This window comes from Nestor notabilis, unplaced genomic scaffold, assembly GCF_000696875.1.
Source record: "Nestor notabilis isolate BGI_N333 unplaced genomic scaffold, ASM69687v1 scaffold9045, whole genome shotgun sequence".
NCBI lineage: Eukaryota > Metazoa > Chordata > Aves > Psittaciformes > Psittacidae > Nestor > Nestor notabilis.
The window spans coordinates 1-52,544 of NW_009930595.1; the positions used below are offsets into that span (position 1 = coordinate 1).

At 41.9% G+C, this 52,544-nt stretch overlaps 1 protein-coding gene across 1 annotated transcript; it reads right to left on the reverse strand.

Moving 5' to 3' along the window:
* Window positions 1-20,389: 20,389 nt before the first annotated feature.
* On the reverse strand, window positions 20,390-48,182 carry LOC104399693 (transcription factor CP2-like protein 1; the record flags this gene model as incomplete). Its single annotated transcript, XM_010015478.1, has 14 exons — window positions 20,390-20,734; window positions 21,175-21,226; window positions 23,381-23,523; window positions 24,520-24,620; window positions 25,280-25,370; window positions 26,326-26,419; window positions 26,516-26,564; window positions 27,922-28,013; window positions 29,739-29,849; window positions 30,740-30,892; window positions 31,501-31,607; window positions 31,856-31,961; window positions 33,563-33,639; window positions 48,031-48,182. Coding segments are annotated over 14 exons (1,366 nt in total), but the record flags the coding sequence as incomplete, so codon positions are not given.
* Window positions 48,183-52,544: the final 4,362 nt, after the last annotated feature.

The window sequence follows — 52,544 nt, forward strand, 5'->3', positions numbered from 1 at the left end:
TTAGCTTTCCTGACCTGGGCCCTGGCTTCCTAGAGAACATTCCTGTAATCTTCCCAGGCCACCTGTCCTCGCTTCCACCTTCTATAAGCTTCTTCTTTCCCCTCTAAGTTTCCTCAGCAGTTCCTTATCCATCCATGGAGGTCTCCTGGCCCTCCTGCCACACTTCCATCTATTTTTGAAAGTTTTCTCCTGAGCCTGAAAACATATGTACTTTTTCAACTATAATAGCCAGTTTAATAAAGGGTGTGGTCTCTACCTATACCTACAAACTTTGTCCAGAGCATTTCTACCCTACCATCTACCTACAAACCTTCCCATTCCTTCAGGCAATCCTGTTGCTTTAGGTCAACTGCGATGAGTGAAATGCTAGCAATGACCTATTGTGAATTAAAATGCATGGTCTAACAGTTGTCACAGTATATATGAATACCTTTATATATGTGAAGGTAAAGAACATCCCAAATTGCAGCATGTGCCTGCATCACTTTCATAGCCAGAAATCACTGAATTGACTGGTCTTGTTTTCAATTTTAAGTTTGCCATCATACGATAACTCAATCTGCTCTTTTCTCTTTACCTGAAATCTTGATAATGCAGCACACTCTTCAAGCAAGCACTGGTTCCTAATAAATTCTCATTCATTACTCCTCCAGGAAAATATTTTCTATGTTCAGCAAGCAATACTCATGCTAAAAAAAGATCAGGGTAAATTTTTTTAGCTTTGAAAGGTGATTTCCCAGATCTGGTGTGATTAGCAGTTTTCTTCTTTACTTCTGAAAATCTACAGTTCCTCTATCACTGCCCTTATTTTATTTAGAATTTATGAGAATGAGCTTCCTGCCCCCACAATCAGCATTTGGGTTTAAAAAAGCCTGTGAGCATTCATTCATCAGAAATAGTCAGCACATTAAGGAAAACTTGCACCATACTGGTTCAAAGAAATGAAGTGATTCTACCTTCCCACACATCAGCCACCTCTCCCAAAGGAAGCAGCAGGCTGGTAGCCTCCCATTTTGCTGCACAAAACAGACAGCAAGTGGGAATGCAGAAGCCAGGATTAAATAAAAATGACAGATGACAGCCCATGCTGCCTTGCAGGATGACAGGGACTCTGTGTTTGGAGTTTTTTCCCAGCTAATACATCCAAAAAAACAACCACTGAAGTGCAAGGATTTGAGGTATGCACCTTCCCCCCCTGCCCCCTTTTGCCAGGTCACCACATCTCCCAGTTTGTATTTGTATGCTGACAAATCCCATCTGAAAGTAGTTTTGCCACAGCAGGGCTACCTGTGGTGATCAAACTAACACACGCACAGAGTCTCCTCAGTGGTCGTGCTGTCTTGCTTGAACTTCATGCAGTCATAACTCATGTTGAAAAAGCAGTTCTGATTCAAACCTTATAGAAGTCACACGTAAGAAGTTAAACAAAATTAGTGGTGCTGGCGTTTATGTTTCATTGCAGGTAAAAGATATTAAGACTTCCATGCACTTTATGAGCAATGACACATCTTGAATACCTCAACACATTGATTTTGGTTAAAAGAAAAACCTACATCAAGCTGCTTTGCAAAAAATAATTTACTCTTAAAATCAATGACAATGATGTTGCAGATAAAAAATGAGATCTTTCTGTGAGATTTTTCCTGGTTTGAGCAATCCTAAAGCTTTACATAGGATGATGTTTCAAGGGCTCTCACAAAGTCATCAAGACACACTGGCTTTGGCTGTTTTCTAGCTTTCTCAAGGGAAAACAAAAGAAAAAGTGTGGATTTGTTGGTCTTTTAAGGAGCTGTACTTAGTAGCAGCATGAAAACAGGGAAAGCTCCACAGGGTAATTAAATAATAATTCATAGCAAGCAATAATGCTTCTCATATTGCTTTTCAAAGTAAGTGCAAGAGATAAGGAGCTGGAGATGCACCTCCTCAGAGCGTGCTGCATCATACTTGCAGCAGGAAGCCACAAGCAGCTCTGGATCCACATTACTGCCTGCTCCCTCAATAGACCTCTGTTCTATTTCTATATGAGCTTGTGTTTTTTTTAAGCTACCCTTACTAGTTAATTGCAAAGCTTGCAAAGTTTCTGAAGGAGGCTGGCTTGAAGGAACAGGCTGGAAATATCACCAGCAGGTGCTCCAATTGCCCATGACTCCTACCTCACCCATGCAGGAAGATGAAATATTGCTCCTACCTGCACAGGGCAGTGTCTCACCTCTGAGACCTAAATCTCCAGTGACAGTGGGAACTGGTGCAGCCATGGCTCCCCACCCTTTGTCCCAGCGATGCCCCTGCCTACTTTCTCCTGCATGGAGGGCCTAGTCTATATGGTGAGATACACTATAACTACTTTCTGCTGATCTGGCACTTGCATGTCTTCTCTTAGAAGGCACTAATCTCCATGCATGACCATCATCCAAATATACTCTCTTTCCATCACACTTTATCTCCCCAGTTGATAATTGCACCAAAGGAGGCTTTTGGTTAAATATCAGTAGTAACACTTTCTCCCTCACTCGTCATTGTTCTTCTATGATTCAAACAGCTTCAAATGACGGGTTTGAAAAACGGCCAGGGCTAGAAGAAGTGTGGGAATGGAAAGTTTCTGAATGCTGGCAAGTGCTTATCAACCCCTGCATTGTAATATCAGCAACCAACTGGCAACAGAGCTGTGCCAAATTAAGTGGAAAAGAAGTGCACACAAAGAAAGATCGGTAGATATAAAGGCAGAATTGTAATGAGCATGAGTACTCCTGAATAATTTCACCCACTATTTGCTGCAGCAGGAGTTTCTCTTCAGTAGCATCTCAAAGTGTTACTCCAGTCACCCTCCAGGAAGCTGAGAGAAACATCAAAGTTTTCCAGCTGCAGGACATATATCTCACCCAATTTTACAGCTTTTATTCAAAACCAGTCCAATAGTTACTTGGGAAAAATATTTTATTAACCCATGAACTCATCGTAGCTGCTCAAGAACATCAAAATATTAGACAGCCCTTAAAAGACACATATTACTGCATACCAAGTGCTACACAGTGCTACAGAAGAGTCCTTGCTCAAGCATATATAGTGAATATGTTGCTCTCTGAGGTGGGACGCACTCCCTGCCCAGTTCTATAATAGATGCAGTGCTTTACTAGTGCAGATATTGTTGCAGGATTCTGCCAGAGCAAAGCTATTTTGACGCTACATAATTTCGTTTTTCAGAAAGCTTCTGTGGAGAAGAAAGAAAACAAAAAAGGACCTTCACTCCCCAAAAGTCCACCTAAATATTACAAATATTGCAAAGTGTAATTTCTGCCATTTCTCCAGCAACTTTTGCAAGAACTAGGGCACCTTCACCAAGCATGGCTGCCTCCCACACAGTGAGAAAACCCAGCCTTGTAAACATTAAATCCACACACACACCAAACACCATGTCCTCCTAAACACTCTCAAAAAGCACTCCATTAAAAATATATAAAGAAATAAAACATTTCACAAACTAGCTAAAGGCCGAGCTTAAACCTAATGCTAATTAATTTCTTCTAACCCCACAGATCTCAACTGAGCTGTTCCCCAGGATGCTTCAACCATAACCAGGAGGCATTCAGATCTACCCAGCATAATGCCTTCTTCCATGGGTCTTGTGGATGTCTTGCCAACACCAGGCACAGCTACAGCAAAGTTCAGGTTATACGAGGGCAGACCTGCACGCTCATTTCATTCTTCCTCAAAGGGAAATGCTTAAAAACTTGATCCAAGACTAGGTTTTAAAAAGTCCTCTCATGCCGTAATACCCATATCTCATGATACTGATTTCTTTTGTGTATTTAAAGCAGGAGGAGCCAAAACTTGTGACTATTGTCATGGAATTGCTGACCTTGGTAGACAGACATACCCTCAAGAGTAGCCCACAGCTAGGACTCAAGGTACTGTGGACCAAATCTTCACTGTGCCACAGTCATCAGCCCACAAGTAAGTTATTTCTCCCAAAATCCACAATAGCATCCAAGCACCAGATGATACAATGGCAAGTGCCCAAGTCTAAACCTCTTTCATTTAGCTTCCTTTCACTAAATGAGGGGAAAAGCACTTCCCAGCCTGCCCAAGCTCTTGAGAAGAACCTGGGAAAGACTGCACAGCAGTTCATCAGTAGAGCAGCTAACAAGCTATTTAGCTACAAGGGACGTGCAGGGATCCAAGGGACAAGAAGAGCTAGACAAGTCAGTTTGCCCAAAGTTCAAGTAGCAAAATGAGTGATGCTCTTTGGATTCTGTGTACTCTTTCTTAGCTGAAGGCACAAAGGACACCACATGCACACTGTCCAAAAACACATCCTTCCTAAGCCAGGATTTGCAGCATGCACAACTGCAAATATGCCAGGAGGTGCTTTGGCCAAGCCACTAGGTCAGGTACCTTTTTAGAAGACAGTTTGCATACTCAAAACAGTGAGAACAAAGCGTACAAGCTAAATAACTTAATAAACAAAAATGTACCTTAGGCAATTGGTGTTCTACCCTGCTCTGCTGCCCTTCATTTACTGAGGTAACAATGGATTAAGGGAATGAATTAAGGCTTTGCCAAGGGGAAAACATATAAATAAATTTTAAAAACCCTGTTGAATTGTGTCAGAACATCCCATTTTGGAAATGAAGCAGTAGTATTTCTGAATAGCAAAACATGAATTTAACATTTGTTGAATCACAGTTTCGAAGTGGTATTTTCACCCTAAATATAGATTACTCAGGGAGGGGGGAAAGAGATACTGGCTGTGGCACAGAAAGTAGTCTTTCTTAAAACCCATATCAGACAGAGGTAGACTGTTTGAGGGAATTTTAAAGTAATGTTGGTAGGGACTACTTGCAGCAAATGTTTCAGGTAAGATTTGAAATAGGAAAAAGCCCTCCACAAAACATGTAACTGTATTAATATCATCAGGTTATGCCATTCTCCACATTTGAGATCTTTCAAAGGTGGGGCCTTCCTGAGGTATGCCCTATGTCCATCATGATGATGCTGCACCTAGGATAGGGCTTTTCAGTGCGGAGCCCATGGCCACAACTCTTATGATAAAGGAAATTGCCGAAACATCTGCTGGAATTTCTCCCTTTTTGAAGGAAAGCAAAACAATCATTCTTTCCTTCAAAGGAAAGGCATGAAGACACCATGTGAAGCTTCTCATGCTGATAGCTCATGAGCCAAATTCAGCTTGTAAGACTTATCTTGGTTCCATGGTAGAAAGTTCTGCTGATTGTAGCCTCTCCATTCAAACCAAAAAGCACAGAAAAGATGGTAACTTGCATCTTCATTTAGTTCAAGCCTATAATTTAAGAACAAGCATCTCTCTCATCCACCAACTCCACAGCCATTTCTCTTCTTGATTTTATATTCTCTCACCATATACCAAGAAAAGCTGAATTAATGTACGCTCTCATATCTAGACTATGCAGGACATCAGAGCAAGCAAGCAGAGCTGGGAGTTTGCAGCACACAGCCAATTGCACAAGATCATAGTTTGGAGATTTGATGCATTTGCAGGACAGGAACCCTCAGCTGCCTAAAAGCCAGAGTACACTCCCTGGCACCACAGCACATGTAGAGCAAGAGAGCATCTCCACAATATGGAGTAGCTCATCCATTGCAGTTTTGCCCCAGCTTAAACACCACTAGGCCTCTCACAGTGCCAATCCCACTTGTCACTGTGAAGCAATGCTGTTAGCAAGTAAAACCTTAGATTTTTAGTTGCAATTAATATGTGTTCAGCTCCATTGTGACAAGTTACAAGGTTAGTTGGCAAATATATCTCCACAAGAACTGCCAGACTTAGTACAAAGTGGTTGCCAAGTTATATTCTTTCTAGTTGCTGGGGAAAACTATTAAATAAACAAATATACCCCAATTTAATTTTTAAATAGTCATTCTTAAGGGATGAACTAAAAGATAATTATGGCTTGGCATGACTGTGTTATTTTACTTTTCTCCCACCCAATGCTGAAAAGACAAAAGCTTTTCTTAGTGAGCGTATTCATAGATTATCTGAGGCAAGAATGGGGCATTATGATTTCTGGTCAGATTTCCTGGCTAGCACTGGCCATGGGCTTCCCCTGGTTGACCCTGCACGCCACCAAGCAGCCTTTGGACTGTCCCTGCTTTGAGTAAGGTCTGGACCAGATGACTTCTGAAGGTTCTTTCTACCCTAAATTATTTTATGAGCCTATGAGTTTATAGCTTTTGTCACAATCACAGATTGACGTCAATCACGCATTCTGGCAAGACAGTGAAACCTGATATTAAGGCTGGTAGCAAGTTTCATCCATAGCACCAATTTTCAAGAGTAATTATCTCATTGAGTGCAAAATCACCAGCCTGTAATTAGTTTAATTGCATCCTACTGCAACTCCCACCAATGACAAGCACTACATAACCAGCACTGGGCCTGTCATAGATGAAACACCCACAGGTGAGCTGCATCAGCAAGGGGAATCAGCAGAGTTTACAGTAGCAGGCAGTTTTGTTGGCTATCCTAAGACTTTGCGTTTGGGGTATGAAAGCTTCTTGCCTGTATGCCCATTTTTATCACCTAGAAAACTTAGGCAAGATGAATTTCGCTGTGAATTGCTCAGGAGTTGTCTCCTTTACCTGACTAGGTATGGAAAACTTCAAGTCAAACAGACCCTTAAGGAACAACGCAAAAAGAGCAGCTGGAGAATTACTCATTAGAAAAAGACCATCAGGATAACTAGAGGTTCTCATCACAAAACTTCTCAAAACTATGCCATTGGTTTCATTCCTAAGGAAGTAGCACTCATTACCATAATGACAAAAACTTTTAGCCCAGCTGACATAGGCCAGGCACTGTCAGCTCCCAATGAAATGAAGGAAAATACTGTTAAAGTTGAGGGAAGAGGAAAGCAATAAGGATTCTCACACTGTGAGACCTGGGGCAGGTCTGTAAGGAGTATAACAAGGCCCAGCAAGAAGTGCAGTACATACTAGCGGTTAAGAACACACAAGTTCAGCCTCTTTAACCACTCACCTGGAATGGGTCTCCTCCTCCTACCCTAGCACTGCCTCTACTGCAGCCACTCAGGAAGGGAAGCAACTGAGTTATAAAGCCAGGTCTCCTGACGAGGTGCAGGGATGGCTCCGCGTCTCTGTGATAGTAAAGCTGACCTCATCATGGAAAATTTAAAGCTCCCAGGAACACCTGCTGCCTTGTTTGCATCTCCCAGGAATATTCTCCCAGCTTTGGTAGAAAGGGGATTTCCAGCCCTGGATGTCTTCCTTTCAAGACCTCCCTGAAAAGTCAGATGTGTGGGTAAAAACTGTCAGTCTTACCTAAAGGCCATCATTTTTTCCCCCAACACTTAATAATAAAAGACTTTCCTTGCCCTTAACCCACCTGGCACCCTGCGGAAGGTGACAGGCAAAAGAACTGAGAAAGGACCCAGGGAGTGTGACTCGAAGACTCAGGGCATTCAGCGCTCTGCCAGGATGGGGTTTAGTGTCTTGTACTCCAAACTACCAGGATGGCCTGTTAATTTTTTACCTAATGGCTTATCCTGCCTTGGGTTATAAATCTCTACAGAAAGAATTAAGTTAAAAATTCTCTTACACTTAGTGATACGGCCCAAGCAGATACTGCAGACAATGCACATACTGTCACAGCAGATGTCTCTATTTAGGTCAATTATTAACTGAGTGATGCACAGGATGTTTAAATACTTACTGTTCTTCCAGTGCTTAGTGGGTGCTACATAATATTTAATTTCTTTTTTTAATGTACACATTTTATATTTATTACCTATTCTACCTGAAATCACCTCCACACATGCTTCCATACACATTCAACCAGGACTGGTGGCAACTGTTCAGGACTTTATCAGGAGCCAGATGATTTGTGGTTTCCTGAGTTCCACAATGCTGTAATATCATGAGGATTTAGTTCTAAGAGCAAGTTTAAAAGGGCCCCTGATGGCCCTTCCATCCAGCTGATGGACCCTTCCGCTCCTGCAGGGTCCGGTGGACCTGGGCAGTTGGGTTACCTCTTCTACACAGCCACCAGGCACTGACAAACATGAACGTCTCTTTGGTCCAGGTTCTTAGTTCAGGCACTTGGGCTCAGACACTTTCCACTTAACTATGATTTTTAAGGACCTCTTCACTGAGAGGGACCAAGAGGGATATCACCTGTGGGCGTGAGAGCCTGAAAGGTGGCAGATTAATGCCACTTGGTTACATTCAGGAGAGAGGAAAAATTGCTTTATTGTTCTACAGTGGAAGTCTCTGAGAATCAAAAGGCTCATTTTCACAATTGCTTTGCTTGTGTAGCTGGCCAGTAGGTACTGTAATCATCACCACAATTAGATGGAAAATTCAACTCTTCAACGGAGAATTGAAAAGTGCAAAAAAAACCCAACCCAAAACTAAGGACAAAATTGTATCACTCACACAAAACAGCAGGACCTTCTTCACTGTGCAGACACACTCAGCTGTGCATATCAGGCAGGACCATGGTGGTCCACCCCACCCCCCCCAATAGTGAGCCACCATCACTTGGCCAGGGCCACAGCACATTGCTTCCAACTCTTGGCACTCATACCACACAGCTCTCTGTGGTTTCTGAGCTGCACAAAGGGCATGGCACTACCTCAGAAATAACATGGGAGGGTGAATGCTTTTTTCTCACAGATGGCTTAGTAAGCCATTTGCCATCAGCCAGCTGAGTTTCAAAGTGAGTCAACAGCATGTTGCCACTTTGTCCTGATGGTGTTAAAAGTGATTCATGTTGAATATAAAGTGAAGGCTAAGTTGCTTACTTGCCTTATACACCATCAACTAATGGTGGCAGGTTTGCATGGCAGATCAGCTGGAGACCATTTCTTTTGCTAGGATTCAGTTTCATTCCAAGCAGGAACACAAGAAACAGGAATAAACACCCCAGCCCTGTTCCTGTTTCTGCGCAACATGGGTGGGCTTCAGGCTGCTTGTTCCCTCTCTCCATCACAGAAAGTCTTTAAGGTAAAGTTAGGCAATCATCCTCCAAGAATGACATAAGTGGTGTTGATAGAAAACACCCTGATTATTTTGGGACACAACGGCTACCATGATGCAGCAGAACTGCTGCTCTGTCATGACTTCATGTGAATGAGGACATCCTTACACCAGCAGCTGGCTTAATCCCCTCCCCAAACAACTCTGGAATACCACATGCGGTTGTTAGTTACCTGGGGGAAGATAGGAGTAAAAAAGCAGGATCCAAACAATTAGCATCATTTCTGATTATAAACTGAACTTTGCAGCAGTGAAATAAATTTTCTGATGACAAACCAGAAACGCAACCATAAACAACCTATTTTAAATACAAAGAGCCACTATTCCTTAAAAAGGTGCCCAAAGATGAGACTCCAAGGGACAATCCCGCCATCCAGTTTCAGCCATCACTTAAGTGAAGTATCACAAACACACAGAATCATCCATGGAGACACATCGTGTTCTCCAGAAACTGGTAAGAAGAGCCTAACTGGGAACTCAGGGTCCCTTTATCCAGGCACCCAAGTCAAGTGGTGAAAGTTGATAGTGCAAAACCCTCCTCCCAGCCTTTATTACAAAATTTGTGGACTCACTTTGTTTAAACAACTATGGAGAGAGGTGTCCTTCTGAACAGGCTGTCACTAGGTTGCATTTCTGAGTAATTGTCATGAAACTGAGTGGTTAGGGTTGCTAAAAGAATCAGAGATATTAGCAAAAGTAATTTTAATATAAATTTATAAATGTGTGATTCAACAGAATTTGATGGCAAGGTCCATTCTGTTACATACCAAGAGACTGTGTCAGAATTGGCAATGATTTATACGGGATTGGGTTAAAGTGATTTATACAGAATTGGACTGGAATAACGTGTATGGAAACTGAAAATACAAACAAATAAGGGACACTTACCCATCGAGTCATGAGGTTCAAACTAGGCCCTCCCCGCTTTCTAAACTCCTGACAGAGCCTAGCTGCAGCTGGATCTAATCCTTGTTTCAGACTTGAACAATGGTTTATGTCTAATGGAATTTTAAAAGAAATTGAGGTAGAGTGATTGAAGGTGAAAAGGATAAGGGAAACCCTCCCATTGAGTCTCAAGGTGCAGATTGGACCCTCTTGCTTTCTAAACTTCCTCTCAAAGAGGAATCTAGGTGAAGCTGAATCTAGACTTAGCTTCAGACCTGATTGATGGTATATATCTAAAGGATTATGTATCATTATTTAAATGTCAGTTAGCAGCAGTTTGCATTTTTAAAGCAAATAATAACACTTGATTATTAAACTAATACACATCTACTTACAATTAAATATCTAAACTAGCACAACACACTAAGAAAGATATATATAAATATATGTATATACACACATATATTTATGTTAAAAATTTCTCTTGGGTGCGGTGAAAAGTAAAAGTATAATACAACACTCACATCAGCTTTCTCATGACTCCTCAATAGGCGAAGGGTTGAGTGACAGTGAGCAGAAGTAACAGCTCAGGTATACGATCCCCCTATTTCATAAACTTGAGAGTTTTATGGGCTCTGAGAGGTGTTCTACTCAGAGGGAGATACTGGTCACAGCCTGCTGCAATCCAGACCTCGAAGGACCAATGTTTGTAGGGTCATAAGATGCCTGGCTTTAGTCATCACTGAATTTTCATCCTGGCCTCAATCATATGTTGGTTTCACCAGTTGCACAACAGTTATGTTCCAGTTTGTCAAGGAATGACTGATCATCCCGAAAGAGCTCCTGGTACAATCAGGGAGTACCCAATCTTTCTCATCTCTGTGTGCTCCTCCTTACCTTTGCTAGGCAACCAGGGAGTGCCCAGCCATCCAATTCCTTGCCCCTGTGCAAAGGCTGGGGCCCAACTGGAATTCATGGGGAAGCAGAGGGTTCCAGGAGAGGAGCTGGGGGGATGCACCAGCATAGATGTGGACACACATCTAAGACAGCAACATGGCTGCATGCGTATGTGTTTGGGAACAGGCACTCATCCTCTGTGGTCATGGTGGGGATCCTGCAAAGCCATCACTGTCAGAGCCAGAAGGGAACCAAAGCTTTTGAAAAAGCAAAGCCAAATGCCTCTACTTTTTTTTTCTTCCCCCACTAATTACTTCAATGATCACCAAATCTATCTCAATGTTCTCACTTGGACTTCATTTCTTTCAGGCCATGCATGTGACAGTAAATAACTGTGGATGATCAAGAAAGAAATTGTGGCCTCACAGACACTGCATGGAATGAGGTAAATCTGTCAGAAAAGGGAAACTGTGGGTGTTTCTGGAATAGTTTTGCCTGGGACAATGTTCTTTGTCTTCAGGACAGCTGTGCTGAAGCACGCACTTGGCTTAACATATGTGGTCTCCATGCTTTTGCACTGAGCTTTCCTTTCCTGGTCTGCTCCAGCCGTGCAGCCTCAGCCACATTTTTCTTCCTGTATAAATCATGCGTTCACTTTTTTACTCAACTTTTTCCTGATTTTGCTACCACAGGTTAAACTATTTAGGTGATATCATAGAGATCTTAATTCCCAAAGTCTGATCAGGACAACCAGCCTCTGCTGTAATATATTAAAAAATAAATAATCATTGCAGCATCAAATCTTTCCTACCAAGGTAAGCCTGGAAGAATTTAGCTTCTTTACAGAAAGAGTATGAGGGATATTATTCCCCTGCCTGCTCCATAGTTGTGACTAATCCTTTTAACTGAAAGACCACATTGTTTTGTAAATTAGAAAATTAATTTTAAAATGTTTGCTTACTGTTGAGGATTTAGATGAGATTAGGCCAATGCTTTGGCTAAGCAGCTCCAGTCTTAGGTTTTGGCCCTCCTTACTCATGAAAAGCTCTTTTCAGCCCCTGTCCATTCTTAATTACAGCTGCCGCTGACTTCTGGGTATGTTCCTTAAGAGGTCTTTTCCTTATAAGCTTCTCTATGTTTCCCATAGAAATTATTTCCTTGTCTTTGAACCCTTTTTATTAAGCAGGTTTATGTAAAAACCTTGCTGGTATTTCTTTTTGCATTTACCAGTCCCTGAAAGCACATAGGTCAGGCTTACAGTAGAGGGATAATTTTGCATGGAGCTTGGTGGGAAACACCCACGCATGCAATGCTTACCTGGCACTCCCACACCCTGGGAGGCTGAAGGAGGGGTTCACTTCCATCCTCCTGTGTCACAACCCAAAAGGAGTCATTTAGAATGACCTCCCTCCCGCTGGGACCAAAGACCAAGTTCCCAATACCCTTGTGTATTAACTACCAGTTTTATGATTTATTAATACAAAATACAAGGCATGCAGTTAGATATAATAACTCAATAATGATTACTTTAACTGGATCAGCAAGTCACATCCCGCATGTTTTTACTTAGATCTAGTCAATATTCAATGAAGAAGAGAGGAGAGAATAAGAGAGAGACAGAAAGGAAGAGAAAGAGAGAGCTAAGTATCACCACTGGTGGAGATCCAGTGACGTCTCGCTGGTCCTCTTCACCCAGAGTATCGTTGGTGATGGGAGCTTGCCCTCTGACCTGAGCCCTGCACTTTTATGTTCACATTCTTTTGAGGTATCATCCATAATTTGCATACGAAGCGTAGAGAGGCATTACTGTGATACTGATGGGCATAGTTTAGTGAGCACATGTGCAGTCCCAAAGCTGGGGTTCCCCAAGGGTCCTCCATATGGACAGTCTTCTGGGTGGTCATGTCTGCTTTTGGACTCCATCCTGAGTCAGCTCATCCTTGAGTCACCCTTTCGCATTCCTGTGGAGGCTTATCAGCTTCAGACAAAGGGGTCAGAACAAATCCATCTACATAGTATCGAGAGACAACATCCTTTTTATTTGCTTCATTTACACTCAAGGTCTCCCATGGTCAAAAGCAAATGTCGCCTGAGACAAGCTCAGTTTCCTGTCTCTAGTTCACACTATGGAATGTAAGCAGAGTTTGAGACAAGCTCAATGTCTAGGTTCTCACATCCTGAAAGCCCCAGAGATGGCCCCTGCAGCTGGCAGGGCTCATATAGCCACCAAGTGCTTGCTGCCAGTGGCCTCATCCACTCCATGAAGCCCTGAAGAGTGCCAATGCCAGCCTTAGACTCGAGTGCTGACCAGCATCCTGTCATCATGGTGTGACTCCAGCTCCCCAGCTGCTGCCTGCAAGTGGATTTGAAACTATGCTGAAGCTGAAGAAGCTGTATTGAATCTCAACAGGCCTGTGAGAAGTGATACTGCCTAATCATGTACAGAGCAGTTGAACATTTCAACAATACCAGGCTTCAGATAGCTGGACTTCCACCTCCAGAGAAACTTACAGCTAACAGAAATCAGGGTATATGGTCCCCTTCCTGGGGGATGCCTGAGTCACCAGCAGGGAATAATCATCAATCCTCATTCACCTTCCTCTAGGTGCATTGTCTGAGCCCTAATACTTTGTATATGAACTGATATACAGAGACACACATGCTGCATTTTCGTTTTGTGATTCAAACACTTCTTCAGCAAAAGAAAGGAACTGAAATTGGTCTTGAGGTCAATTCAAATTAAGCAGCACCTTTATGTGGTAGTACATCCATTTTCTCTTCTTTGCCTTAATGGGAAGATTTGCTGCTGTAAAATATTATTTGCAAACTGGGCTCCATCTTCTCCAACTGGAAAATGACACTGAACAACTGTCAATCTCCTGAACATGTGTGTTATTAAATCTGTGGCTAAACCTTAGAGGATACTGAAGTTCTTCCAGTCCAAACATTGTGAATGCTTCATGTACAAACCTCACTGACTCTTCTGCAGTGTGTGTCTAAAAGCTGCTAAATGGGACAGGGCATTGCTACCAGAACTGACTTTTTGCTCATATCTGATGTCACCAAGCACCAGGCTCTGAAACACCTGTGTCCTCTGAGCACTGCAAGACCAAAGCCAGCTATCATTTGACAGGGCTTGTGCTCTCCCTGAAGCATATGGCCATTGTCATGGCTTCTGCACAAATTAGGCATTTCTCCTCATGTCTTGAACTGGATTAAATAGGAACTGGTCACTGCATTGTGCTGCAGAGAAATGAAGTCGGTCCCAACACAATGAAAACGCTGCAAGACATTTGGCTACAGTGGATGTTCCCCCACCAGCACTTTACAAACTCCTCTTCTACTGACTGTAGGAGGATGCCCAGCACCTTACAGCATCAGCTAATGCCAAGGCTCTCCTGTGCTCATCCATGCCAAGCAAAGCAGAGACAAAACCCATGCTTCTTACAAACAGGTTTATTTGCATTTTGACTGGAGCACAGATTCTAGATACAGATTTCTTCTGCACAACAGTACAAGAGCCAGTGCAAAATATGCTTTTTTCTTTATTCATGTACAAAAAAAACCCAAAACCCGACAAATGAAATGACAAAGAGTGTGGCAGTACTTACTCACAACTGGTACGCCTCAACCTCCAACCAACCCACCTCCACTAGCTCTCACCCATCATGCTAACTTCATGGTCAGCATCACCTGTCTCTAATGGCTGCATTGTCAGTGAAGAGATGTAACTCCCATAGCCCTTTGAAAGATAAACATTCACCCCAAGCAAACTGGGGACAACAGCAGGCTACTTAAAAAAGTTGGACACACCAGCTGCTCATCAATGCATCCCCCCACAGGGAGCAGAAGAATTTGAGGGAATGGCAAAAAAAAAAAAGCACAAATCAGAAATGCACAAAAAAATTAGGCACCAGCTTAACCCATTTGTTAAAGAGAGGCAAGGATGTTAAGACACACCTCCTGTCTGCCTTCTCATATTCACCCACAGTAGTGATAATGAAGGTCAAACACTCCCACTTTGAGTACCCTGTGCTGTCAAACAGATTATAATCTCAAGAAAATATTTCTATTAGAAGCATAAAGTTAAACCACTTCATAACTGCAGGAGAAAGAGAAGCTACAGCCTGAATACAAGCATTTCTTTGAAAACAGTCAAAACCAAAACCAGACACAGACAAAAAAAACCCTGCCCCAATCATCCACGAGATGATTGTTAGAATTATAGCCAATGCTTAAGCAATTAATACAACATCGAGCTAGGAAAATCCTCGTATGGTTGTTCTGCTTAGGGAGTAGCTCTTACTAGTTTACAAAGCCCTGGGCAATCTATTTCTTTTACTCTAATTTTCAGAAGCTGCAATATAAAACTGCAGTGTTTGTGCAGGAATATTCCTGTCTTCACTAAGGCCTGGGATTTTTATTGCAGAAATTCATCGAATTTGCATCATTTCAAGTGTATCATGTCCAAGCCACCTAAAGTAATTATTACGGACTTTTAGGTATCTTCCTAAGTAATGGCTGGATTTCAAAGCTTTGATCTACCAGAGCCTTTTACATTGAACTGCAATTAAACAAAGCAGAGTACCAGTTAAAGCCGCAGACCACAAGTACTCAGCAGATATATGTGTTGATACAGTACAGTATGTGTGTGTGTATATATATATACGCATAAATATGTATATGTTACATTATAAGGAGAATCCCATTCAGGACTTCTCAACTGCAAAAACTCTTTTACTACCTCCAAGTCTTGAAACTTCAGCCCTTTAAATTTCACACCAAAACAATGAGAACTCCCATACTTTCTAGATTGAATTATTATTTCTATTGTAGCCAATCTACCAAGCAGGGACAGCTGAAAGAACAGGAACTTTCATTTTAATAACACCAGTCCTGCCACCTCAGGCAGATGACACAAACTTCTACCACTAGATTATTTGCCCCTTCCCTGCCCTGTGGTTGTGTATCATGGGCATTTCTATGAGTTCTCAGACCAGCACCAGAGTCGTACTAACTGACTTGTGCCAATTTACTCAGTTGTCAGAGAAAACAGCGCAGTTATGTTTGTTCGGCCTGGAGAAAAGAAGGCTCAGGGAAGACCTTATAGCAGTCTTCCAGTACCTAAAGGGGGCCTACAATAAAGCTGGAGAGGGACTTTTTACAAGGACATGTAGTGACAGGACAAGGGGGAATGGCTTTAAGCTAACAAAGGGAAAGATTTAGATTAGACATAAGGAAAACATTCTTCACTGTGAGGGTGGTGAGACACTGGCACAGGTTGCCCAGAGAAGCTGTGGATGCCCCAACCCTGGCAGGGTTCAAAGCAAGACTGGATGCAGCCTTGAGCAACCTGGTCTAGTGGGAGGTGTCCCTGCCCATGGAAGGGGAGTTGGAACCAGATGAGCTTTTAGGTCCCTTCCAACCCAAACCATTCTGTGATTCTGTGATTTATCAGCCAGCTAGTACAGATCTGATAAAACCCCAGGTTTATACTTTGCAGTACTGGCTGGAGTCATAATTGGTTTTAATCATGTTAATGGTTCTTCCTTTTAATCTCTAGCAAGCCCACTTCTACGCATAGTGGCTGTCATAATACATACACAGCCTCAGAGCTGGACAGTTTGAGACACCATATTATTCATTGTAATCCTAAACCCCAACCTTATAAATGTCTGCTGTATGAAATTCAGATATGGAACAGAAAAAAAGTCTTATTTAAATCACTTTGAGCAAGTCTTACTTTAAAAAAAAAGAAATAGGAGCAACAACAACAATAAGAAAAGCAAGAATAAATGTAACAGGCACTTAAGAGCAAAGTAAATGCAAAACCTTTTTGGATATTTAGATGAGGGGGAGCTATTCATCTCCCTTGCCTCTAGCTTATCTAGAATTTATACATCTAGCACAGACTAATTATTTGTGCTTCTTCCAGTCTTGAGGAGACAAAAGCTGCCTTCTGGAGGCTGTCACATCCTCAAATAGGGCAAATGAGTCTCTCCAGGGATGATAGACCCTCCGTAACCATGGAGAAAGGCTGAGATTACCTGACACTTACACAGGTAAAACAAGTCTCTCACTCCACCCATAAGCCACTATAATAAATCCTGAAGGCTTTGCTTGGATCCTGCATGGACAAATTCACCAACTTCAAGAGGACAAGGGTTTGCTCTTATGTTTTTGGGAGGCAGAGTGGAAGGTTCATTGGCAGTCCAATTTTACACCAGTGTTGCTCTGACCACTTGCACTAGCTGCTCAGCCATGATGGTTCATGACGAATTTGCCCACTGGTTATGCAGCATCATGCAACAAGGGCAAAGGGTGAAACATGTTTCTCTAACTGCCAGAGATGCATCTCAGTCTACACTTTCCTCAGTGGGGGAACCAGAGCGGGAGGTGCTGATCTCCTCTCTCTGGTGACCAGTGATAGGACCTGAGGGAATGGAAAGAAGCTGTGTCAGGGCAAGTTCAAATTGGACATTAGGAAAAGGTTCTTCACCAATATGGTGGCTGGTCACTGGAACAGGCTCCCCAGGGAAGTGGTCAAGCCTATCATAATTCAAGGAGTATCTGGACAATGTTCTTAGTCATATGGTTTAGTTTTAGGTAGTCCTGCAAGAAGCAGGGAGTTGAATGCAATGATCCTTATGGGTCCCTTCTGACTCAAGATGTTCCATGATTCTAAGTTGAAGTAAATTGACATTCTCCTAGACACCAAACTAGCTGTGCTGTGTCTTCATGGACATATATATTACTTGACCACTATTGTCTAAATTTCTGCTGGGACTACAGGGATTCAACAAGGTCTAGAACTACTCTGTCAAGTAAGTGTAGGTCTTACACACACATTAAAGTTATACAGCTTTACAAATGAGATAATATAGACAAAACAGTAGAGCCCACCCAGTAGGACAATATTTATAATCTATGGGGACATTTACTCTGTTACACCTTCTTACGGCATGGAGAGAAGAACAAGATATATTGTCAAATTCACCCTCATATCAATATAAAATTATTTTAAAAAACCTAAACATAAAAAGGCCCTAATGAAGAGTTATTTTTGTTCAAAATTAATCAAGCAAGTGCTACTGAAATACTATGAGGACTTCTGCATATAATTCCTTCCGGGCAAGATTTTTTTAAATAATCAAGAACAAATTATATATTTTTTTGAATAGGCAAATAGTTCTCAGTCCTTAACTCTGGGAGCAAGGCTACCTCTATCCCTTCTTCACACTGCTGTGTTTTGCTATTGCTGCATTCCCTGAATTACAGGGCTAGCACATATAAGTACATACAGTACAGGCTACACTCCTGGCAACTCCAAGATCTTTTTTTAAACCTTTCTCATCAGGTCAGATTCACCTCCCTGAGTTGCTCCCAACAACAGCCATACCATGTATTAGACCAGTATTACAAAACAGGATGAAAAAGCACAGCCAACATGCATCTTCCAAAGTATCTTCCACAAAATAAATCAGACAGCTCCTGGTAGGCAGGGGCATGTTTGTCCCAGCTACTCACAAAACAGCTGGAATTTATTCCCTGTTTTGGAAGACACCTGTAACTGTGTGGCCACAACCTGGATGCTTCAGTGCCCAGGCCCGGGAGCTCTCCAGCTGCCCCCCTCCACACACATGGCAGTGAAGAAGAGCATGCTGCAAAGCTACAGAGGTGACACAGGCGCCTAGAAAGGGTTGAGCTTGATGTGGTATCACCTTCCCCTCAAAAAGATGGCATTTCCCATCCTCCACAAAGACATTTCTTCCCTCAAAGCTCTCCCCAGACTCACTGTCTAATCTCCTTTCTCTGTCAGGAGACCACTTACAACCTCCTCACCTATGCAACCTGGCCCTCAACTAAGAAGCCCAAGCTTCTTCACTTCAGGGGGAGAGAACTGCCATGTCCCAAAGCCTGGGCATCCTTTTTGGAGAAACACTCCAGTTCATGGGTTGTGCTTAAGTAGGCCCTGTTGTTCAATTAGCTGAGCTGGCTGAAGGTTTTCCCATTGTAACATGATTTTTCTATTCTAGTATTAATTTTGGTGTTAAAAAAAAAAAATAAAAAATCAGTGGGGATGGGTGGGGTTTTTGCGCAAAACTCAGTGCTTTTAATGAAAAAAAGGTTGCTTTTCTCAATATTTTGCTGTTTATTTCTGTTGGGAAAGCTTGAAACACATCATTTTTGTCAGAAAAATATCAGTCCATGTTTGTCCGAATTCCTCCAGAGTCAGCTGGGAGCTGTAATTCACGGGCTCCATGTCTCCCTCTTTCCCAGAAGGCTGGGCTCCTGGGCACCCCTCCAGCCTTCATGACGCATTCCCTCTTTGACTAACCCACGGTAAGAGCATCATGGGATCTGTAACCCAGCCAAAGAGCTGGACCCCAAGGGAGACACAACACACAAGGCACTTGAATGGTAATTTCTGAGGTCTGCAACAGTAGCTCTAACTGATGCTGCTTTAAGGGCCAAACGGATTTAATTAAATGTTTCCATTTCAAAAGGCATTTTCCAGCTGACAATTTCTCATTTTTTGAAAAATTTCTGTTCCAGGAAACTTTTTGGTATTTCAGCTTTCCATCTCAATTCAGGATGAAATTAAACATTCAAGCATCAAAAATTCAATGCTTTATGGACATTCAGTTTGGGAAACAGCCTTATTAATTAGCTACCAAAACTAAACTGACTCCATCTATTCAAGAAGGGTGTGATCCAGTTTGCCTTTGACATCAGTGGAAGCCACTTTTTCAGTTTAGTGGAGCCTGGATGGAATCCCAAAAGTCCAAGGAAGGGTGGAGTTGGCCATAGTTGCAGATATGGGGAATAGGAGTCAAGAGTGAAATAGCAGAAATATAAGAAGCAGCAACTAAGATAATCTGCTACCTGGACTCAATCAAAACTCAGTTTTACTTACTTTAGTAAGTAACAGAAGGAAAAATCATTAAGATTATAAAACTTAATTCCCAGTTACAGTGAATATAGCAATCAATCAACACTTTTTAAAGTAGAATAAATCCATAGTATGAATGTGCCATGAACTCTATAACTTCCAACGTTCAAAACATTTCCTCAGAAAACCTTCATATACTCCATTCGAGGAGACTGTTCTAAAGCTAAAGATATAATATGGTACCGAACTGATTGCCACAGGTTACCTGTCATCCCTCAAACCCTGCGGAATTGTTCTGATGGATGGGTGTTACAGAAGCTCTGTCAGGAGGGACCAAGATCTCTGAACTTTGATCACATCTACAAGTGGAGAATAGCTACGAGTGGGCTTCCAGGGTTGACACTCTGGGTGAGGACTGGGCACCAAATCCATCCTCTGCATTGCTCAATCTGGCTTTGGATGTAGCCCCAGGCTTTCCACCTCAAAGAGTAAAAGAGAAACCCCAGGGAGCCCATGTCGATCAGCAACAGGGTGTGCGTTGAAAGCAAGAGAGTACTCAATAGGTTGTGTGTTGAAAGCAAAAGAGTACTCAGAAGAGAAAATAAACCAATTCACTCTACCACAAGGGGTCTAGAGAATTGGGTTTTGTTTATCTTTCATTTCCCTTTAGTATGAGGCAGATGTAATAAGCAGAAACCTGAACAATTTTTAAGACTGAAGAGGAAGGGAGGGAGGAAGAAACATGTACAAGTTTTGACGATGTTCTCAGTTCCAGCTTATTTAAAAAATAACAACCCACCAAATAAAAAACTAAACCACACACCACCAAAAATGTATATCTGTAATAGCAGGTTTTTTCTTAAGCTGTTTGGTAATTCTTAGTTCACAGGAGCATTTAATCCAGAAATTTCTTCATGTTTCCAGTCTAGGTTGTAGCAATCTCAGTGAGGCACTAAATTTTAGGCTGTTAAAGTCTTTCTGTGCAGCACGGTCATTTTAAAATGATGTGGTAGCCATCATTGCTTTCAGCTGTAACAAAGAAATGCAAAGCATTTTTTCATTGCTTTTGGAAAACAGCACAGAACTCCAGATTTCTTCTTAGGTAGTTTGCAATAGTTTGTAACCTTGTTCCACAATCCACTCATGAAAATCAATATTGAACATCTAGGTCAAAGCATTTACATTATAAAATACAACATACTAACAGTCATCTTTTACATTTTACTAGAGGGCTTTCTGCTTATTTATGTCAGTGCTATCAATGGATTTATGGAAGTTTTATAACAATATAACTGAGTAAAACACAGATCCATCTGTCTATCATAGTGTAAGCTGATGCAACACCTTGACTTACACTAGATTAGACTACTTATCTTTTCAGGGTAAAAGCACCAAGTTTGTGATAACATTTAGTGCAGTTGAAAGGAGAAATTATCTTTAGAGACACATTTAATAACAGCAATACATACCTTTTAATGTGCTGATAACAAAACAAGATTCATCTTGGAAGTTTTGCACCATCTGAAGGGCAGAAGGAAAAAAAGCCAACATAAGAGCAATCACATTCAAGTTTCCTTCAGTGCTAGTATAGACTTTAGAGGAGAGGTATCAAACAACATTTGGTATTTAGTCCTAGAGAGTCCCGAGTAACGCTGTCCATAAGATTACTAAAGTACATGGCTGATTAATTAAGGTTCATGCAGCTGCTAATGTGCTTAAGACAAGCTCGTATTGAAGTGTGTGCCTGGAACTGATCTAGCTTGTTCAGCATTTTACCATCCTCTTTGCAGCTCTTGATCCTTTAAGTTGTTATACCGCTCCAGTTAGTCTATTTAGGACCATGTTCTTAACTGCCTTCAGTAAAGCTATACTAGTTTAGGCTGGATGAAGACAGTCCCTCTCCTAAAATCTCCTGAAATGCACATTCAGCTGAATGATGAAGCTCAGTTGAGCTTACATTAGCATCTGAAATATTATCTAGAGGTGGTCAGCCCTGAAAAATGGGCTTCTTGTTGAATAAAGGCAAATTGCTACTGAAAAGCCATCTCGGCAGCATCCACCTGGATATTTTGACTAGACATTAGTCAAAATGTGCTTGTAGGAATCATTTACCTGTTTATATTTTGTTGCGGCACAGGAATCTTAATGGAACTGCTCTGAGAGGCAAAGCAGACCATGGAAAGCAAGATAAGTATCTAAAGCAATGTGAGTTAGTCACGATAAAACTAGATTTTCAGAACACATGCAGGTTCTAGTGAGGCCCCTAACTAAAGAGGTAAGTTAAAAGATTCAGCTAACTTCAGATCCAAACTGAAATGCTCATTTAAGCTTCATCTTTATTCAATGCGTTCTCCCACCTTAGAGTAGTTGGGATTACCTTCAGAGGGGTGTCTCAGACAGGTGAAGCAGGTGCTGGACACCTGACTTCAGTGGGGAGGTGATCAGAACCTGTCTGATCAGCTCAGAAAATCCAGTTTTAAGCAAAAGCCTTTTCCTAGCTATTGAATATCATTCAAGTAAAGCACTTTCCAGTGTAAGTTCTTACACTAAATATCCTTTTCATCTTACACTAACTTCCCTATTCTCTTTGGGGTTTAACATCCACGCCCTGCTCTCGCAAATCAAACTTCACTGGCCAGTCTGTGCCTAATGATGCATGAAGTACATTCATAGAGTGCCTCACTCTTTGCACTATAGTACTAGAACAAGAAAAAAATTATTAAAAAAAGTAATAGACATTGTTAATAATTGACTTAAATACTTAAAGCCTTATAGCCAAGCTGGTTCAGGCAATTCCCCCACCAAGAGTTGCCTCCAAGCACTTTACCTCCATAAAGCATCAGAGTTTCAGATTTAATCAGGCTGAAACAGCAAAGAGACTTTAGGAATAGGCATTACAGCCTTCGATTTAGGCTCCAGTTGAGACCTACGCTCTGCTTCATTTGTTTCAACAATGTTTCTTATACATGAAGCTCCTTAAGTGATTCTGGTGCATGAATGAGTAAGTAATTTAGTGGGGAGGAAAGAGGAAGAAGGGCAACCCACTATTAACCTGCAAGTTAATGGATTGGACTAAATTAAGCCATCATATAATGGGACACAAACAGCTAGCAGAGGGCCATTAAATTATAGTGTGCACTTACATAGCTCTGACTCTGACCCAGTGGCTGTAATCAATGGCCAAGATGGAAGACTAACTGCCCTACAGATTTTCAAACTTGCCTTCTTTAGGAAACTTTCCTATTTAAAGGTTCTTATTTTAGATCCTCGCTCCAAAATCTGTTTCAGTAGTCAACATGGAAAGGAAATTACCCATTTTGTTCTGTTTTGTTAAAAAAAAAACCAAAAACACCACAAACAAAAAACCCCACAGCAAAAACAAAACAAAACAAACCAAAACCAAACCAAAACACCAACAAACAAGAAAAAAACAACCACAGCAAAAACCATCACAACAAAAAATCCAAACATACTCTTTTACAAAGCAATGATCTTAAAAACACACCAAAATCAATGGTATGCATGAATGATTTGCTTTAAATATTTGCTTTAACTTGGGAATAGTAACTTTGCTAAGCTTCCTTGAAGATTCATTCTGTAATTTAAAAGGCTATTCTAACTTCAAGAAGTCAGACAACTGTTACAGTTCTGACAGAGTTTACATTAACCCCTTACCTCATTGCTCACTAATACATGGATCCCTGTGGGTCCCTGCCGATAGATTCGATTTATCTGCTGTGGAGAAATGCTGTACAAGTTTGCAATCTTCTCAATTAATTCCAGCGTGGTCAATTCTTCCAAGAAGATTGCATGATATACTGCAACAAGTTGAAAGTAATTACAGAGTTCTAATCATAGAATAGCAACTACAGATAACACCAAGATGCTCCATATCAACGACCAAATGCGTATAAGATCAAGGTTTAAATCCTGACAGTAGCTTACTACCTTTAAAGCAGCACCCAAATATCCAGCTTGATGATTTGCAAAAAAATATCCAAAATTTGGATGCCATGGGCAAATAAAACACATATTACTTTTGCCCAGAGGAAAACACAGGGACTAATGACAACATGTATCATGGGGCACTAAAAAACCCCTCTCATCAAGATGTTAATATTTTTTGATAACCTACTTTTACTGATTTTGACATTTTAAAGTAGATCCAATTAAATAGTAAGACAAATGATATTATGTTACAAAAAACCAGTACCTGATTAGATTCTATCCCATTGATCCCATAGGCACAAACTAAAGACTACAATGTACCAAATAACTGTAGATAACAGTATTAACTTTTAAATCCAATCCAAATGGTAGAAACAACCAGGTAGAAAAGCTGTGCCTAGTTTATACTATGTGCAAGAACTAAGGACAATCTCTATTCTCATTTGATTGTACATCACGAGGAATAGTTAAGATCAGTGAGCCCCCAAAAGCTTTGAACTTTCAAGAATTAGAACCTCACTTTAAGACATAGTGACCTTCCATTTCCCAGAATATTTTCAACCAAGCCATAATCTGAAGCAAATTGCGAATGGTGGGGGTAGGTTTTAATGCTATGTTCCCTATTCAGAACTGAATACATATTTTGCTATAGCATTCTGCATATAGTTTGTAAATTTGATCTGTTCCTGAGGCAGACGGTACCAGTTGGAATCTGTAGCCCTGAAACTAACCACAGTGGCAGAACTGAGATAAACAGGACCTCTTTAAATACTTGGGATGCCAAGTTGTCCCACACAGGAGCTCAGGCAGAAAGCAGCATTTTCATCAGGTTACGTGTTTAACAAATTCTATACATAAAAACTTACCACAAAGACTGCTATCTCCATTTTCTCGTTTTTGGTGGAGATGGGACCTATTTTGCTCTGGTTCTTGACAGACATAAATTGTCATCTTTGGCCTTACATTTCTATGGATTATTAAAAAACAGTAGTAAGTTATTTAGTAGATCTAAAATGGTTCCAGTTAGCTAGCAAACAATGAGAAATGGAATCATTCAGGCTGTGCATAAATAACCCACTAAGGGGTAGTCTTAATGCTGGGGACTAGATGTCTTAGGCGGTCTAGCCAGAGCCCCCTGAGAGGTTGTGGGACAGACCAGAGCACCTTAATCTCATCAGGATCAAATAAGAATGAAAAGTTTACAGCACTTGCCAAGCAGCTCATCATACCCGCCTTTACTGATTTGAATCCTGCCCAGCTGTAGAATTTATGATGTTACTGCAATAAAAGTAAGTTTAAGAGTCATTTGAGACTCCAGAGGTTGGTTTGTTTATTGTTTCCTGTGATGGAGATGCAACACAGTGTATTGTAGGCTGCGTTTCATATAAAGTGGAGAGAAGCTATCAGGTGATAGCAAATAAACCCCTGGATGCTGCTTCATTTCAGCAATATGTCTGAGCTGTGCTTGGATTTTAATATGATTGTTATCTCCATCCTCTGAGATGACCTCTCTGAAGTGTTAAAAGGAAGTCTAAATGCAACAGCTCCAGGATTAACTTCTAGTTAAGACTGAAATTACCAAGGGATGCTGCCATAACAAAAAAATAGGAAGGAAGAAGTACAAACCTTCCTTTGATTGCATTAAAGAGCCGAATTCCATCAGCAGGCCCACAGATTTGAACAAAATCTTCTTTGGACATCTTCAGTAAGTCAGCACCTACATATTTCAAATTGATTTTTTTTCAGAAGTTAAGCAAATCTTAGCTTCCAAATTGTGTGTATGGGCAGCAGGAAAAGGCCAGGAGGAGAGAATTCACAGAGCTAAACCAGACAGATCTGCCTAGAGAGTAGCAGATTCAGAGAGGTCTACAATACAAATCAATCATTGTGCAGAATGCCAGAAGCTGCCAAAAGAGCAGCCCTGCACTGAAAGATATTCTAGTCAACCTGGAGACAAGCTAGCTGTTTAACACTGGCCATTAAATGGCCCAATTTTATCTAACTGCCATGTTCACAAGGTTATTTAATCATAGAATAGTTAGGGTTGGAAAGGACCTTAAGATCATCCAGTTACAACCCCCCTGTTGCGAGTCAGAGAGAAGCTCCTCAAGGTTTCAACATCTTTAAGAATTCCCCCTTCCACCATCTTACTGCTGTGTACAACTACCTAATAGGAGGGTACAGTGAAGATGGAGCTGAGTGAAGATGGAGCTGAATGAAGATGGAGCCAGACGCTTCTCAAAGGTGCACAGGGGCAGAGTCAGAGGCAGCAGACAGAACATGGGAAACATTCATTAGGTATAAGGAGAAACTTCTTCACTGTGACAGCAGTCAAGTATTTGAAGAGGTTGCTTGGAGATATTGTGAAATTTCCAACCTTGGAGATACTCAAATGCAACTGTACAAGACCCTGGACTTCAAGCAGGGGGTAGCACTTAATGAACTCAAATAGTCCCTTCCATCTCAAATTATTCTCTTCCATCTTTACTTATTCTATATTTCTACAAACTGTTGTGGCAAATGCTAACTAATCTAAGAACAAAAGAACAACCACACTGGATCAGACCAGTGATCCCATGAACAGTGGCCAGCAGCAGATGCTCTTGATGTGAAGCATGAGCTGCACTTTCAAAAGAGAATAAAGACAAAATAATTGGACTGTTTAAACTCACCCGAAAAACTTGAGAAGAGCCTACAGAATGGAGAGAACCTATTACGATGAAGCCACTGCTGGGCATCTTGAATAGAAGCAGAAGGAAGGAGATGCTACATTGCAAAAAGAATAAGAAGGTCTTGAAATGAACTGTTCACCAGTGTCCTAAAAAAGAAAAGCACCACATTAACATGATCTCTAGTACTTACATCATTGCTGGGAGGCAGGAGCTCCACTTGGTGGGTTGGAGAACTGTTGCTAAAAAAAATTATACAAAGTTGGAAGAGAAAAGAAAAACATTATTTTAAATTTTACATAGCAGTGCCCATCCTTCCCCCCCTCGTCCATTTGACTCAACTGTCACAAGTTACATAGCAACTTGGCTTCTTCCTCTATCAGATTTTTAAAAAGGTGTCCAAAATCTGGACAAAAAGAAAAAAACAATAGAAAAAAACCAAACTCCAACTTGAGGTCCTACTCAGTTTACTGACCTCATTCAAACTTTTCCATACAGATGGCTTACTAACATGACACCATCTAAGCATGAAAGTTGTGACCTGTAGAGTGGTTGAACTCAAGATTTCCACAAGCCAGAAATCCCCTAACTAAATCCACTGTCTAACAGTGATTCATCACAGAAATTGAATAAAGGACTTTATAATTCAACCCTGGTGTTATCTTAAACATAGAAAATTGCAATTTAACTATATTACATAAAACTGCATTTCTATTAAACCCTCCTAAAACACAGACAAGACTTCAACGCATCAGGATTTTCCCAAAGAATTAATAATCTAGCAGTGAAAGAAAATGGTCAACAGATCCCCCTATTAACATCGATTTTTGTCATTTCAGTGTTTGTCCTTATTCACAGGTTGAAGTTGCTCACTGCAAATTTGTGATACAACACTGATGAATTAATAAATTGTGCAGGAAGGCAACAAGGCTGCAGAGTCCTAGAGGACAAAAAAACCCAACCTATGCCAAATTCCTAGGGGTAGGTATGTCACAGGGAGGACTCAGAAGTACTAAGGGACTCTGCCGTTTATTTCTGTCATCAGCTATCATGTTGGGTGCTTCAGGACCACTAAAACTGTTTCTTCATGATTGCTACATTAATGAATTAAAAATATCTCCTCTTAATCATGTGTTCTGGAATGGCTTCTCAAAATTCAGGCTGTTTTGCCACAGACAGGGTTTCTTTATATCCCATTCAATTGGGAATCCAGCACCGCAAACTACCTCAAGACAGAAAGGAACGCCGAAAGACTCTAATGCTATTGTCAGAAAATAGTGGGGAGTGCTAGTACAGGGCATTGTCTGTGTGTTCTCTGAAGAACAGAAGAATAAGAAATGAAAGTTATAGCAGGAATTGCCCTGGTGATCCTCTGAAGCTCTCCTCCCAGCCACCACATAAGCAGTGGACATATTGTGTACTGTGCATTACACGTAATTCCTGGATGGAAGGTCTTAAAAGGCTTAGTGGGAAGTATTTTTCCCTTTCTAGGAAGGGTGGTCCTTGACCTATTCTTCCAGGGTATGAAATGCATGGACACACAAACAACTTGGACACAACACTACGATATCAACAGGAAAGATTTTATTTGTTACATACCCATCTCCAAGGTTGAAGCTGTTGGGAGAACTGTTGTAGCTTGGAGATGGAGCATTGTTCATTTGATAAGGCACATCTGGCCAGGGAGAGCACTGTTGGAAGAAAGGCAGCAGGGATACTTTCTTAAGGATGGAAATAAAGGATTTGATTCTCCTTTAACACCATATTATGCTGTTGCCTCACCACTAACTTCAGCTCATCACTCCTGCTGGGAGGAGGAGACAGGCCATGGATTTTCTACACTGCTCTCCAAATGGGCTGCCAGGGGGCCAGATTGATTCCAGTTGTGCATTCCACATTTCTCTCATTTCACAAAGCCTGTCCCCAAATAACACTGGGCCAAAGTGTGCACAGCTGTAAGTCAGAGCAACGCCAGTAAGTCAATGCAGACTGAAGGCAGCAATGATACAGAATACCCCTGGTCTCAATTATACATCCCTAATTAAACCCAGGCAAGAGCAACAAATATGCTCCAGTGGCACTGCTTCAGGTTAGTACCAGTGAAAGAGCAGAATTCGAACCAGTCTGCTAAAACCTCTGGCTATTAGTCAAAGAGCTCAAGTTAAAAATGGGTATTACATGGAGAAAATTTGAAAGAGACAGACACAAAACTGCTAAAAGCCTTCACAAATATAGGTCAAACTCCATATTCCATTACAGTAGTGTAAAACCAGAGCAACCCAGCTAGAATTAGTGACTCTGTTCTGAATTTAAGCCACTGTAATCAGCAGGAGAAATTTAGCCCTGTAGAACCACCCCATGATCAAGAGCTCAAGAAAATGCACTGTAGTATCCTTGTTTGCAATGATTAAAAGACAACGAGTGTAGCTTTGGAGTTTTATCATCTAGCAAATATTTTATCATCTCACAAGCACTAGCAAATATTTAACTCTTCAGCAACCCACGTTTCCTCATGCAATATGTCAAAGTGCATCAGAGCTCATAGGGAGAATTTTGGATCTGCCAACTCAGCGGAATTAGGTCTGTGTACACAAAAATCTCGTTAACAACCACCCTGTTGAATTAGAAAACATGCTGGTTGCTCCTGGCAATGTAAGGAAAATAAAGTGGGAAGAACTAGATCTCACAAACAGGAAGTTTATTTAAATTAAGAAAACCCCTCATTTTTAGAAGTTCAGCAAGCCACTTCAAAAAACAGAAGAACTAAATCAAACAAGACATCCCCACAAGCAGAACGAACAGCACTTTTAAACCACTCTCTTGAGTCCTATTGCTTAGTAATTCTGCAGCCTGGGGTAAGCTTATATATATCTTAGCAATGGCAGGAAGGAGTAGAAACGCATACATCTCTACCCCAAATGCATTAGAATGTAAGACATCCAAGATATTCCTAGAGTACAAGCCAGAATCTTCTGAGATCTTGCATGTAATAGTAGCTTCATAGGCACATTCACAGAAAAACAAACTAATAATTTAATCAGACACCCTATTCATCTATTCAAGTGCCCCATCTCCAACACAAGCTTTTGCCAGACAGCTCTGAAGAAAATGCCTCATACAACTGGCATCTAAGCACCATGACAAGTGCCCGGGAGCACAGCACAAGATAGAGAAAATATTTCTTTTAAAGCTAGGCTGTTAAGGGTTGGTTTGTACCCTAAAACATAAGAAATTTTGGCATCTTTTATAAACTTCAACAGTGAGAGACATTTTAGAATTTCACTCTGCTCTCAATTTTGATCAGATCTAGGCATAAACGTCTCCACAAGACAAACTCCAGGGCTTAGTTAGACTGCATTTTCTCTCAAATCTATCTCCCAACATGATGAAATAGTATGATGTCTAAAATGCTTTACCTCTGTGAGAATAGTTGTCTCATAGGAAGGCTGATACTTCTCTTTCTCTTGGGTGGTCTTCTTCTCCATTTTTTCCCTGTCAGTCTTCTGTTTTCTGTCTGCTCCTTTAGGCTGTAAGCACAAGCAGAAGCTTTCCCTTATGCCAAGTATTACAAGTTTGGAGACAGAGGCCAACAGATTTCTTCTCTAATACATTCACAAAAGTGTCCTTAAGATTTATGGGGACTCTACATATGGAACAAGATCAGATCTGCATTTCCTAGACATAAAAATATAATGGAGCATCTCCACTGTTTCTGTAACATCCCCCATTAATGTCTATTGTCCAAAATAAGCTGACCACAGTCCCGAGATTTGGTATTACTCATTTCAGACCATGAGCACAATGAGTTATGCACTTCAACTGGTTTTGTACCATCTCTCCGGGAACAGGTAAGACACTGCTTACAGGAGCCAAACTGGAGCAACAGATCCTTTGAGAAAACAGGCCTATGAAAAGCTTTTTCTGAAGTGTCTACACGTCTGCCATGCCCAGCTTAGGATCTTTGGAAATGCTTTCTCCCTGAATCTTTCTCTCCTCCATTTAGCATGGAGAGGAACTCTGTTACAACAAAAGAAAAAAAGGGGTATTTAAGATCTCCAAAATCTCACTGTTCATGGAGAACTGAATCAAAAAATTTGGAGATGCCATAACGTCATGATTGCCTCAGAGCACCAAAACATAGTGGATACCCTAAACATCTCAGTATTTGTATAGTGTTCAAGGCATAATGGACTGCCATAAGTCTTGATACAGCACGTGGGTCACTTGAATTTAACTAGAATTGCTGTGTAGTTCTGTGTTTATATCACTGTGTGTGCAAGAGTCCTGTTTAAGATCTGAAGCATACCCAGATAAAAGTCTTTTACTTCAGTATTTGTATCACTCCTACACAATTTAAAACCTACACATGCTCCGGTGTCTTAATCTAGATGATGAGAAAGACAAAACTACCTCATACCTTGAACACTTTGATCTGGCAGCTTGCAGAATGCAAGTGTTCTGTGTATTCACCATTTTCATTTTGTTTAAATGTGTCGATTTGCACCCGGAAGGGCACACCTTTTTCTCCTCCATGTTTCCGTGGAGTAAATTCTGTGCTGATGCAATGTACCTGGCAAAACAAAAGCTGTGCTCATCTCTGGGGACAGTTGGAACCTGTGCAAATCTGAATTTCAGATTTTGCCTGAACATATGGTATTGGCTCCTCCCGAGAAGCTAAGAGAGGCTGAAGAGTTCTGATGTTTTTATTTCTGTTCCTCGGGACAAAGCAATTAGAAGAACAAGAAGCTCGTAAAGAAGTAGAGCACGAGGAAAAGCATCCTTTAACTTAAGTAAATCGCATATACAGATTAAAATCAGATAGTTGGCATTTGGGATGAAAAACACTTATAAAAGATGAAAGCAAGAAAAACTAACAGGTTATGGACAATTTCCTCTAAACAAAATCCATGCATATAAAGCAATACCATTCTTTAAAAAAAAAAAAAAAAAAAAAAAGTCCTAAAATCCTAGCTGTAGTAAGTAGTACTCCAAAGCTAGCAAGTTGCTAGCAAGTTGGTTTAGCCAGCATCCTACAAATTAATTATACACAATTGTCACTTGAGTTTGTATATCATCATTAGCATCTTTCTTCTTTATTTCCTGGCTACCTTAACTCTCTAGGTCTTCATAAGATATCTCTCCATTGTATTTACCACAGAAATATCAGTCGTCTCTTACCTGAATGAATGCTGAAGCTCTCTTTGATGGATCCCACAGAAATTCAACAGTATTCAACTGGGTTGGACTGGCCCTGGGATCCAAGATACCAACTGACAGTGGAATATCTGTAGAAGAAAACCCCTAAAATTTTAAAAATATTAAATTGAAGAAGAGAAAGCATTTCCATACAATTACAAGATGCATGTGAAAAGCCAAGCCACCAATGATACATCTATCTGGAACCTATAATGCTAGATCTCCTTCCCACCCAAAGGCATACAGGATTCCTAAGAGAATAGGGTTTAAAAAACCTAAACACACATACAAATACTCCATATATGATTCATCCTCTCACATAATTCAATAGTCTCACCTATATCAAGGATGCGGTCCCCAGGCCGACTCCACCTCCAGCCCTCGAGCTGCTGATGCTCTGTGTACTGCAGGCGTCGATCATGGAAAACTACACGAATTATGCTCTGTTGAGAAAAGATGGCAAGATGAACAATGTGATCCAGAGGCCCTTCTCTTGAGATGACTTTGGTTTTCCAGAGCAGAAAGCAAAAGCTGATCTGTTACGTTTCTCATCCTTAGTCATAAGGAGAGTAGAGGGTCCCCCTAAGAGACCCATCACCATGTTTATCACATTCCTAAGGGACCCCTGAGTGAGAAAGTAACACTCTTTCCCCTTCACAGGGCATGTCTACACTGCACAGCGCAGCCCTGTACAGCTTTCTGGGATTCGGTCTGGAAGCGCAATAGCAATGTCCACCTAATCTTAGGTGTCATGCCATGGAAACGTCACTATACGGCCTCCACACCCAAAATGGCTCACAAGGGGGTAATATTTAATGTGTCTGTACCGTGCCCCAACCCCAGTATATCCCACTCTGATTAACGAATGTGAAAGCCAGCTCAACTGTCCCTGCACCAGTGGAGCTGACATTCCCAGACAGCTCGTCAGTGGGAATTAAACTTCATTCCAGCCATTTACTGCCAGTCATTGGATTTACCCTAGTGTAGTTAAAGTGTAGAACAGGAAAACTTCTGTAACAGGAGAATTTTCATCTCTGGTCTGCAATGGAGCAGCCATGTCAATAACTGGAGAAAAAAGGCTGGAATAAGGGCAAACCCCAGGGCAGACAAGTCCAAAGTATTCCTAACTAATATATCCTTTTGTATATTCAGAGTGCTATACTTGCATGAGTTAATGACCCCTCTATGTCCCAGTTTCTCAAGTCCATCCTCCTCCTGGGGACTTCTGTATCAAATGAATGAGCAATTTTTGCCAATGAACCTGAGAAATGCCCAAATCAAACCCTAGCTTCAAGAAGCAAGCAAGCCATGGTGGGAAAACCTGCAAAACTGGAATCTCAATCCACATGCTTCCTGAATTAGGCCAAAAGACAAATAGGGAACTGCCTAAACTTGGACAACATTTGAAGTCCAGATTGAAATCCAAATTTTGTGACTAGAACCCACTTCCCAAAAGAAATCCTGAGGCAGCACAGCCAAGAACTGGGGAGAGGAAGGCTTGAATGCTGGATCCAGAACCAAGATCCAGACCAAAGCTTTTGAATTTGAACTGGTTTGGGAGGGGAGGAGACAACAACAAAAAAAATCCCCAAAACCAAACAATCAAGTTCTATGTGTTCATAATTATGCCCATTATCAAAATAAACTGAAGCTATGCAGAATCTGCATCTCAGAACCATGTAAACACCAGGGTCCTCCATTTGACTTGTAAGAGCCCAGGCATGCTTCTGGGGTTACTAAGGGAGACAAGTCTGCCTCTCAGCAGTTTTGACCATGTTCACCTCTGAACTTTGGGATACCCCCAAACCCAATATTCACAGTGAAACTCTGAGGTCCTGGTCACAAACAGAATAAAGGTTCTCCTGAAGCCCTGTAAAGCCAAGATGCATAATCCCATGAAACTAGCACTCAACAACTCTATCAGCCCTGCTCCCATTAAAAACAATGGCAAAGTATTTTCCATTGTCTCAGTGTGAGCAAGGTCAGGCTCTTCATTAGAGGTTGTATGTAGTAGCAGGAAGAAAAGAAATCTATTTCTCCTTACCTTTACATATTTTGTGTTTAAATCTTGAAACTCTCCCAATTTCCTATTCTCAAGTAGACGGATTTCATAAGACTGACCTAGAGTTTAAGGAAACATTTCCAAGGTGTTTAATATGTTGTAGCAATGAGAGAGTCATGCTGGCATTTACGTGGCTGATAAAGCATACGTTTGATCAGGGAAAGCTCCTATTTGGTAACATAATGCATTTGACCCAGTAATCAAGAAGGCACTAAAGCACAGCAGCAATTTGAGGGGAAGGTTTGTCTTTTGGCACCTAAAAGTTCTCAGTTAGGGCATCGATCTTAGTCCATCTCCCAGGGCTGCTACAGTTTTCTGGTTGCTCTTCAGAAAATCACCAAGGTATTGAGACAGTTGTCCCCCTGTGTCACACCGCTGTAACAGCACTGCCTTTGTCTGTCCCTTCTGCTGAAGCAATGGTTGTGTGACGAGCTAGCTGCTGGCACAACAGATCTAGGTGCTATTCTGCAGAGCATAACAACCTGGGCAAAATCTTGCCTTCTTCGGAGAGCAGTCAGGCCTGTAAGGTGTTCCAGCGAACCAGAAATACAAGATTTGTCCCATAGGCCTTGACCATGGCTGGCCAGGGCATAAATACCTTTTCAGACATGCATGTGGAAGGAGCAATGGGTATTACAGCATGTGCAGGGACCAATTCCAGGAAGGGAATTCATATTCCAGCACCCACCACCACTCTCAGCATAAGGAATTTAGCCTGTTCAGTAGAATTCAGCTACTAATTTATGAAATAATATCTCCCTCCAAGGCTGACAGCATACAAAGGAGACTGATGTCTTGATACCTCATGCATAAATGGCTATGACAGTACAAAAACTCATTGTATAGGACCAACTCTTTACAGCAAACCTACAGCCAGTACAGAGCCAGGACAGGACCATTAGGATTAATGGAGCATATGTATACCTTACAGCTAGTTTTTCCTGTTCATCTTGCTATCATCTTCCCTATTACTGAAAAATATACAAGGTAGGATAGGGCAGGCACTAAGAAGGAAATCAGTTCAGGTTTTCTAGCTCAACCAGTATCTCTGCAGAACTGGCCCTGAAGAAAACTGCAAAGCAGCTATATCTCCCTCTAAGCAGTTGCTACCAGCAGAGACAAAAAACGACACATTTCTGGATCAAGATCTAGAAACAGAAGATTTATGACAGCAGATGTGTCAGAAGGGCACTGTGTTTCAGGCAGATTCCTTTTTGGGAATCCCAGCTTTTCCGTTTGCCCGCAGAGTACGGACCCTATCACTAGAGCACAGGGATAATTGTGCTTATTCAGCTGGCTGACAGGGGGGAAAAAAAGACAGGAGAGGCCATACTGAAGCCCCAGATGTTTGCACAACACTCCTACTGGTGTTGATAGGAGTTCTGCAAACAGGAAATGACCCTTGAATCCAGCAAGCAGCTTAGGGCACGTGGAGAGGGGAGAACAAACCATATGAAGTGCCAAATTAAGCACTGGAAACATGCATAGATCTTAACCCATCTCTTTGAGCATAAGTAAACCAAAATGACAACAGTGACCTTCCGTTGAAGATTACTGGACAACAAAAGTGCGTTTTGTAAATGATAGTCCTGAAATTGAGGTCTTCCATGCTTTAATTCCAGAGACTTTCTAACGTTCTCTCTGATACACATTAATATTTTTCACTTGGTAATTTTTAGAGAGATGTACATATCTCCCCACATAATCAACACTGTCGCATTAGCAGAAAAAAGATCAAGCTCCAACTCACAAAACTGGTTTTCTCTCATAGAATCATAAAATCATTTAGGTTGGAAAAGACCATTAAGATTACCAAGTTCCACTGTTAACCTAGCACTGCCAAATCCACCACTAAACTATGTCCCTAAGTGGCATGTCTGTTGTACTATGTACCTGTGCATACCTTGTACCTGTATATCTATATTGTATGAAGTACTTGGCTACTTAGTGGCTCATTTGGGATAGATTTCACCAGCTATAAGGCAATACAGTTCATTACCTCAAACAAATTTACGCAGACAAGCACTTACAGTTCATTCCAACGCAAATACAAAGGTAATTAATCATTACATAAAATTAATTTAGGATCTGAGACAATGAGCATCCAAGAGACGGTAAAATACATCTATGACTGTACTCCAATGTGGTAACATGAACAGAGAAATTAAATGGCATGAGCTGTACTATAAAGAAAGGCAATGGTAGAACCAGAAGCACTGCCAGCCATTCAGCAAGCATCTTAAGAAATGAGCAGGGTTTTGGAACACCTTTTTTGCACTGATATACTCCTACTCTTTGGTCAGCCTTATTTGTAGTTCCAGTGAGACAAAAGAAAATAATCAATATAAAAACATTGGCCATATTCCTTTCAAACTAGCATGAAGCACTCAAAAATTCTGCAGCATGCATCTTCCAACCACTTGCATGGGATAGGGACAATAAGGCAACCTGGCAGACAGCAGGCATTGCACATCTGGTGGGAGTGATATAGCTTGGACAGTTAGAAACAGATTCTGCCGACTGGTGAAAAAGAAACCGTAGTGGAGACAAAGTTAATATTAAATGGAAGACCAAAGAGGAAATAAAATGCTTTGATGAAAGATATATGGGTCATCTGATATAAGCCCTGAAAACAGTTTATGCCATGAAAAAAACTCAATCAAAATGGTATTTTATGCTAACTGCTTTCCCCTTGACCTCTGAATGTTTAACTCCAGTTACTACACAGAACTGTTATCAAAACAAGACTGCTCCCAGCCAAGCTTCAGAAAACATGTAGTTTACTTCCCTCTCTGTGGAACTCTGTCAGTGAGAATTTTTGTCCCAATTCCTCAGAATTCCTTTATATATAAATGTTTTGGTATTGATTTTGAAAAATTCATTCTCCCTAAAACTTATTCCAGAAAATCCACTGCTTTGTCGCTAATGGTACCCATAATTCACTGGTACAGCATCGACAATGTTCAGATACTTACACTTTTATAGCACCAAACTGCTTGGAATGTTTCGGGGTTTTTTTCCTTCTAAAATACCTTCCAAACCTTGTTTACCCTATGTTTCCCACCATCACTACTGGCAAAACTCCTGAAAGACTGAATTACAATCTCAGCCCTGCAATTGTAACAATTGCACAGAAAGAAAGCTCTGAAGAATAATCAGTACATGGATCTGCAAAATAAAGCATCTAATAGTGACCTAACTTGAAGACAGCTGAACTCCCCCTGGCGTCAAAAAGGGCAAAGAAGTCACTCAAGGACCTGGTATGCAGATCATCTATAAACCCTGCATCACTGACTCACCAGTACTAGCAGGCACAGACTGACAATTTTCTGCTAAATCTAAATCAATAACAGCGCATTCTTACTCACATATCTAAATCTGTAAAGAAATGTGGCTCCAAGCATGGCTAAATCAAGCCATATTCCCAGTTCCCAAGACAGATTGCAACTAGCTAAACCCAAAACATACAACTGAAATATGAGGAGTTCTCCTATACAGTTTTTCCATCTGTCTCAGGTAGAAATACAGATTAATATAGGTTAGACTACATCTTTCCAAGCCAATGCTTTGTGGTAAAGCTGAAGACATGGCACAGTAATCTCAGAGGTGCTGAGACTCTGCAATGATTTGACTGAGCGGTCTGACCTTGACAAAGGCAGTATCCGGTTCTCAGCTGAGAAGGGTTTAACATCCACTGTGCTCAGACGGAAGGAAGAACCTGAAGATAACACCTGTGGCGATGGAAAGCAGCGGCTGCAGTTTTGGAGAGTCTCCTTTTGCCAGGATGACATTCCACATTGCTGCATGTTAGTTTCAAGTCCAGCGCTAAAGGCCAGCAACTTGCTGAAGCCCTTTTCCTCCCATGCTCTCAACATTGGCTACAGCTGCACCACCACAGGCAACACGGTTGGTGACCGGCCTTGTCTGGTCACATTGTAATATTGGACACATGCATACAAAGGTACCTAAAGCATGTCTATCACTACCTAAAATAAGAGGATATTGTACAAGCAAATCCCCAGGATAGGTGAGGCCAAAGCAGCCTCCTGCCTGCCTGCCTGCCCCGGTGCTCCCTTCGCACAGAGCTTGCTAAACTCCTCTTCCCTACCTCAGGCAGAGAACAGAACGATAATAAATACTTAGAAAACCACAGTAAATTCCTGAGATGCAGTTTGTCTCCCAGCTTCACTGAAAGCTTCAGGGGCACCAATAAAAACCTGGGTGGGTGTTGATACACTGTAATTTGTGTTTTGAACAGACATTCCCTGAGCAACACCAAATTTATGCAATCTCCTCCTAGGCTACAGTTTGAGCAACTCTGCTTTATGAACAAGAGTAGTATCCAACAAAGTAGTAACCACCCATGTCCGGAGAGTTCCTGCTTGGTGATTCATAAAGCAATTGCATCTATCCTAAAGAGGATTTACAGACTGCTTATTTTTTTAGCTTTTATTGTCTTTGGTAACTAACACACATTAAATGCAGGCTGGGACAAAAGAACTGAAAGTCAACAATTTGCTATAGATGAAAAATAATATAGTTCAACACAGGAACACTTTCACCCACGCAAAAGGTACAAGCCATAATAGCTTAACTGATTTCCATTCCTGGGATTTAGTCAGCCATCAGGAGTTTCAGGCCATTTCTGATTATAAAAGATTATCATTATTTCAAGCTCAAAGTTACATTTTGTTCAAAGATTATTTGCTCCACAGCCACAATATCTTGCTTGCTTTTTTATTGTTTTGGTGTTATGTTTCAAGGGCCACTCGCAGTACGTATTTTGTGGTTTTCTGCATGATACACTGATCCAATATGCTGATTTCCAACTAGGATGCTGATGTTCCAGACCAGTATGAATCAGGCCTTATTTAATCTAGCCAAGTAGTCTGCTTGCCTTTCCAGCAATTAATTAAACCCTAACCTTAGACTGAGCAATATCCCTAACAAAAGTCTGTGGAAAGATAAAAAAAAAGACTGAGAGTCCTCTTTCTCAGAATGGATCCACACAGCACTAGACAGAACCAGCCTGGAAACTGTTTGATTATTAAGCCAAGATGGCCAATAAAAATTCCATTTAGCAACTTTATATGGACATCCTAAATAGCGCACAGATAAAGGCAAAGGAATGCTGACAGTCAAATGCAGCACACAGAAGGAGGGGGAGGAAAAAAAAGAAAGCATTTATCCTCCCAGACCAAAGCACATCCAGCAGGCAGGAGGATCACCTTTGAGACAGCCAAATGCAACTCGTCAGAGTACCAGGCACACACAGATATTTTTCTGACAAGAAAGATTAAAGAACCCTCAGGGCACACAAGCAAGAGCGACAGAGCTGGCATCTGAACTTGCATGCTTGATTGCTCACACCTTTTTGCTAGACAAAAACAAAAATAAAACTTAATATAAGACTTGCTGAAGTGGTGCATGTGTGGAAGAAGGATAGAATCCTCCATCCCTAGGCCACAAACGGCAGTGGATATTCTGCAGTTTCTTACTACAGCCTCATTTGACAAGATGGTCTAGGAGATGTTTATCCAGTGGATATTATGAATTCACCAGCTACACAATAGGCCACCTTGAATGCTCCCACTATGTTAGGAACATGAAAATCCTGCAAAGGAGAACCAATTGTGGGCCAGGAAATGTAAAAGCAATGCAAGAGTCATCCTAACACTGAAGACCCATTTTGCCTCACACCTCATCTTGAACACAGCACCCAATTATAAGCACCCAGAGACGGAGCAGACTGCATACAGCCAGCCCTTTCCTGGCCATATCTTCCCAGTTGCTGGCATTCAGTATCCAGACTATATCCATATCAAGCTGCCCAGTCATGACCAATGCTCCTCTTTCGTGTGGTCTTCTTCCAAACTTTCTTATACTGTGGCAATAAGAACCTCAATTTACACATGCCTTGCTTTAGCATTCAGTCTTGCCCTTCACCTGCCTCCTGGCTGTTTCCCTTTGCAGCAAAGATACCGTAGCTCCACTATGTTTCTGTACCCATCTGAGTCCAGCACTGAGGATAGCTGCCCTACTTGCCATTACCACCAGGGTAGCAAAGACTACAGGAACACAGCAGAACAATTCAACTACTAACTCTACTGCCACACCATAGAGTCTCATTGTCATCATGTCTCTTCCTCTGTTTTTCCTCCTTTTACAATCTGCCCCCAGCTCGAGGGGGTTTCCTGGCTCACTCCTTGCTCTTTCAGGAAAGCCAAACACATGCCTCAGAGCCAAGTTTGCTAGAGGAAAAATTCAATGCTCATTTACTATACGAAGATTTGGCTGAACCCTACTCTTCCCAGACTCTTGAAGATGGTCTATTTTACAATGGTGACACTTCATAGCTAACAGGCACTAACAGAAATACTCCTCGTTTGCAGTGGTTTCCACTCAAAAGAGAGGGAGGTACATTTAATTCTTCCAATACTGTCATCTAACTTTGAATCAAGGACACAAAACCAGCCAGTAGACAAAGAAACTCTCCCAGCTGCTAAGTTCACTACGTGCACTTGGGCTTCTCTTGCATAGACCTCACCCGTTTTGTTGGACCCCACCTAACTTAAGCCGTGATATAAACTTTGGTTTTTAATACAAATTAATTGGTGAAGAAATTGCGATAGAATGCTGAAAAAAAAATATCTGCCCTGTGAAAATAATTTCTTCCTGTATTTCCACTTCTCCAGCATGTACTTGAAACACCCAGGACTATCTTAGTCACATCTGTCCAGCTCAGAAAACCTCAGCCCCCTCTGCGTAAGTAAAAAATACAGGCTTTTTCTGGTTTCAACCTGTTCTAAGTCAATTTGGACAACAGGTTTTATAGCTCTGTAAGAGAAGGTTTGTGTGTAATATTTACTTGAGTTTCAGATAACTAAGAAGAATGGTCCTGGGTAAGGGTGCTGGAGAGGGATTCAGAAGAGCTGAGTATGACTCCTGACCCCCCTCAGCAGGCTCCCTCAGATGCCCTCAGGTAAGTCACTTCCTTCACTATATTTCTACAGTAAGAAACTGAGAGAAAGCAAGTCTCACTCAGTACTTACCCATAGAACAGGGGAAAAGATGTGACTGGCAACCATCCCAAGGCAGACTTTACCTTCAACACCAGTCACAAATGTGGCATTGAGCTAGGACAAGAGGAATCTCACTGCTCAAATACTTGCTAACTAGTTTCGGGAACACATAAGAAATGCTTGGTAGGAAGCAAAGGGGAAAAAAGAGGTATGGGGATTTTTTTTCCCAGCCTTTCTAGAAAAAAGGTACATTACTCCTATAAAAAAGTGTATTACTCCTACAAAAACAGCTAAACATGTCAGAACCACAGTATTGCTCAAGCTTCCTATTACCACCTAAAACATGATCTTTTATGACACCTCGAATTAGAGTAAGCTAATTGAAAAATTTCCACATCTTCTAACATTGATAGGTACATGGTTACAAACATAAAATGCTGTAAAATCACAGGCAGAAAGTCACTAACAAATTTATAGGAATCTCAAAATAGATACGGATAATGGGAGAAAGTAAAAAAGTGACATGGAATATAAGGAAATAATTTTGCAGATATTCTCTTACTTCTCACTACACTCAGAGGAACTTCTGAGCACTTCCTTCCTTCACAGATACTGAAGATTTATGGAAGTGGGAGAATAAAACGCAGTCTAGGAGCTTCCAGTAGGAGTTGTGCACAGGCTACAGTCCAGCAAGTTCACAATCCCATTTGAATTTCATCCAGATGTTAGCAACAGAAGAAAGGATTACAGAAAGAATAGAAAACAGCTTCTTGGTTAAAAGACAACTGAGATTCTAGTTTCCTAGGGACAACAGAAGTCAGATGCTCTACTTATGCAGAGGTGCCTTGTCATCTGAAACAAGATTCATAGTGAGCTTAGGGATGGTGTGGTTTGGAGACAGGGTTGTTTATCCTGGGCTGCCAAGTGAAGACAGAGCTGCCAAACAGATGGGGAAATTGCTGGCTTCAGCTGTGACACCAGTACCTACTCGGAGCTGTCTCCAGAGTCAGGCAGGAGACAAATTCCTTCTCCAAAGATGAAGAGGTGCAACACAAGAACCAAAACCACTGAGTAGCCAGTCTCAGAAATGGGAAAGACAAACCAGCTTCATTAGATGTTTTTTAAGCCATTCAAACTCAGGAAGAGAGTGGAAAGGGGTCAAGGAGTAGTACGGAACCCTACAATGATGAGGGATCAAGGATGCATAGGTGGGCATCTACCAGGGAGCACCTCATATTCACAGTGTCAATGACAAAAAATCACCGTTGTGCCAGTGATCCCAGGTGAGGGTGGAGTGAATGTCCACACAGGAGAGGCCACTAACAGCATAGCTCCTTGAAATACCCAGGGCCTGGTCAATAACAGCAGCAATTGTTAGGAAAAGAGGCAGCTCTTAGCATGGGACAAAGTAAAAATATCCCCACAAACAGAGCTATAATTAAACCAGCACACCCAAGCGGAGCTGGTCACTCAGCCTTCTCTACACTTCATTTAGGCAAATAAAGAATTGTTCCAGGAAAACTACAAACATTCAGACAGTTGTGACCCCATAAAAACTCAATTACGTAGGAGTTAACGTCAATACAAACCAGCTTTTTTTATTTACTGTAAATCTCAGTGTTTAAAACTGCGTTCTCTGGCTGCAGAGTATTAGACAACTGAATTTGAACTTTAGACTTTTTAAGGGAGGCAAAGGTTCTTTTTTTGTCTTCTGTTGTAAGCAATTTCATCTCCTACCCAAGCAATCAGCAATCACCTTCAAGGTGTCCTCTTCAGCTGCTCACTGCCCAGTGCTTTCTGCACCTTTCTTTGGAGCAGAAACCAGAACAGGTCTGCAGTAAGCTGAGGCAGGACAAAACCCAGGAGATTTTCAACATAACAGTTTAAAGTGTACCCGTTTACGCACATGTGCCTCAAACCTGGATGGATGTGTTAGCACCCAAGGCCTGAAATCTGGGGCTTTCATTTAGGCGTGACCCAGACCAGACTAAAATTAAGTCCATCTTTAGCTTTCCGAGGCATCTGTTGCTTATGTACCTCTACAACAATGCTCCCAATATTGTCACAGGTCTTCTCAGATGCCAGTGGTTTTTTCTCATGGTGTGGGGTTTTGGCTTGTTTGTTTTCTGGACTGTCTAGGACTGGCAATAAAGATGACTCCTGGAAGACACTGTAAAGTAGACATTGCCAGCCTGCCTAACCTTAACCAGCTGTATACTAAAATCCTCACATGGCCAAGAACCACAGATCTGGAGAGCTGAACAGAGCCCAGGAAAATTGTACAAGCAGGTGGTAACCAGTGACTCCAAAGTACCACTGTGGGACAGGGCTGGATTTGTCACACAGCCTGCCCTCAGTGACCCTCTGCCATCAACCTTAACCACCCTTTATTTTGAGTAATTTAGATCTGAGACTCTGAGCCAACCCAATGCTGGTCATGAAACAAAATCATGGCTTGAACAGCTCCCAGTCCATATGTGGTTCTGGCACTACAAGCAGATTCCCTTGGGACTTTCAGGTTTTTGTGTTTTTTGGCTTTTTGATTTGTTTGTTAAAGGAATTATTTTGTTTTCCCACATTTATTAGCATTCAGATCTACTGCACAGTTCTCGTTTCCTCCACATTCCTCCTGGAGCAGTTTATGGAACCACCTTCATTGCTCCCATTTCTGTCCACATTTGAAACTAGTTTCAACTAGCCATGGTCAAACCACACCCCATATGACTGCACACCATGGAATATGCAACTGCATCAAGCCCTCTTGCTAAAGCAGTGGTTTGTAACATGGTTGCTGGTTGATTGTCTGAAAATCCCTATCCACAGGAGACACTCAAATAGTGCTAAAAGGCAGGCTAGTTCCAAAAATGTTAGGCGATGTTTGTGCTGCAGAGTTCTGGACAGTGTAGCTGTTGACAGATACAATCCCTGACCAGAGGAGCGATGCCAGCAGCAGCTCCTAATGTGAGGACAGCACCTTTACGAGTTCTGTGGACTGAAGGCAGAGTGATGTTAAGACACCATACCAATAGGTCTATGCTTTGTCCTGCCGTATGAGTAATTCTGCTGAGGTTCAGTAAAAATCACTTAATGCAGGAACTGCCCTAAGGATTAGCAAACTAAGATCATGTTGAACTTGGGCTAGCAGGGCTCTGGCTCCAAGTTTCCCAAGGAATGTGGGAAGGCATGGCAGGGAAGAGATCAGGGAAGACAAGTGTAATGAGTCAGCCTTTGGAAACCAAGCTAAGGATTTTACTCTAGTTACTTCATTTACAGGCTGGTTCTAGAGCTGCAGCCAGCAAGCACTCATGGTTTCAAACTGCAGCAGACAAGCTTAGGAGCCTGCCGCTGCTGAATGTCCCCAGGTCAACTTAACACAACAGCTAAGCTCACTCCCCTGTGCTCCAGCACAAATGTTTCCCCTGCCCTTGCTGAAAACACTGATCTCTAGCTCAGGAGTCTTCTCAGCTTCCTGTTTGACCCTTGTGGAGAGCCCAGGACAAAGACCTCTTCCACCTCAGTGCCACTGACCATCTCTCTGGGCCTATCCAGCAAGAAGCAAGGCTCATGAGAAGTCATTATGCTCCCCAAGCCTGAAGCCCTCTCACATTTGTACACAAACACAGCCACTGGACAGCCCTTCTTCGTAGCCCATATGAAACCCTTTTAGTTGTCATTTGACTCTCTCCTCCGGTTCTTCTATGCTACTTGGCCTTAAACTTGCTACCCAGTTCTTCCAGCTTTCCCCCCTCCATAGCTCTGTCAGACCCGAGGTTTTTTCTACCTAGTTGTGCACATGGACCACCTCCTGAGCTGGTCTACACGCCAACCACCATTGAACCAGTCACCTGTGGAATGTTTCAGGGCAGGAAGCAAAGTGCTTCATGGTGACCAGTGGTCAGTTAATGAGTGATGAAGAGCTCAAGTCAGGAAGGAACATTTGGACAGCAAGTGGCAGAGGCACCCAGCAAGCAGCAAACCCCAAACCCAGTCCTCACAATTTGGATAAATAACCACATGGGATGTGAATCGCTTTGTTGAAGCTGGGACAGCCACTGTGTCTTTGTATGTGCCTTACTAGGAGCCAGCTATGACTGATGCTCTCCAGCAGAGCAGACAGGGTAGAGGGACATCCATTAATGAAGTTACCCATTTGCTAGAGTAATCCACCACAAAACTCAAGCATACAAGGAAGAAGAGAAGTTTTATGTAACAATGTTTGGCCAGACCATGATAAGCACAGAAAGAGGGTAAGGTGCAAGAAATGGCCCTTTGCTTACAGTCAGCATAAGGTGATAAGGTGTAGGGATCCATGAGATGGCTATGGCACTACAGCTGGGTCACAGTGCTCTGGGGTCAGCTCTTCTGCCATGTCTTGAGTATTGCCTCCAGAGACCTGGGCTGTCTCGAGGTCCCCTTCACATACCTCCCTCAGGCTCATACAACTTAATTCAGTTAATGGGATCGATTTTCTGTCAGGGCCTTTAACTTACATGTACTCAGCTCAGGCAGGACAAGACCAGTGTGGCAGCACCTGCATGGGATTCCCTGGCTTGTGTGGAGCAGGTCAAACTAAAGAGATATACAGCACTCTCCTCTGGTTTTGTAGAAGGGATGGGAAAACACCTACACAACAGGTACCTGCTGGCAAACTATGTAGCCCAAGAATCAAGTGGTTCCCATAGACAAGTGTTGCTGACAGGAGAAGAAAACTGGACTCAAGCACTTTAATTTTTGCTTTTGAAGAGACACGCATATTTATTTTTTTTTTTTATATTCCAGAAGGTCAATGCATGAGGAACTTGCTTTTAACATAGATGTCATGAAAAAGACTAAATACCATTTTATGTAGAAGTTCCTAAACAGAAACCACTAAGTGAAATGAGAGGATACCTGCCAATTCAAATTGATTCTTTGTCCTGGAATTGCAAGACAAATCCTCATCTATTTTTAAGCCCAAACACTGTCCTCACCAATATCCCACCAACAGAAATTAGACTCCCCAGCTCTGACCACGGCTGGTTGAAAGGCATATCCAGCATGCTTTTCTCCCCATATCTGCAGTTACCTTCAATGAACCCAACAAGCTTCCCCAGTGAACACAAGCTTCCCACAGCAGCTCATGTCCACACGGAATTAGACTCCAGCCCCTTTTGCCTAACTAGCACAGGCAAGGGATTTTGGTCTAAGGGACTTAGTATCATGGTAGACTGCATGTCAGATGAATGTCCAGCCAAGGCCTACCCTTGCTACCAGAAAGGGTCAGTGCTGGGAGCAAGAGTGCAGCCAATGGTATGGACTCTGGAGTAACCTGCTGGAGTGGAGCAGAATGGCTTTTAAATTAGGTACATTGCAAGAGCTCAAGAGGCAGGGGCGGGGGGAGCCAACCACATATACAAAAAAAACCACCACCACCACCAAACAGCATCCATCTATATACAGAGAGCATTGAATTTCAAGAGGTTTTCCAAGAAACCCAGAGCATCTTGTGTAAGGAGGAAGAACAAATTGCTTGGGACATTAAATGAGGTAAGGATGCTCCTGAGAAGGCAGCAGGCAGATGCAAAGCTCCTGCCAAGAGGAACAGAAAGCAGCAAGCCATTTGACTGTCAGAAACCGCAACACCTTTTACCACCCCAAAGATCCTCTAGGAAGAAGTGCTGTTTCCATCCACTGTGGCAAGCCAACAACACTATGGAGCGCCCACATCTTTCCCCAGCACCTTCCCAACTCTGCCCCACTGCACAGGTCCTGCCAGACTCATCCCATCTTTGTTTCTCCAGGCCTGTCCAGCCTCATGCTCTCCAGGATGCATTCTGTAAGGACACATCCCACTTTCCCCCTTGAGGGATGAAAGACAGATGCAGAAGATGCCAGACCACCAGTTCTTGGGTAAGGAAACAGGTCAGTACCATGTCCAGATGAAGCAGGAGACAACTCCTTTTGACAGTAAGCTGGAGACAGCCTAACAAACCATGGTCTATCTGCAAAGGCAGCAATAGTCTTACTTTGCACAGGAAAATGTAGACTGCTCTAGTAACAATTTTTGTTATTGTTTTTTGTTTGTTTGGGGTTTTTTTACTCACTGTATTGTGTAAGAAGTGGTCTAACTTTTGCCCTAAAAAGTAAGTAAAAAAAGCAGGCACTGCCTTATGTATGCTAAAACGTTTGGCCGTCAACTGCTTTTCACAACAGAAAATCTTTTACTCTGAAACAGGAAAGATTTGTGTTTGACAAAAAATTTATCTCCGTTTCACCCTTGATGTGCCCCATATCACCTCCTGGGGTCTGCTGTATTTGGATGGATAAACTGGGAGGACAGAGTCATCTCTAGCATCTTTTGATGCTGGGAACCAGCGGTGTGCCAGCTTATGCAACAGAAAACATCCGGCTCCTTGAGTAGAGCCTGCAGCACTTGGCCATCTTTCTATGGGGGCTCCATGCATCTACCAGCTAGCAGCACAGACCCAGCAGCCAGCCACACGTGAGGTCAGAGTCCAAAGGAGGTCATGGCTCTGCTTTGCACAAGCATTGACAGAAACCTAGCCAGAGAAGCATCAAAGCGAGCTTCATGCTCAGTGCACAAAAAGCTTGAAGAGCTGGGGCAGTGTCCTGAAACAGGAAAGGGTCTCAGTAACAGGACTGACAGCCTTCAGCTTGTTGCTAGAATAATGCCTTTGTTTACAACTTGGTAGAAAATAAGCATAGTTAGGTTTTAGCATAACCTGTGCCTAGAGAGGTCTGATTTCTCCCAGGACTCACACACAAGAGGTACTGCAATGTGACAGTCAAACACCAACCACAGATGTATCCGCACAAATTCTGCCAAAGGTAGGGGGGAAACCAAGGGAAACACATAGTGCTTGTTTATCCAGGAGTGAAAACTAGCTTATGAGGTCACTTATAGAGGACTTTGCTGCACTGAACCTCAGAAAATTGACAAGTTAGGGACTGAGCACAGCCACATCACCCAGCCAGTGGGAGCAATGTCACACCCTGCCCAGACCACCAAGGAGTCCTTGGATACTCAACTCAAATGCCCTCCAGCAGCACCTGCAGACTTGCAATGTCAAGAGCCCTCCCCAACCCAAAGTTTGCCAATATGCTTAATTAACCTGGCCTTTTAAGATCAAGGTAGGAGGCTTCAGTTTAGGTTGTCTGAGATAAGCACAGTACAGGGAACTGTGCATGCTATAATGCTGGTCTAAGTAAATGGTTAAATCAGTGGTACTTCATTATTTTATAAACAGTTGAAAATCTAGTATAAAATGTGAAAAACTAAATATTCCTCCTTTTCTCCATCCCCCTCCCCATCTCTATCCCTCTTTTTCTCCATCCCACTGCCCCCCAGTAAGGCATAAGTATGAGATTAAATCTTTCATTAATTGTTCCCAGGAAATATGCCCTCCTTCAGTGTAGTGCAAACCCTACCTTGGTTGAGATAGGTTAGGGTTTCTTCATGCAGTTTCACAGCAGGTGATGTGGCTGTGCAGAGGACGTACTGAAAGGGTGGCAGTTTGGCATCATTCTCAGGAGACAGCTGAGGTTCTTCCTGCTTGAAGATCGGCAGTGCAAGGACATCTCTGCAACAAAGAATTCACACACATTCACTTCGGGAGATTTTACAGAATCCTAGCCTCAAGCTGCACTTGATTCTCATGCTCTGAGATAATAGAAATGGCATCTGGAGAAACAGTGTGCTAAACAAGGTAAACACACTGGAGATAAGCACTGGAGAAACAGTGTGCTAAACAATAGCTAAACAAGAAAGAATTTGGCCTGTATAATGTAATAAGGCAACTTCTGCCTCTCAGATGTCAGCAATGGACACAAAAGAACACAGCATTAGCAAAATAGAATATTTCTGAGAATTAATTTATGTTTGTAAAACATAAATTGGATTTACTTTTCAATAAAGCAGTCTTCCTGATGAGGAAAAAATATACCAAAAATAGATTATTCATCCTTCTGGAATTATATTTGTTTAAGAGTTCTTGGGTTCCCAGATGAAAATAAACCAGGAAAATAAAACAAAAAAGGTCAAGAAAGAGCTTTTTATGTTGACAGCTGAGTATCAGATTAATAAAATCTCTACAAGTAGCAGCCAATATGAGGAGTAGACATAACTCTGATGTAAAAAGGAGACATTCAGGTAAATGATGACATGAACTGCTGGATTAATTGACACATAACATCTTGCACTCTAATAAACCTATTCCCAAGGTCTCACATAGCTCTTAAGTTAGCATTGGGCTACCTTCATAAATGCATACACAGAGGTGCTCAGGAGCAGTTTCACTAGGACCTGCACACAGTCCATGTTCTCACTCTTTTACAAGATGTTCATGCTGACCTGCCTGTTGATTCCGTGTCAGACTGATCCCAACCCACACTAATACCCCCTAAGCAGAACAGGTATTAGCAAGGCTGAGAGCACAACAGAATGATTAGTACAAAATGAGATGTCAGGAATAAGCATCCTTATCTCAGCATGTGTCATACTGAAGGACCACATTAGCCTTTCCCATGTCAACATTTCTGATCATTGTGTCCACCTACTTAAGACATTAATATCCTTCCAAATTAGGAGGATTATGTTGAGCACAGAGAGAGTTCAGCATAAGAAGCGATTCTTTTTTTTTCCTCCTCCATTTCCTCTAGATGTGTGAAGACTTGAGATTCTCATTACAGAGGCTGCAGTTCTGCTCCTTTCAGTAAACCCATGCACAAAAAGCTTGAATAAAAACTGTTCGGGAACATGCTGGCATGTACAGACATGCTCTCTATGGAAAGAACATTTAGAATTTTCCCCTTGCCTATTCAGTTAATGATCCACACTGCATTCATTCATAGCACCCACAACCTTGAAGGCTACCCAGGTCATGAGTGAAAAGGTGCAGCAGTTTACAGCAAACTGCTGAAGAGCCTGGTTCAAACATAGGTACTCCAATTTATGGCAAAATAAAGGCAGAGAGCAAGCTGTGCCACTTAAGATACAGACAAGAGAAAAGAAACACCCATCTCTGTTCCCATTTTCTCTTACAACCCTTCCATATTATCACCAACTAAAAGGCATCCAGCCCCATTTGCTTACTGGCATTACTGACCTAATCACAGCTCTTGCCTAACTGCAGTCATAGAAACAGGGGTTTTTTTTCCCTTAGTGGTGATAATTTACTACAGTAATGAAGTGACAGAAATGCCTACAGTAGATCTCTGAAACAGATAGCATTGCTCCACACACATGCAGGATCCAATACCACTCCAGAGGAGTCATCTCACTCACCCCGAATGCCAATATTTGCTCTTAACACACTCGTCTGCACAACGATATCAGAATGAATGTTGCTTTGCAGATGAGAACAGGTCAAAAACTCTGAAGCCTGAAAGCTTCTGCAAGTCTGCAGAAAACAGCACACAATCTGGCTCGTGTTTAACAGTTAAGGATGAGATATTTGTACACCTATTCAGCAGAAACAGTTGAGAAATTTATGCAAGGGGAAGTCTAAATTCACGTATCAAATATCATATTTCACACAAGACTCTTAACACCCTTACACTTGCTGGAGCAGCTGTCCTACTGCCAAAGACTGTAAGCATGGAGGAATCCATGATTTGCTTTCCAGACAGTTTTACCATATTAAAGCGCTGACTAAACCACGCAAGTTAATTTTTATTCCTGAACTAATGAGCTAATTGCCAGTGGTATTCATAGCTTTGGATCAAGCCCTTCTAAAACATTCCACCTTATTAAAAGCACTCAGAACTTAGAAGGATGTGAACAACAGATCAAGGCTTAGGAGAATGCCAAAGCTATAGGTATACAAGCCGTCAAAATATTTGTTCAACTCTCTTCACTGAAGAGTTGCAAATCAAGTTTTTGAAAAAGCAGCATTTTACAACAGCTCCTATCCTTAAAAAAGAGGGGTGAGGGGCCAAGGGGATGAAACACGCTTAAAATTCTCCCAAGTTTCACCTTTATGCTAAAGATTTACAGCTCTGATCTTAACCAACTGTTAGCCCACTTACCTGGGAAGGGAGAAAGTTATTTAAGAGTTCAGTCATCTGGCAACACTGAGTAAAATACATACTGGGTTTGCACAAAAATTAACAAATATTTACAAGGATTTTTCTGTAGTATTGTCTTGCTATAACTACAAATACCACTGAGAATTTACATGGATGTCTAGATATACACAAAACCTTTGATATCTACAAGGTATAATTGATAAAAACTTTTCCTACAGCTACTTCAAGTATTGTACTATTTCAGCTTTCTGTGCAAAGTCACTACAGGTATGGAGAACCTTCAGAAAGGCACAGCTCAGAAGAAAAACACCCCTCCAGAAATGCATACCTTCACACATTGTCATGGAGAGTAAAGAAGCCAGAATTAGAAGTCCCTACAAAACCCAAAGGTTTTATTCAACTGACCTTCCCTGAAACACCTGAGGCCATTGCTGCCATAGAACTGGTTTTAGAGCCTTCAGTCCCAGATCAAAACCACCACTGCACCACTGACACAGTGACAGGTACCTACTAAAGCTGAAGTTTGTTCCTAAAACATCAACAGGTTACCTTCATACTAGCAGCCTTCCTGCCAGATCAGGTCTCCTCTATCCCCTCCAGCTAGCACCAAAAAGGCAAAAATAATCTAGTGTGTTTTCTGGCCAATTAAAAGGAATTCGAGTTCTGAGCTCAAACCTGACCCAGACTTGATGATCTTATAGCAATTGTACTGCAAATCCATGGAGTGAACGAAGCAGTCTGAGCACCATAAATGTTCTCTAACACAGACCCAGTGCACGCAACTACCAATGCTGATGCTCCTTTGCTACTACTATTCACACTGTCCCAAACTAGTCAGATTTGCAAGTCCAAAGCAAGAGAGAACAAGACTTTTGCCATATACATGTTGTTAAAGCAGACTTGCTGGGACAGAGTGAGGAGGTGAAAAACCTTGTATGAAAAAGCAGAGAAGCTGCCAGAAAGCAAGAATCTCATGGTATTATATCCTTTGATAACAGGAGATTATCATTTAGTAAAAAAAATAAAAATAAAAAAATCTTTTGCAAATACCCTGATAGCGAGCAAGAATAGTTAGGATTGTGCATCTCCTTGAAAGGGAAGTATTATCCGTGTTCCAAGTGTTTTGCCAGCCAAACTCAATGTTCTCTCAACAGTGGTTATTTGGGGGTACATTTTGAAAGCAAGGTTCTTGGGCCACAGGCAGGTCCTCCACTGCTGCAATTCAACAAAATCACACTTCAGCAGAGCAGCAGCGGCTACTCACATGAGCTGAGAGCTCAGCTTTACATGTTCTCCAAAAAAAGATCATAAGCGTCCAGCAGAAAGGAAGCTCTCAAAGTTGCCTGCTTTGACATCTTTCGGAGGGAGGAAATACAGGCTTGTGCTACACGTTACAGACTATTGTTTAGCAGCCCTTGTGCTTAAATTAGGCACATTTAATTAAATACAACTGTGTCGAAGCAGGAAAAAGCTGGTTTAGACAAGCTCAGAAAGTGAAATTCTGAGCTTTTTACCCATCGTCCCAAAAAGAAGAGAAAGAAATCCCATCCTCAGAAAACTGGATGCTCTCTTAGTTGGCCAACAGACGCTTTGCACAAACTTTTGACAGCACTTTGCAACAAGCGCACCTTCTCCCTACAAGCTGCACTACCTAAACCCTTGAGCAGAGGGAAGCTGGCAAAAGCAATAAAGCAAATTTGCAGAAAGTTGTCGAACGAGGTGCAAAAAGAGAGAAAAAAAAACCCCAACATAAACAGAAGGGGAAAAAAATAAAAGAGCGCCCGCATGTCTCAACATAAGGAGCGCTCACCCCGGGCGATGCGGCTGCTCCGCTGGACGCCGGGTACCGCCCGGGAAGCCCGACGAGCGGGCTGCCTCGGGGCCAGCAGACACCCTCCCCTTAACCCCTGTTCCCA